The 58524-nt window shown below is 41.7% G+C and overlaps 3 protein-coding genes and 1 non-coding gene across 6 annotated transcripts; 2 read left to right on the top strand and 2 right to left on the bottom strand.

Moving 5' to 3' along the window:
• Nucleotides 1-2541: 2541 nt before the first annotated feature.
• Nucleotides 2542-20373, bottom strand: LOC113028624 (lipopolysaccharide-induced tumor necrosis factor-alpha factor homolog). Of its 3 annotated transcripts, XM_026179069.1 has the most exons (8): nt 20319-20373; nt 15533-15614; nt 7259-7407; nt 6686-7173; nt 6267-6395; nt 4103-4303; nt 3713-3839; nt 2542-3563 (listed from the first exon to the last, which is right to left on the bottom strand). In XM_026179069.1, exons 4-8 carry the CDS (start codon nt 6975-6977, stop codon nt 3455-3457), a joined length of 858 nt encoding a protein of 285 aa, XP_026034854.1. In that variant the 5' UTR covers nt 6978-7173; nt 7259-7407; nt 15533-15614; nt 20319-20373; the 3' UTR covers nt 2542-3454. The 3 variants fall into 3 exon arrangements, with proteins under 3 accessions (XP_026034854.1, XP_026034853.1, XP_026034855.1); XM_026179068.1 differs by lacking the exons at nt 15533-15614; nt 20319-20373 and having other exon boundaries at nt 7259-7655; XM_026179070.1 differs by lacking the exons at nt 15533-15614; nt 20319-20373 and having other exon boundaries at nt 6686-7150; nt 7259-7655.
• Nucleotides 5846-5939, top strand: trnai-uau (transfer RNA isoleucine (anticodon UAU)). Its single transcript has 2 exons — nt 5846-5883; nt 5904-5939. It is a non-coding gene; the product is annotated as a tRNA-Ile (tRNA).
• Nucleotides 20374-25895: 5522 nt separating the features above from the next.
• ubald1a (UBA-like domain containing 1a) lies at nt 25896-49230 on the bottom strand. Its single transcript, XM_026179067.1, has 3 exons — nt 48843-49230; nt 48147-48206; nt 25896-28268 (listed from the first exon to the last, which is right to left on the bottom strand). The coding sequence occupies exons 1-3, from the start codon at nt 48948-48950 to the stop codon at nt 27945-27947; spliced, it is 492 nt and encodes a 163-aa protein (XP_026034852.1). The 5' UTR covers nt 48951-49230; the 3' UTR covers nt 25896-27944.
• A 3829-nt stretch (nt 49231-53059) lies between these two features.
• Nucleotides 53060-57108, top strand: foxj1b (forkhead box J1b). The gene is made up of 3 exons (XM_026177672.1): nt 53060-53584; nt 53758-54420; nt 55087-57108. The coding sequence occupies exons 2-3, from the start codon at nt 53830-53832 to the stop codon at nt 55993-55995; spliced, it is 1500 nt and encodes a 499-aa protein (XP_026033457.1). The 5' UTR covers nt 53060-53584; nt 53758-53829; the 3' UTR covers nt 55996-57108.
• Nucleotides 57109-58524: the final 1416 nt, after the last annotated feature.

The raw sequence follows: 58524 nt of genomic DNA, 5'->3' as shown, positions 1-58524 counted from the left end.
GGTCTCCTCACAACAATGATAAGAAAAATAAACTGAGCCAATATGGCATGTTTGTTAATACACTCTGATCTCTGGTCTCCCACTCAGAGACACAAGTCTCCGAGTGTCCAGCATTCAGACGGCTACCTGAGGACACTCATGTGAGAGAAAATCTGCTCACACAGATATGTAGAGCCAACTACTGTCAATAAGGCCTCTGCAGTGTTCTGAAGACAGTTAAACTTGTCAGGTAGTGATGTCCATCAGGTGAAAATACAAGCTCCATGAACACGCACAGCTATGCACCAGCTGCGTCTGTAGTTCTGCAAACTTTGACCCCCACAGACTCGAGCTTTTCAGTTCAATCAGCTGCATTTCGATGTCCTCTGTGTCCAGCCAGTTAATGCGAGACAAACCCAGCTGCTCATTAAAGCTTTCTGGTTTGATCAGAAAATAAAACATTGGTCCATACATCTGAAAGTCCCGAAAATGCATTCTGTCTCGAGTCTACAGATGTATCCGTGTATTTCCGTGGTGCTGATGCTGCGCTGAGCGGACAGCTCCTGAAACTTTTGAAGTGTCGGAATGTGGAAATTTCAACATCGCTTGAAAAAACTGACAGCTAGCAACGTCCCTCTCACCGGTAGGCGAGTAATTTTTAGCCAATTACAAGTTGAATCTGGTAGTTGGGGTTATTAGCTAAGATAGCGTCATCAAGAAGTGGCACAACTAATGTGTCTATGCGAGGTGATTTGTGATGTGCATCGCTGGCCCTGGTTTCATCCTCATGTTTCCCTCTCACCACATATCCAAACCAATATCATGACCAGCAGCTTTACAGCTGTAGAAGAGGCAGCTGTGCAGCAAAGACACAGAGTAACTCCAGCTTTGTGTCTTTTTCATTGTAGCTGAAGTCCGGGACAAACTGTGTTTCTTTTCACCTAAATACGAAACGCGTAATATTTTCTCTGAATACCAGACGATTCCGTTTTTTAAGGGGTGGTTGGCAACTCTACTAACCTTATGAATAAAATAAAGTTCACTATCAGTAACATCAAAGCACCCACCCAGCTGTATATAAACTCCATCATGCTAGCTAGCACGCAGTACAAGTTATACACCTAAACTTGGTTTATATCTGACCCAGATAGACTGCAGGTCATAACTTCTTACCTGAAGTTCAGTTCACCTGATACTCCTCCTCCTGCCTCCCCTTTCCCTCATCCACCTGCTGGCCTCTGTGGAAGCTCCGCCATAGCCACCACCAAACAACTGAGTCATTTTTACACATCTGCCAGCACCTGGTCAATCCTCCACCTTTCATTGTTTATACTGTTACAGAAATTAAAAAAAAAATAAATCATCGGGCACATATGGTCGTGCCATCAGTTAACCCTTTGCGTGCCCAGAGTTGCCGACCCCTGGGCTAAATGAATTGGGTTTCTGCAATGTGATTGGCCGATTAAATCTCCTATATCTTAACAAGCAGTTGAACAGGTGTATCAAAGTGGATGATTTCAAAGTGCATTTGTTTGCATCAAGAGTAACAATTATGAACACACACACGGATGGTCAGCTTCATCAATATACAGTATTGTATATAGTGTCGTCAATAAAAAGTATTTTTACTTCCTGATATTATTATTTTTTGTATATTTCTCACAATTCATGCTCCAGATCATAAAAACAGATTTTAATATTCAAGGAAGATAACCCAACTATATAGAAAGTTCAGTTTTTAGAAGATTATTTAATTTATTAAGGTATAAAAAGTTATCCAAACCTTCCTGGCCCTGTGTGAAAAAGTATTACCTCTAAACCTAATGACTGGTTGTGCCACCCTTGGCACCAAGAACTGCAGTAAAGCATTTGTAATCACTAGTAATGAATCTTTCACATCGCTGTGGAGGAATTTTGGCCCACTCTTCTTTGAACAGTTGTTGTTATTCAGCCATATTTGAACATTTTTGAACATTAATGTCCTCTTTATGATCTGTACAAAGTCTGTCAGTTGGATTTGAGTCCTTACTAGTAATTGGAGCCAATCAGAGGTGGACTTACTGGTTTATTTACGATTGTCCTGCTGCATAAACCAAGTCTGCTTAGGCTTCAGGGCACAAACTAATGGAGGGATATTCTCCTGGGAGCAGAATTCATGGTTCCGTCACTTACAGCAAGTCATCCAGGTCCCAAAGCAGCAAAGCAGCCCCGGACCATCACACAACACCTCCATGTTTGACTGTTGGTTTGGTGTTTTATGAAATGCCGTGATGGTTTTGCGTCAGATGTAATGGGACTCCAATCCTGTCTCATCAAGCCAGAGAATTTTTCATCAAAAGTCTTGGGGATCATCAAAACATTTGATGAAGCCTTTTGCCCCCCGTTTTGCTCAGCAGTGGATTCCATTTTTCAATCATGAACCTCCTTGGAAGGTTCACCACTTTTCCAGTGGTGATCCAGTGTAGCGATCCATCCATCCATTCGCTTTTGCTTATCCTTTTCAGGGTCGCTGGGGGTGCTGGAGCCTATCCCAGCTGTCATAGGGCAGCCACCGTGCTGCCCTCCAGTGTAGCTAGACAAACTGAAATCAGCTAAAAATGTAGTTAATTTATGATTTAAAAACTGGGGGGCAATCAGTTTTTCACATTGTGCCAGCCTGGTTGGGTTAGCCCTTTTCCCTTTTTGAATGAAATCATAAAAAAATTGCATTTTGTAATTATTCTGGTTATTTTTGACTACTATTAAAATTTACTTGTGTGACAAATATGTGTAAAAAGAAAAGAAATCAGAGAAAATACTTTTTCACAATAAAAGAGGGTTCTTCCTCCCTACTATCACCAAGTGCCTGGTGTAATAGGAGATCATTCAGTCACTGAGTTGGAGTGATTATCTCATAGCAAACAGCATTTTGTGAAGCTGTTGTGGCACTGCGTGAATCATTTGCATCTGTACAGAACTGTATGTACAACAAATACACTTCATCAAGGAAACCGGTCAGATAATTGATCAAAAAATAGCAGCATGAAGATCTTGATCCTAGATTTGAGTTTGCTCAAAGTTATTTCTGGCTAAGAGGAACAAACATGTAGCCGTCAAACTGTTGAAGGGAGTAATATTTGAATACCACTATTTGCATCTGCTTACTGGAAGATAGAATAAGCAGATAACATACATCCTTTAGCTATATCTCACTGAATTATGAGCAGATTTTCAGAGGGAGAGGAACTATTTACAGCAGCTCTGCTATCCTGAGCCTTTGGACAGTACAGATGTAGCATCAATGCCAAAAAAAAGTTCTAAAGTTCTCCAGGTGTTGTGCACAGTCCCATATTATTCCAGCTCGCAGGTCAAAGTTTGACAGCAATACTGCAGGGCAGCAAAGGCTGTTTGGACCCAAGCAGCTCCAAGACGCAGGAAAAGTCTCTCAAGTGCAGGAAGTGAGGATTGTATTGTTGTTACTCCAGTAATCTTGTTGTCAGAATGGCTTGAAGGTGTGTATTGTGGACTGACAGTGTGGACACTGGTGAAGAACGTCCTTGAAGTTTTTCATGCAGAAAGGGATTATACAGCAGCCGCCAACACAGCTGTTAGAAAGAGAAGGAAAGGTCACAGATCATTCTGAGGCGACTGTTTTTGGTGCTATTAGTTAGTGCTACAGTGTGCCTTGTATCATGTGCATGCGTTCTTAATGAATGAATTTTTTGACATCATCCTGGTCAGGTAGAAGACGTACCCTAACATGGAGCACAAGCAGCACGCTAACCAAGTTGTCTCGCCCACTTTCCTTTGGGTTTGTGTGATGATGAGCTCTTTGCAGGTCGGACACTGGGTGAGCCCGGCGTCTCTGCACAGAGTTTCAACTTTGCCGGGGAAAGAGACAAAAAGAGAGAAAAACTGGAATGAGCTTAATTAAAAACCAAAAACAGCCCCCTGGTTTTATTCAAATGCAGGTGTCGGCGTGTTTATACAGTACAGCTAGTAAACAGATGCATTCAGTATACAAGGAAATATTTCATTGCAGCAATATCTGTCCAAAAAGTTACACAATATTCAAAGAAAGAGGGAACCATGTGTCGACATATATAAACACTAGTTTGTGTCGTAGAGGAAAAGTGTAACACACCTGGAGCGATGTCATCTTCTGGTGTTTCTATTGGTATTTCAGGTTCAGTTTCTACAGGTTCTACAGGTTCTTCAGGGTCTTCAGGGTCTTCGGGGTCTTCGGGTTCTATGCTCTCCTCCTGGGTCACCTCTGCAGGCGGCAGCGTGTAGATCCCTCCCCAGGGTGTTTCATTTTTATAAAAACTGGGGTCTGCTTGATGAACTTGGTGATTAAAAAAGAATAAAACAAAAGCAGTTCAAACTTTAGCTTTAAATGGGCCATGTTTAAAAGAAAATCTCATTCTGTCTATTTCACTTCAGCCATGAACGCATTACTCTATGAAGCCCCTCCCCTAAAATGCCATTATCTCCATTTCAGATTACCTTTACATCACTTTCACTGATTATTTTAATATGTTTAACATGAAAATCTGACAGTGTATCATTATATATTAAACACAGACGGACACAAAAAGGGAAAAGAATATTATTTTCTTCATAAACTGGTAACAGTATGAAAGTTTTCATACTTTCAAATCCATTCAATTTAGTTTTGTTTATATGCCTCAAGTCGCTTTACATTGTAAGGTAAAGATCCTAAAATAACACAAAGAAAATAATCATATGACCCTCTATGAGCAGGAACTTTGATGAAAGTGGGAAGAAAAAACTCCCTTTTAAGAGGAAGAAACGTCCAGCAGAACCAGGCTTGGGGAGGGGCAGTCGTTTCTAAAGGGACAGTTTAATCCAACATTTTTCATCTGTGGTTTTCAGTACTAATTATACATCCGTGTGCCTCTCGCTTCCTGTGAGTTACCCAATTTTGAAGATATAAATATGTAAGGAATACTGAATATACTGTGCAAAAGTCTTGAGCCACCGCTAATTTCTTTATATTTTGCAAAATGGGAAATTAAAGCAATGATTTACTGAAACATGCAAATAACCATGTATATGAGGCAAAAACAGAGTATGGCGAGCTCATTTTAATGAGCTTGAAAGTCAGTCTTTGGCATGAGTGCCTTTATTCTTCAGCACAACCTTCTTCTAAGCAGCTTTCATTTCATTTTTTTAAGTAGTCTTCAGGAATAGTCCTCCAGGTTTCTTGAAGGAAATTCAAAGCTCTTCTTTGTTCTGTTTTCTGTCAAGATGATCCTAAGCTGCTTCAATAATATTTATGATGACTTCAAAGATTCATCACTCCAAAACACCCAATAGCTTTCATTTCCAGTCCAGTCCTTGTGTAATTTGCCATATCTCAGCCTTTTCTCCCTGTTTCTCTTCTTTTTCTGATCAAGTGAAGGGTCAAATCTATCTCTCAGGCTCAAATTCTTTTCTGTTTCTTCCAGTTACCGTTCATTTCCTGTGGATAGTTTTTACCCATGCCACATCTTCTTTTGTCGAAGACATCTCCAGTTGTTTCAAATCTTTTAAATGCGCACTGCACACCAAAAGAGATAGCCCAAGCTTTTTGTTATTTTCTGCAGATTCAAGTAAAGTAATAGGAATGACTTATGTACTAGTAACAAAGTCCCTAAAGATCCTGTTTTGAATTGGTTCTGTACTAAGTTGTCTGTTATAGTTAGGTGTCTTTTTATACTTGAATGTTTGATGTGTTAGTATTAAGTGACTTCTTTCTTATAGAAATGGTCAAATAAAAAGAACTGGGCTAAAAATGAATGAAAAAGCAGCCAATGTCCAAAGAAAAGCGTTGAAAGACCTTCAGAAAGCCATCAAGTCTATACCTCAAGAAAAGCTTACAGGGGCTCCAGTGGCGCAATCGGTCAGCGCGCGGTACTTATAAGACAGTAACCTGCAGAGTGATGCCGAGGTTGTGAGTTCGAGCCTCACCTGGAGCACAAACTTATGACAGGCAAAGGTTGTTGTGATTTTGTGCAAATAACATTGGATTTAAAAAAAATTGCTGAAGGCCGCCTCCCAAAAAAGTTGATTCTGTTCATCTGGAACGAATGTTTTCACTGGGAGGGACGTTTCGTCAGTCATCCAAGTGAGAAAACGTTTCCCAGCCTTATAAACAGTACATTTGCATAATGACTGAAAGTGGCAAGCAACAGGCTTTGGTGTCAGTTTCTTGATCATTAATATTCAAATTTGATTTCAGGGTGCTTTAAATAAAAAACAAAAACAAAAAAGGTGAGATGAGAAAGTGTGGAAATTAAGCGTACCTCCGTTTTCTGTGGGTGTGGCAGTCTCTTCCTCTTTCGACAGCTCCTCCTTTTTAAGCAGCAGCACATTCAGCTCTTTCTGAATGGTCTCCAGCTCGTCTTCGCTGTCATCGTCATCCTCGATGTTTGCTGATGACATCATACAAAGTACCCCAAAGGTTAAACTGACGCACAGTAAGCTGCTTGGTCCATTAACTCAGTGATTACTGCATTAGATTGCTTGTTTTATGAGCTAACACAAGTCACAGAATCGGCTGTAAGTTACAGCCACACTAGTTTTAGATTCTTAGCTTTTTGTGTATGAAGTAAAGTTGCTGTTTAAGTCAACTGCTGATGAATATATGTCAACATGCACCCTAACAATGGTTTCCTTTTATAGGAACAACCACCAACTGTCGGGTTTTTTTAATCTGACTCACTTTGCTTTGGAGCGCTGTCCATCTTTTGCTCTGACTTTTTGGTAAATTCCCTCATCTTCTGCAGGAGGAAACGGCGGTTCTGAAGCTGCTGAATGCGGAACTCAATGACAGCCAGCGGTGGAGGGCCGCTTCTCGTCTGCATTGTCTCCTGACTAGATTCAGGTTGGGGATCAGGGTCAGCTTCGTCCTGCTGCTCCTCCTCTGGCTTTTGCATCTCGCCTGCGTCTGGCTCCATGTTTGGAAGCTCCTCTAAATTCTGATCAGACACCATGTCCAGGATTTGATTCTCCATCCTGGGACAGAGATCTGAATATATAGTCCTCAAACCGATGGAGGTGTAAAAACAAAAGAAAATCCACAGAGAACGCAGCTCAAACCCACGATCCTAATCCAAATTCAAGCCAGCCTGTGGCAAGGTTAGGTTCCAGACTTCCCCTTCTGGTTTTTCTCAGAGATCGGGGAGAGCTGCTTGAAGACAAACATTTCTTCTGTAAAAAGAATTAGTCCACCTTCTGAATGTTTCAAAAAAAGACTCATCAGATGGAAATATTTTCATCATCTGTCCATTCTCACCTCAGAGGGCTCATAGCAGCTTTGCACAAACGTCAGCATGGCTGATAGCTCCGCTGAAATGAAGTAAACAGTGTGCACAAACAAATGAGGATCCAAACGTCCGTAATCCATGCAAATGCCACTAGCTTGGAGCATGTGCAGGTCATATGCTGAAAGGAAAAGTGTGATCATAAGAGATGTTAGAAGATGGAAACAGAGGCTAAAAGCAATGGCTTGCTGGAACTATTCCAGCTAAGCACTGTTCCTCCACATTACTGGAAAACTAAGCGTTTAAATGCAATGCACTGAAGTTGGAAGGTATATTTACCTGCCCCAAAAGTCAGGGTTCCATTTGCTGCATCCCCAGAGTGCTTTAATATGTGTTTATTTTAAACTTTAGGCTTTCTTTGAATAAATGTAAATAAAGTTTACTTATCATAATTTTACTGAAGTAAATATGAAAATAATCTCATTAAAAGATTTGCTTTTGTTATCACATACAAAACGCATTATAACAGACCTGTGTGTGGCAATTTAAGAGTTCTTTCAATTCAATTCTGGTTTTTACAGCGCTAAAACACCCAAGGAAGTTTAAATATTGTAAGGTAAAGACTCTACAATAATACAGAGAAAACTCCAACAATCAAAAGCTCTCCTATCCAAATTTCCTACGTGTGGGACTAATAAAGGTTATCTTATCTTATGAGCAAGCATTTGGCGACAGTGGGAAGGAAAAACTGCCTTTTAACAGGAAGGAACCTGTACATCCATCTCAACATAGCAGCAGATCAGCTATAATCTGGTGGACAGTTCAGTTATCAAGCCTGTGGCAAAGGCTCAGTTGTTTTGTAGTAAAGCAGATAAGACGAGAAACATGCACAACATTTTTCAGTTTCATTTTTCTGTAAGCCACGAAAATAGCACAATTCAGTACTGACATAAAAAACAATAAACAAGCAAACACAAAAACACTCACACTCCATATACGTGCACAGAAAGCAAACTGGTAATGGAGTTGCTTTTGCATTAAAATTTGAAATTCATATAACTTCTCCCTTAGTGTATAGAATCAGCACAGGATATCACAATATCAGATCTTTGACTGCATGTCTGTTCTTATCGGTTTCTTTTTGAGCTTTTGCTACTTTTGCTATCTTCATCCTGCTCTCTCTCCTTCTCACCCTCTCTATCCTCCTCTCTCGGGCTTCATGCTGTTACCAAAATGTAAATGTGACAGTGAAACAGAATTTACAACCCAATAAAAGGGCTGAATTACATCATTTTATGATACTATTCTAAGTAAATATAGGCTTCCACTGGCCATTGATCGTTAACATCCTTCTGACTAGCTCTGGAGTCCTGTTGTGCTGTAAACAAATGATGAAGCCCAGTTCGAGCAGGAACTCATTATGAGGTGTACTTTATTACATTAGGTATGTAATAAAGTACACCAGCTCCTTGGCTGTCAGCTAGCAATACGGCAGCAGAACACCTATAATTTCTAGTAATCTAACCTACGCTATCTAACGTTTTTGATGCTATTCAGGCAACAAACATACATAAGCAATGCATATGCTTTTGTGTGTGTTTTGAATTTGCACCACTTAACTGTGTCATGAAATTACTCAACTGCCGCAATACAAGTCTTATGAAAAGCATGAAAAAGGAGAAGCTGGGGTGGAGGTGGGTTGCAAAGCAGCTTGCAGATGCACATTGGCAGGCTTGATTTGCCGTGTTGATGCATAGAAGGGTGGCAGCTGAGCCATCAGCTCATGTACAGCATCCGCCAGCTGACTTTGACTTTGACGCAGGACAGATAAACACAAGCATTCATTTGAAGTTGCCATTCCCTACCATGGAAGTCCGTTATTCAATCTCCTTTTAGCTTAGATTTGGTCATCATCAAAATCTGAAAGAAACATTTGAATTTGAAACATTCAATGTCATATAAATCACATTTTTATTATAAAAGTATTCAATCAGTGCAGCTTTAAGGCAATAGGTCATTTTATTAAATGACCTGAAAATTTGATTTCCAGTACAATTCAACATTATTTATATTGCACCAATCACAGCAGCAGTCATCTCAAGATGGTTTATATTGTAAGGTAAAGACTCTACAATAATACAGAGAAAACTCCGGCAGTCAAATGACAGTGGGAATGAAAAACTCCCTTTTAACAGGAAGAAGCCTCCAGCAGAACCAGGCTCGGGGAGTGGCAGCCATGTGTCATGACTGGTTTGCGGATGAGAGGACGGAGACATTGTTAAGAAGCTCAGGTCTCAATGTGGACATAAACATCAAGATTACAGGCGTTGTTTGTAGTAGCGCACATAGATTTTTTTTTTTCCAGCTGCCATTCTTATAAACTCCCGGAGAGCAGCCATTTGGCTTTTCTACCTTTAAAACCCGGAGAGCAGCCAAATGGCTGGTAGGGTTTTAGCTAAGCTTTAGCTTCAGCCAAGTGGAAGCTAAATTGGCTAGTCATTCATATGTAAATTAGGTTGTTACCTGGGAATTCTGGAGGGAGGGGAGTGGGGGTGTGTGGATGAGGGGGTGGGCGAGCTGCTAAAAGCTGTGAACTTCCTTTTGTGTTCGTCTTGATGCATTCTCAATCATCCAGGGAAATAAATCTCCAAAAGTCACCAACTTGGAGTGTTTCAGTTTGCCATCTTAGGGAGAAATCAACACACATGGGTGTATGTCCTTTGTTGCTGAGATTTATTGATAAAAACAGTACAAAAAAACCAACCATTTGTACACATATTTACAAATGGCCTGCTGAGTGGTGCACGGAGCATGTTCATTGGTTCATGGACCTCCCTGAACTAATGGCATTTATTGCAATTGTCATCTTGCGGGGGGTTAACAGGGTTCCATCTCTAAATGACTGCTGGTCAGCAAACCTGGGAAACCCACAGATAATTGGAACTATGGCACGAAACCGCTTCCAAGACATCATGCAACACCTACGCTTTGATGACAAGTCCACCCACAGTGATCGAGCAAAGACTGACAAGTTCGCTGTTCATCAACGGTGATATGTAGACCAGGGTTGTAGCACGTGATGCAGTTGGTGACAAATGATCCCCACACACTGGAAATTGCAGCGAACTCCACCCACCGAATCACTCCATGTAAGCACTCTAGTAAGGTTAAAAGGTTAAAGCCATAAAGGGTTTTCTCATAAACCTTCTCCATGATCTCATTTTCACTTCCCGCTTTGCGGTGGGATAAGGCGTCATCATTTACTTGTTTTTCTTAGTTGACACTCGGGAAGCTATTTGGGTCACCAGGCTTTGCCTGAATAAACAGCAACACACAACAATACATTATATTACTTACCAAATGATGGAGCTCATCCTCTGAATGTTGTTCTATGATTTGACCACTAGATGTCAGGATAGAACAAGGAGCTGGACAGGCTCACAGAGGATTAAGTCTTTAGTTTACAGCTTGACGTCACTGGTTCGGCACTTGCAAGCCTCTATATATCCATCCCTCCACCTCCTCTTTCATTTCACAGGACCTTTATGCACAGTGTTTCCTTTTTCTTCTTTCATTTGGTCAGACTTACCTTTTATCCACTTTACACACACGCACTTACCTACCTTCTCAATTGACTTTTTGCTCTGTGTGTGCATGTGTGTGTAAGGGAGATACACACAGATCAAGTAACAGTAAAGCGTGTGTGAGCACCACCTGTCAGGGTATTAGTCATCCAGAGAAGGATACACAGACTCATTGATGGTTAATGAGCTTCATTATACAACAACCAAAACTCCTCGTGTGTCACTTGACAGTCGTGTTGCAGTCAAAGCGCAAATGTTAAATAATTGGACCCTAAATGCTTCAAAGTAGGTCTTTCAGGTATTATCTGGAGATGAAAGCATCTCCTGCCAGGTCTTAAACATGAGCAGCTAGCTATTGGTCACAGCGGACCATTTAGGTGCTAAAAAGCGAAATAATTTTCTCAAAACTGGAGACCAAAAATAGACCTAAAAATGAGTGACTTTCATGCCAAACTAATTTCCAGATTCTCATCTTTGCTACTCCAACTTTCTGTTTCAACAAATGTTCATGGCTTGCCTGGTATCAGTCAGAATGGCCTGCTTTTTGCACTCTCTTTCCATTTTAACTCTCACACTGTCTCCACTCTAATGCATTACTATGGAGCAGAGGCTAGTCACGATTTGTCAATAGCTAATCAGTAGAAACCCAGGGGCAACCTTTGGAGCTTAACGATGAAGCCAACACGAGTTCCTCTAGGAACTGCAGTTCCTCAAGGTCCCACAGGAAGCTGGCTCCAAAAGGAAATCAGTCTGCCATGTTAAATCAGGTTACAGCAATACAAAGGATATTTTTTGTTTAAAAAAAAACAAGAAAAAAACCCATTTTGTCCACTACAGGCACTTTCCCTTCTTCTATATATATTGTAAGAAATCATCCTTGAGATTAGAGCCACCACCATATTGACTGACAGGTTTTCCAATGCAGGCAGCTGATCAGTGCTAGTAATGCATTAGCTTTGTGCACTGATCAGCTTGTTATCCTGCCCCCAAGTGTCCAAATAAAAATGGATTACTGCAAATCTAAAAAACAAACAAACAAACAAAGATTCAGTTTGACAAAAGGACAATCACGACAGCTACGGAGTAAGCGGCAGGTATTTATTTCCAAAGTAGCATGGCTTAAATGTTTCAAAGCAGCAAGAGTATAGTAAAGAACACTATAATTAGTAAAAGGCTCAACACAGACATTAGCAAGAAAAACCAGAGTAACTCTTTCCATAGTGCTAGAACAGTCCTCTGTAATTACCGGCCCTGGCAGAGGACTGTTGCATAACAGACAGACAGAGGTGGCACATAAATCAACTTAAACTATCACTGTAATAACACTGTGGTAGTTCAAAGCAGTTAAACAGGACAGTATATATATATATATATATATGTGTGTGTGTGTGTGTGTCAGCTGTGCCATCATTGTATTGTAATGGAGATTATTGTAGCAAACACTTTATCCTTTAGTATTCAGTGTGATGGACTGGCCTGCTCCCTCCCAGAGGACGTCACTGAGGATGACGTAGAGTTGCTTAGAGGGTTGCGTCATGCCTGGATTAGTGTGTGTGTGTGTGTGTATTTCTGTACTTATGAAGACCAAAACAAAGCTTCCTAGAAAAAAAAAGACCCAGAAACTATTTGCCATCATTTCATATTATAGCAGGAGTGAGTCAATGTGCGGATGTTCCTCTTCTCTTTGTCTGAATGAAAAACCATGCTAAGAACCGTTTCCTGTGCAGCAGCTCGCAGCTGGACTCTCACACTGACTAATGGGAAGAGAATTTGAATACACACGCTCTCACGGTCACAGCAGTTGGTTCTCATCACGGTCTTGAGCATGCTGACTGAAGGCGAGTGGCAGCAATGATGTCACAAAAATGGGCCATCAGTCACCCACCAGCCCCCACCTTTTCTTTTTGGGAGGTTGGTGGCAGACAGGCGAGATCTCTGCAACACTCAGATGAAGGAGGTGCGGTGTGTTTGTGTAAAGTAAGTGAGGGAGGAGAGAAATATAAAGGGATGTGAGAGGAGGGTGAAAATGAGGGAGGAAAGACAGAGAGAGAGAGACAGAGAGAAAGGAGGGCATGAGAGAGGGTGTCAGGCACGCTGCCAGCCATGCAGGTCTGATGTGAAAAACGATGTCTGCGGCTGCAGCGACAGGCGAGCGAGGATGGATCCTGTTCTGCATCGAAGACACTATATCACAGACACGCAACTTATGCTCACACTCATAGCGCCGCTGTAAATCGTCTGGTGGAACGAGAGGGTTGCGTAACAAGGCATCTCTCCAAATCTATGTGCGGCATCCCTCAGCAGTGACGTTCAGAGATTAAAACCATGCAGCACCTCATTGTTATAGCTCGAACATATAACAGCGGCGATAAATCTCTGTAACAAATCACAAGCTTTGGTTACCACGCTGTCCCGCCCTCAGAGGTCACCCCCCACCCCGAGGTGGATTGACTTGTCTACACATCTGCAGTCAGTTGTGTGCAAATGGCCCGCAGACGCTGTTAAACAAGACAAATATCTCATTTTAACATGAAAGCATGGCTGACATGTTGGATTTGAGATGTGCAATGAACATGGACATTCAACAGTTCTAAGTAGATGCTTCCACTTGGTTGCAGTAGGAAAGATAAAAAAGAGGAAGAAGTATTTTGTGGGATCTGTTCATCTGGTGTATCTGAAAGGATAAGGCTGGATTATATGATATGAGGAGTGACAGTGTCGGTCTATTGGTTGGTTAGCCTTAGTGTCCGGCGGCCTCGCCTCTGTCAGTGCGCCCCAGTGTGGCTGTGGCTACAATGTAGCTTGCCATCACCAGTGTGTGAATGTGTGTGTGAATGGGTGGATGATAGGTTGTGTAAAGCGCTTTGGGGTCCTTAGGGACTAGTAAAGCGCTATACAAATACAGGCCATACAGCCCATTTAGCTTTTCTCTAGATCCATGATGAGTTCCACATTTACCATGAACTTAAACTTCAAATTTAATGTGTTCTCCTGAAGATAAACCTTGAATAATTTGGTGATCTTGCTATTTAGCACAGTCACCAAATCAACAGTTTAATTGATCTAGTGCAGCGGTCTCCAACCTTTTTTGCGCCACGGACCGGTTTATGCCCGACAGTATTTTCACGGACCGGCCTTTAAGGTGTCGCGGATAAATACAACAAAATAAAACTAGTACCGGTACCGAAAAAAATAAGATTTATTCATAACACACGTGAAAAGACCCAGGAAAACCGAGTTAACGATAAAAACGATAACAAATTAACGCTGAAAACCGATAAAAACCCTGAAAACCATACATTTCACACCTGAGCCTCAACTCTCGCAGCCCGGTACCAAACGACTCACGGACCGGTACCGGTCTGAGGCCCGGGGGTTGGGGACCGCTGATCTAGTGTTTTGGTAACAGGGGCAGGGCTAAAGAGGGGAGCTAGGGAGGCACTGGCCCACTCTGACATTTGATTATGGGCCATAATTTACCACGACTTTGGCATCACATCTTATACTTCATTGTACCCTCTATGCCTGCTGTGGCCTTTTAAAAACATTCTGGAAACAATAGCTGGACCCTCTCTTAAAAATTGCACATTAGCAATTTTCAGGGTACTATTTGCTAGCCAAGGCCCTGGTCACACAGGCTGGGAACCACCAGTCGTAAGGGGAAAAGCTGGTTGGCAAGTGGTTACAAGAAGTTGCTAGCTTGGTGAAATTGGTCACAAAGCTGTACCAAAAACCTCCTTGTGACTACTTTGGTTGCTAGCTTGTTGCCATGTTCACCCATAGCTGGAATCTAAGACTGCAACCTCTCGCTACCACTCATAATTGAAATTGCAATGCAGACTTGAAACAGAAAGCATTTGCTTAAAAATTAAAGTGAAGTAAAAGTTGCACATTTTGAAACATGCTGCTTTTATCTAGACTAGGCTAGCATCGTTATGGTGGCTACAAAATACGCAATGTCAATGAAACTCACAACAATGACAAATAAAATAACAGTTAAGCTAAACCAAATTAAGCTAGCATTAACTTTGAAGCAAATAATTAAGGCAACTACCTGAAAAAGAGGCGGGGCCACAGGTAACGCATTTTAAATGTGGACAGCCCTTAAGCCGCACGCAGCTATTATTAGCTGATTAGCAAAGGTTTTGAGATAAACTAGCGGAGGAGCACTGCCGTAAGACCAGCTTGGGTCTGGTCTTACGGCAAGTTTTCAAAAATGTTTTAGGAATTAACTTTGTAGAAATTTAAAAAAAGGACTCTTAATAATGCATTTATTCTCATTTTACTGCTGTTATGTGACAAGTCTTGCTACATATATATAAACATGTAATTGCTGGTGATATTACTCCAGTCTGTATGTATATATACCTGATTTGCTGTCTGTCTGTTTGCACCCTCTTTAACTTTGATGTATGCTGTCTGTGTTGGCTTGTTGCAATGGCCTGATTCACCAGAGAAATCATTAAAGTTTCATCTGATCTAATCGAACCCCTGCTGTCACCACAGAGCTCCCTCACAGTCAAGATAAAATAAAAGCACTGCAGAGTCATTGAGCAAGGACTGTAACAGAAAATCGTATTGGAAAAGCTCAAATTCAGTTGTATGTTTCACACAACCGCGAAACAGATGTGTGGCACTGCAGGTTACAAGTGACATTCACTCTTTTACGTGTGAAAACCTTCTGGCTGCGATATCCTGCAGCGTAACAACTGGCTAATTCACCTTTTAAATGAGGTTTATGACTTGTTTCCATCCTCTTGTGTCTTCAAAATGTCTCCCTCCACATTTATTGGTCTCTGCCCGTCTGTGAAGGAGTCAAAGAAGAATGAGTGTCCACCACATGCAAGGAATGACAGTGGAGGTGATTTCTAGGGAAGTGAAAAAGAAAGAAAGAAACTGAAAGGAACACTTTAATACACAGCCCTGTTGTAAAGCTGGCACGTTGAGGTGTGGCGTCCGCTTGCATGGACAGATTGTACATCATGTTACTTCATGTTTTTTCTCCAACTACAACCGCACAACACCGGAACTGAAACAGCACATGTCCATGTCTGTCTCTTCCCCTGGCGGTCAGGGCTCTGGTGTTATTCCCACACATGCTCACGTGTGAGCACAAAGAACTTCCCCTGCTTCCATTCTAAGTGTAATGTATTGTTTTAGTGCTCATGTGTGTACGCGTGTGTGTGTGTGTGTGTGTGTGTGTGTGTGTGTGTGTGTGTGTGGCTGCTAATTCTGGTGCTTATGCATCCAGCCAGGCAGCACTGATACAACACTGAGAGCAGGGATAAAGCCGGCTTTGTGTCCAACTCAGGATCTCGGGCACAGAGTGGCTGAAATGGCACGGAGCCATTGTCACAGGTTCATTGCGGTCATATACACAGAGACAGAGAGAGAGCTGGCGACACTAGTGCTGGTTGAAACCATAGATATTAAAGGTGCAATTGCAACACTGTTTGAGACAATTACTATAAATAAATACAACCATCATTTGACTTAATGGCTTTTTTAAAAAACATGTTACTGCAACTGTTTGCAGAGGAAATATGAAAGATTGTGTGATAAAGCACAAAGAGTGCTGTTCTTCAAGTGAGACTGTTGCCTACTGACGCACAAGGACAAAACAGATCCGATTTTATACTGTACGCCAAATATGGAATATGGAGTTGATATTTAATTGTTGCTAAAGTAGCTCCTCAGTGTTCTCCAGCTAGCTGCTAACTTTGCCATTTGGTGATGGGGTGTGTGTTTATTGGAGGTTTTTGGCAGAAAACGGCTGCGTGCTGCATCTGGAAACAGGGCCGATGAGAGATTTTTGGCAGCAGGAAAACGGTAACACTGCAGGCTACATAACCAGAACTATGAGCTGACACAAAGTTACTAAAACTGTTAATGCTTATTGCAGCTTTTTACTTTGGTATCGAGTGCACTTTGGTAGGAGGACCCATGATAGTGTATAAAAAAACCCTCTTTCAATAAGTTTTCCATCTTAAAGAAAGATTTCTACAAACAATTGCAAGCAAGAGTGCACTAAAATGCAAAAGTGTCCTCAAGGCAGACTTGAAAAGGAGACAGTGAGAACAACAACACATAAGAGACCTTTGAGAAGTCTTTGTGCATGTCTCTGGTAATTAAATGTAGAGGTGGGTAGATAGTAGGGGTGCAACGATACACAAAATTCACGGTTCGGTTCGGTTCGATACTTTGGTGTCACGGTTCGATATTTTTTTGATACAAAAAAATGTTCAAGCATTTTTAATTTGTCATTTATTAAAATTATAAATATATATTTTAACTCAAAAGTACAGTTTTTAAATTTAACCCTAACCCTTGTGCGTGTTTTTTATTTTGACAGCGAATGCGCACCTGCGGACCACTTATGTGCAGCCCTGGTTATTTAGCTCATCATATCACAGCCACAGAAATTCTTTTGTCCATGAAACCATAAAGCTGCACTTTCTTTTTGCCTTATAGTCTGATTTGTCATAACTTCTCCGTTTTGTGGTAAGCTTTTCTTTGGCTGTCACTTCTTCACCCTGACCTGTCTTATTTGGCTCAGCAGAAGTGAAATGCTTTTACACGCACTCACATAAGCTCAGCGATTCTCTGCGCGATCAACCTCTCACATGTTTAAGCTGTGGGAGATTTCACTTGTCATGTTTGCATAGTAAGCTAACGATTAATAAGACGATGTCAGAGGAATTGGTGCACAAATTATCATCACTCACAGATCAGTGCTGTCGCTCTCTATACACAGTTCGCACGATTGCAAAGTGAAAGCAAAAAAACAAGCGCAAATTCAAACGCGATTTCAATATGTCACATATTGACAGTGGCTCACCGATGCCAATGACATAATTACCCAGCTACATTTCTGAAAGAATGCAAAAGCATTGACATATATTTTTCCTACAATAGCCCGACGGGCAGGGAAGAGATAGATTTTGGTAGCCCGACTGAAAAAATCGCTAGCCCCAGGACGTCGGGCTAGCGATATTGCAAGCCCTGTATCTGATTGAGGAATCACTCATCTTTGGAAAAGAGAGTTTATTACAGAGAAATGTCTCTTTCCAAAATAAAAGCTATACTATACGCTTCTTCTGGGCTATATTCTCAGCAGCATAAGGAGAATCATGTGCTAACAGCTGTCTAAATGACTCGGCTAAAGTTAGTAGCATGCTTGCTTTTTTTTGTCTGCTTCCACTTGTCTTTGCACTAGGATGATGTCGGCGTAAATGTGCAGTCATATTCGTTGTGTTCCCACTAGTGCTTTCAGGTTAATCTCGTTGAAATGACCTTAACGCCACAACACGGCAAATCTCCGTTAACGAGCTACCGCCGATCGCTCCGTGCATGGGGCTAGACGGCCAACACGTTAACGAGCTAACTGCGCTAACACACTAGTTCACACCAATGTAATTGAGCATTGCATGGCACATCCAACATACTGTTTTACTTTAGTCCATGACTCGCTTACCTTCAGGGTCATACGTCACATGAAAACCAAAATAATTCCAAACGCCAGATCTGAATGAGGGTGGGGGAGGTCCATGTTAAAAGGAGAGCTTAACTTCTGTGTCGCTAGCTTGCCCTGCGCTCTTCCTTCTGATGCTGTCTGTGTTGAGCGCTCAGTGGATCTGCGCTGGACAGTGCAGCCTAGGCGGAGTAGTCGAACACAGATTCACTGAGCGCTCAACACAGACAGCATCTTCAGAAGGAAAATTGATAAAATAAATTACAAATGTTGTATTGTTCGATACATATGCGTACCGAACCGAAAGCACTGTATCGAACGGTTCAATATCGATACGAATATCGTTGCACCCCTAGTAGATAGATCCAAGTATCAACTGTATCAATACCAAGACTGGTATAAAGCATTCAAGAGCTACATTTAAAGAAGTATGGAATACAATTTCAAATTAAATTAATTCATTTTCAAAATATAAGATTACATTTCAATTTAGTGACTATCATTTTCAAACCAATCCGTTCTTTAAGTCTGACGTCATTAGCCATGTCTGGGCCCAAACTCTGCTGCAGGTCCCAAAGTCAAACGATCACTGCAGCATTACTGAGAGTTGAAAAACTGTCTAAAATTCTTTCATCTGTAATAAAATGATCAGTGTGGCTGCTCTACAAGGTGTAACAATTAAGTAAAACATCCATGCATCCATGAAAACAGAAATTATGGAATTTATGGGGTTAGAAGTTAGCAGGGAGCTAGCTCGCTAGTTTCCATCATAACTTTTTAAAAAGTTAACGTGACGTAACGTTAACGGGTTCCCGATGGTTAAGGACAAATGCAATCGCATGGCAGGATTCTTTAAACGGACCAAACTTCAGTGAGGAGAACAACTGCAAAATAAGGTTAGTCATTAATATACTGCTGCACGGGCTGGGCTGTAGTTACATCGTAAGGTTTTAAAAACTGAGCTTTAAGATGAATAGCGGTAATAGAAACCGAGACAAGCCGACAGTGATCACTGACTGTTTTTAGGGGCGTGTGGAGATTAAGTAGAACAAGATACAAAGTATTAAAACATGTTAAAAACACAGCAGCCTTATTAAATGCAGAGTCATTCTTCACGTCATGACTTAAAGACTGGATACATTGGATTTCAAATTACGCTAATTCAAATTCAGTTTTAGAAGCTTTTATTCAAGTTGATATTTATGGATTGTCACTATTGATTTTATAAGCATAAGCAAACTAGTTTAAATATCTAAATTTGTTCATGGAGGAAGGCCTTTGAGGCCACGAGGACAGCCCAGATGAAGCCCATATCTGCAGTTTTCTCCACACCAGTAGCCAGCCACTGACTTTGGCTACTTTAACTCAACCATACAGCCACCTAGATGTTGCCAGATGTCACGTTGTGACATTTGTGCCATTTCTGGCCAGCAGCCCAGTCCTTGGGGTCACTCATGTCCAGCCCAGCCTGTGACTTGTAGACCACATGTGCAGCTTCACAGAACACTGGCCAGAGCCATAACTGCTGAAAGCGGGCCAGACACCGTGTGGGCAGGGTAGCCACAGTTACCATATTTGCTATAGCTGTGTAACTTTGTAGCAGTATCTCAATGTGTTAGTAAGTTTTAGTAGGAGGCTTCAAGGTGACTTCTAAATACTGTAATACCGGAGCGAATGCTATTTTTCTTAGAGAACAAAGACGACAGGCTGAGTGATCACTGTGGCAACATCAAGACACAGATGCTCATTTTTTCCAAGTCATTTCTATCGGTGCTGAACTGTGACTGCTGCCAACCAGACAGCATGATGCATTGCTCCTGCAGTGGATCTATGAGCCTTCTTGTTTGTTTTTATCTCTCAAGCTATCACCCTATACCCCTTCGATTTACTTTTTTCAGTATTCCTTTGTTTTTAGTTCCCTTTTTGGAGAGAACACCACCAGTAGGTATGAAATATTTTTCTCATTCTGAACTTTCTTCACCCAGTTTTTGTTAGACACTGTGTATTCACTCTGTATGTATCCTGTGTGTGTGTCACCTTTCCCCCACTTCCTGCTGCAGTTCGTCCAGTGTTGAGCTGGAGCCTCCACCTGTAGGGAGAACAGGGGATGGTGAGGTGCCAGGTTACAAATGCACCCAATGTCACTCTGTTCATTCTTCTCCCCTGCCCTCCTCCACAGACTGCACAGTGTCCTCTGCCTTCCCCATGTCTGCATACCTCACAGGCATCCTGCCCATTTCTATATCTCTAATCTTTTAACAGTATACCTAATACATGATATATGACACAATATGAGCTTAAAATACATGATTACTTTGTAAAAGTCGTGATTCACCGCTCACATTATGCTTCTAAGGAGCCAGACTTTCTCATCATTTTTTAAAGTGGTCTTAAAGCAATAGCTCTCCGGGCTTTTTACAGAGTGGCTCCTTTTTCAGGTGAGTCCTTGAACATGACCTTTTTAAGCCACCTACTTGCAACACGTCACTAAAACACAACACCAAAGATAACACAGTTTGACGGGCATAAAAGAATAGTTTTGCAACAACAAGGTGACTTTGATTCAGACCATTATGAATGCGTACAGCAGAGGTCAGGATGGAGGTACAACAGTGAGTGTCTCCAGCTATCTCTAAAACAAGGTGGAGGCTCTGTCATGGTGTAGACAGCATTTCAGCCAGTTGTGTTCAGGATCTTATCAAAACAGATGGAATAATAAATAGAGGAAAGTACCATTAGACTTTGATCCACCACGCAATACCATCTGGAAAACATCTGACTGGCAGCCACTTCGTTTTGTCAGCATGACAATGATCACACATTGCCAAACAGTAAAAGCATATGTGGATAGAAAAACACAATGGAACATGGTCAGTCATGGATTGGCCTCCCCAGAGCCAGTATTTCAACATCATAGAAGCAGTGTGGGATCAGAACCAAAAGTCATCCAAGAAGAGCTTTGAATGTCCTTCAAGAAGTCTGAAGAACTATTTCTGAGGACTACTTAAAAATGGTTAGAAAGCTGCCTAAGAGAGATCAGGCTGTGCTGAAGAATAAAGGGAGTCAGCGTTCAACAATAATCATTATTTAACTTTTACTTTATTATCGATTATCTTAATCAAGCAGCCTTTAACATTCTAATTAGCTGAATCTGCCATTGGCACCCTTCATATCAATTACAACGTAACTACTTCTGACTCAGCAGTGATAAATGGTATTTGTCCACATGACTCAAATTAGCCGGCAAAGACTTAAACAATTCCAAAAGCCGCTTCTCTGTTCCTTTTTCGCAATGGCAAACACAAGGGCGCTGTCAGAGAACGCCGGATCGCTAAACGGTACGAGGTCATCTTCAAAAACCTCGGTATTTGAATTATTAAGAAGTTTGTAACTAACTTGCAACTGCCGAGAACCCCACCTAGAGACGGAGGAAGAGGAAAATAGAATAGAGAAAAAACCACTACCTAAGACACCCAGGGAGCTGAGGTCTGACCTGGAAGAGTCTGGTGTGCTGATTGCAACACTTACAATATGAAGCATGCTGAACCAAGAAGGGTTTTATAAGAAACAAAAGACACAAAATAAGGAACAATCAATCTTCGATTACTCAGACAAACCACAGTTCTTCTGGGCAAATGTTCCGTGGATGCCACAAACCAAAAGAAAGCTTAAAGCAATTTATCTACTGTGAAATGAAGCTTAGAAGGAGAGGAACACCTTAGACTGTTAACACATTTTAGCATGTCTAAACAAGGCTGATTTGCTGTCTCTTGAGCTCCACCACTGAGGTCTTGAAATTGGAGGATTAGCAGGAGGTTTTAGACCAAGATTTATTACCCAGTGTACACATCTGACACACAAAAATACCCGTGGAAACAGAAACAAAACCCGTTTCTGTTTAGGCTCACTGCTTCTCACATACAAAATTCCTTATAAAACATTCACAAAGCTGATCTTAAACACCTTGTTGCATTTACTGCAATGACCAGGAGAAGCTACTCAAGTCTAGCCTCAATTAATTTACAGAAAATAGACAAACCAATAAATTTACCAACAGCAAAATCTTAATTTCCTTCCAGCAGCGTGGTAATATGGTGATGTTTGCACATGAGACAAGACAGGTGCTGGTGGTGTGCCATCTGTGTTACTGTGTTTAGTCCACAACATTCAGTGACCCAGAAAACAGCAGCCTGCTGTGTGTATGAAAGACAGATAAAACGAACTGTGCTGTATTACTCTGTTATGCTAACAAGAGGTAATGTGCATATACTCAAGGGCATAGGTTTCCTTTGAGCAAGTTGAGGGGGGATTTGTGGCTCCTCCTTCCAGGCTGGGTCGCCTCCAGAATCTTTTTCATAGGGGTGGCCACATGTGGGCCACTAAACGCATTGGGCGGCACACCACAAAAACAGAATGTCCACCTTTATTATGCTGTTGTCAAATATAGGTTACGTGAGAAATATGGCAAAAAAGAGAAATGAAAGAATTTTATGCCTAGTTAATGTCCTACAATTAAAGTTGATATCTCTGAAAACAGATACATATGAAAAAGTTCCAGGAAGTCACAACCACTGCTTAAATGATTCTCAGCAGAGCTGAGCAGACGCAGGATTCATTCTCACAGAATGAAGTTAATTTTAAGAGCAAACTTGTTCAGGAAAGACAAATAAGTATGAGATCATGTAAGAATGGGAACTGTTGCCTGTCTCTATGTCGGCCCTGAGAAGCACCAATAATCTGTTCAGGGATTGGCACTAGCTCTACTGCAACCTTATTACATCATTACCAACAAAGGGCAGTCTTCCCAGAGAGGGCCACTGTGGCGAGTGCCCCCACAGGCCCCCCCTTGGAGGCTCCCCTGTTCCCAGGAAATTTATTTATGTATCTGTGTTTAATATTTGCAGACATGATTTACATCTTTTGTGTATGTTTGTGTTTACTGGTGTCCAGGCCTAACTGTCAGACACTGAAGTGTAGACAATGCTTGCAACTTTTGCTTTTTAAATGTGCAAGTAAGTTATCAACCAATGGATTTAAAGAGCTGTGCATGAAATGTGTAAGTGGGCTTTGCAAAAAGTCAATCAGCATTTCACACTTTTTAAGATACACCTTTACCATTTCCAGCCAGGCGCTGCTAATCAAATACGCTTGATTAACTGACCATCAGTTTGCTGGCCTGGAGCATCCGTGTGTGTTTGTTAACACAGTGTCACAGGGGTGGGTATCCAAGCAAGACCCATTGTGCAATGCTCAGAGCAGTTGCACAAAGCCTAAGGGCTATATCTAAGAATCTACAGGTCTCAGTTAGCATGTTAAATGTTAAAGTACAATTAGAAAAAGACTGAACAAGCATGGTTTGTTTAAAAAGGTTGCCAGGAAAAAGTTTTTTCTCTCTGAAAAGAACATGGCAGCATGGTTTAGCTTTGCACAGTTGCATCTTACACAACTGCAAGACTTCTGGAACAATGTCCTGTGGACAGAATCGACCAAAATAGAGATGTTTGGCCATAATACACAGCTCCATATTTGGAGGAAAAAACAAACAAATGCAGGATATCAGCACAAACACTTACTGCCAAGCACAGCGGTGCAGGGGTGATAATTTGGGCTTGTTTTGCAGCCACAGGGACTGGGCACCTCGCAGCCACGGAGTCAAACGTCAACTCCTCTGTATGCAAGAGTATCGTAGAGGAAGGCACAGACGCTTTACCGGAAAAACAGAAAATATCTACATCGGCGCTTGCTTCGGTTGCTTCCTACATCATAGATAAATTGGTGTGGTTTTGTTTCAGTTTTAAAACCACACCAACCAGACGATATTTTCCATGATACTGATGTTTAAAGTTGGTTATACAAAGAAAACAAACGATTTGTGACACTTGGTGGTTGTGAAATTGATATTGTTTAAGTCATTTTAAAATGTTATGTTTTTTAGGAGGCAAATAAAGAACATAAAATATCAACCCGCCCTCATTTTATCACGATTGTCACGTACAATTGCCACATTAAATATACTAGCAATTAAATATACTAGCAATTAAATATACTAAAGTTTCTGTACATTAAAAAAAGGAGCTGATTCTAAGGTTGTCAGGTTGGAAATAGAATAAATAATAATATAAAAAAATAAAAAGATAGAACTCTATTGCTATGACATATCTTTAAAAAGATAAATATAGCTCCTGCTGTGGTGGCAAGAATAAAATGCATTGTATTGTGCAGTTTGTTTGGGGGTAAACAGAAGAAGAACCGGGTACTTGGCATGAGCAGCTAAACAGTAACCACAATTGTTTTGTGGAAAAACACTGGCTAAAGATCCCACTGAACTACAAAGGTACATGTAAACCGAGCAAAGCCCCGTCTGAACAGATAGCTGTTCATTTATGACATGATGGTTATAGTGGCCTCACACCCTCATGTTTTGTGTTACACAGGGCGATTCTGTGCTGCTGTTGGACAGAGTGTGTTTATTGCCATGTTTATTACTGTCCCCAGCCCGATACCAAGTTGCTGACACTCATGCAAGCTCATGTGACCCTCTCAGAAAGCCTGGCACAGACAGTCAGCATGGAGGAATCTTTCAAATCCAGCAGAGGAGGCAAATCAGGAGGTGAAGTAAGGACACGGAGGCCTCCCTGACCCCTCGTTTACCACCACCAACACCACTATACCACTGGCATGCGTGGGTGTGTGGTGTTTACGTATGGCCGATTGCGTGTGTGTGGACAGCTGGTATTTGTTTGTGTTTACATCCACAGAGCTGTGGATTGAAGGAGGTGAAGACAGCGAAGGGGCCGCTTTCAAAAGCTTTCCTTTCCCCTTCTCTCCGTTTTAGCTTTCATCTCCTGCCCGTTCATGTTTCGCTGCAGAGTGTCAGGCAGATTGTTTAGCTGTCACATAGAGAGAAAGACAGACAGAGGAGCAGAAAATGAGGTTTGTAGAACATGATTGTGTAGTCTGGCTGGGCGACTGTATTAAATCCAGCTGACTGAGAAGTAGCCAAGTGTGAGATTATGATGCATCCATCTTCTTACTGTCATTATTTAACACACAATCACACACACACAAACAGGGACTGACAAGTTATACAAGAGGCCTGTATTACAAAGATGGATTTCATCTTGTCCAAGTTTTCTGTACTACAACGATGGCTCACTTTTTCCCCACTGTATAGATCACCATAGTAACAAGATTCCAGATTAGAGGTCAACAGATACAAATTAACTGCCTGCTGACCAATCAGTTCTTTAGAAAGTAACGTCAGTATTGCCGAGGGTTCCTCTGACCTATGTTTGAGAATAGCAGGAGGGTCTAAAGCAGGAGTGTCAAACATGAAGCCTTGGGGTCCTGAATCGGCCCAGTGAAGACTGGACAGCTTTGAAAATGTTAAGGAGTGCAGTTTGTTAGTGTATTTTCCTAAATCTTTCCTAAAGCAACACACACTGGAAACCCTGGGTTAACTTACTGAGTTGACGTCCAGCTTCCTCCGACCGCTTATCCTGATCACTGATGTTAGGCTAAGTAAATCCAGATATCCTGGTTATGCTGAATACTTAACAGGCCTCAGGTCCATTTCTCTCAGCTTTCATGCACACAAAAGTAAACCATCCCAAATAGGTTGACATACAATATTTATTTAGGTTCACAAAAATGATAAGTTAATTATCAGGTAGTCCACAAATATTGTGGGAATGGTCTCATACAGTCATACAAGGGGCAGGGGGGAACATACATGAGAAACCATTTAGGAACAGGCCCACCCAGAAACGCTCTGATATTACCAAATAAAGTATGAAGCATGGAGAAAGGATGAACTTAAAAATTGGTTTAGTCTACGAAAAAAAAATGGAAGTTGGTTACTTTTTTTCATTATTATAGCCATTATTTTCCAAATGAGTTTTTTTAAGCCTTTAAAAACACAAGTCCCTCAGCTATTCAAAATATTTCTTCTTACTTATCTTTAATGAATGTAAAAAATAATCCGAAAAAAAAAGAAAAAGGGGCAGACCCTGCATTTAAAATATTGCCGTATATCAGGGTCATCCCTGAAGTGTCCCCCTCAGCAGTATCAATGGACCGAAACTGGTCAAAACTAGAAACCTAAATATTGTAAAAACCCCTCCACAGTACAGTATCTGAGGGTATGTATATATATTTATATATACTGTATATCTCAAAGTAGTCTGTAGTGTCCCCATATTGCCCGTGGTGGGCTTCCTGACGCTGTCTCACACCCATTTCGTTTTCCTCCTCGCATCTAAGACCTTTGTCCAATTCTGCCTTTACAGCAAGACATCTATTGCATTTCAGTTACCTTTGGGAATCCCACCGTCACCTTTCCGTCCACCCCTCTCCCCGAAACATGTCTCGACCTCATGTATGTTTGCTACAAAAGATGTTACACATTATGAACACATCATGCAAAGTGGCAATTCGGTTTACAAAGATGGAGTAGTCATGTGTGTGTGTTTGTTTTAAATCTGTAGCCATTTTAGCTGCATTTGATTCAACCACCCTCCCCCAAAAAAGAAAAATCTACCTGAAATCCCACCCATTTCTGAAGCCACCTCTCCCTTTACCCATTAACAAAACATAACAATCAGCATTAGAAACGATATTAAACCATGATTTTTTTTTTCCTTTTGTACTAACCAGAATCTCCAGGAAAAAAAGGGAAAAACCCCAAAACAAAACAAATGTATACAGTGGACAGTTGGGCGTCTGAGTCCAGGTCTTAAATCTGTGTCTGGAAAAGCCATTGTAGCGAGGATCAGTGAGCATAAACCAGAGCGGCTGCTGCCTTTAAGAAGAAAACCTTTTAAAAACATGTCCTGCGGCAGCGGTGGCAACAGTTGGTTTAAGAAGAATCCCTGATTGGCTGAAAGAAGTCAGGTGACCACCAGGTGAGGTAAGAGAAGTCCCACCTTCACGATGGGGATGATAGTATGGAGGTGTTTCCTCTAAAAGCCTAAAGTGTGTGTGTGTGTGTACATTTCTGATTACAAACTGAACATCTGCTCACATGCGTCCACGCTCACACTCAAGTGCGTGATGGTTTCTGAGTCAATCTAAAAAAAACTAAAAAAAACAACTGCATCGCACGTCCCGTCTCCTCATGCAGCAAAGACTGTTGCGGAAACACAAACACCAGTGGCTGAAAAACACCGGCAGAAAAGATAAAAAAAAGAAGAAGAAACTAAATGAAAAACTGATGTTTGCTGCCTCGAATGTCCTTGAACTGCACATAGATTCCTTGGGCGTGACGATTTTTTTTTTTTTCCATTTCTCATTTTTTAGTTCAATAATATTTCTTTTATCTATGCATTTACTTAGGAAAAACTAACAAAGATCTCAGTTGCTCTCTTATTACTATGTGTGCGTATCTTTTTTTTATTCTTTTTTTTCTGTATTGACGTTTGCATTGGTTTTCTCCTCTTCAAATTGTCCACGTTGAGTTTTTCTTGGTTTGCGTAGAATCTGTCTCTTTCAATATCATCAGTTTTTTTTGTTTTGTTTTGTTTTTTGGGAGGTGGGGGGAAATCCCAAACCCACTTCTAGCCATTTACCCCCCTCCCCCCCTTCCCACATTCATTTCCCGTTTCCCTCCCCTCTCCAACATGGGAGTGTGGGGGGGGGGGCGGGCTCTTCAGTCCCATGCGGCCTTCATCTCTCTGCCTCCATTGCTACACTAGCCTTCTGCTCTGCGCCTGTATGCGGGTTCACTCCCGTCGGCCAGGCTGGGCAGGGCTGTGTGGGGGGCTGCCCCTGAGTCCAGAGTCCCTGTGGAGGCTGCGGCACATTAGGTACATTTGATGAGACCCCCCAGCCGCCAACCTGGTGGGGTGGAGGTGAGGTGGCCATGGCGGCGGCCATGGGGCTTCCGCCACTGCCGCTGTTGAAGCTCTCGGAGGCCTTCAGCCGGGAGAACATAGTCAACGCGTCAGGGAAGTTGGGGGGCGTCGCTGGTGTGTTGGCTGGGGTGCACATCTGAGGATGAAGAGGGAAAAAACACAACAACAATCAATGCAGGAGTCCAAAACAGGAGTACACACATCCTCACAGAGCTGTTGTGGTTTATTAATAAATGACATTTCAGGCAGAAACCAACTGGATGGGGGGTGGGGCAGCAAACGAATTTTATTTATAAGGGGTAACACGTCAGAAAAAAAAAAAAAATAACAATCACACTGCACTGCAATACAATAACCTGTGAGACATCATGTTATTTGTGGAACTGACATTATCACTAAAAGGCTAAAGCAGGAATGATATATGTAGTCTCTGCACTGTGGTGTCAGTTTATATGTGAATTTTCACTGTTACTGAACTTTAATATCTCCATTTATTTCTTGTGCAGTCACTTATTTCCCAGCTCTCAGTTCCTCTGTATTTACTGCAAATCAGTAAACGTGGCATTCATTTGATAGGTGTCACACACACAAAAAAACAAAAAACAGAAGTCATCAGTAAAGTCACATTATGCCTTCAGGTTTTATGATTTTTCAAATTGGGTTCCAGTGCATCAGTAACTGAATTGCAGGAGAATTTCAACATTGCTTTATCACCCTGTCACACTGCAAAACTGTATAATAACTGTATAACATATAACCAACTGCAAGCAAGGACAAACTGTCCTGGCATTAGTAGCAGACCTCAAAAGTTGATAAATCATTCAGTTAAACAGCAGATAATATATTATTGTAATACTGTTAGTTAACAGTTTTGATTATTTCAAGGCAACAGCCAGAGAAAGCACCACTCCAACCTCTCACGTGTAAATCTGTGCTTCTCTTCTTTGAAACACAACATCACTACTTTCTAATGTTCTACACTTAATGACTGAATATAGTAAAGAACAAAAACAACAAACAAACTGCAGTTTAGTCTGCTGAGAGAGTGACACAATTTGAGTTGTGACACTATGACTTGTGCTTTAGTATTAACACTACTTCCAGTGTTTCCACAAGTGTCTAATGATTTCTTCTACAAAACTCTGCCAAAGGAGGACCAGAGAGAGGCTTTCCCTTTCATATTATAACTGAACTCGTGTACCCAGTTCGCTGTACACCAGTGCAGCTGTGGTGCAGAAAAATGTAGCTGCACATGCCAGTTATAGTTTAAAAAAATAATAAAAATAAGCCCTATTCCATAAATGTACATAAGAAGTGGCCTTTAACAGCACTTAAAGGCAGTTATTCCTCCAAGAGAGGCAGACTGTTTTACATAACTGAAAGGGAATTTAGGGGGAATCCCAGCCACTCGCTGCTTCCTGCCGAGGGTCCTAATGATAACATAACGGCCTGCTGTTTAGGTCCACTTCCTGTTTCATCTCTAGAAGGGCCTCCAAGGTTAGGTTGCTGATCTTGCTTTGTGGACGCATACAAAAAAAGCATACAAGTGCACATGATGTTCTCATTTTGAACTCTGTGTGTTTATTACTTCATGATTCACAGTTCAAAATTATCGTTATTCATCTTATACCAGGCCCCAGTGCAGGCCTTTCAGTTCTTCCGCTGTCTGAAAAGAACAATCTCCATTTCCCTTTATGGCAACTTGCTTCTGATAGGTTGCCCCTCACAAACTACAGGTTTAAACCAGGGGTCCCCGATCCCAGTCCACGAGGGCCGGTGTCCCTGCAGGTTTTAGATGTGTCCTTGAATGGATAAATTACCTTCTCAACATGTCTTGAAGTTCTCCAGAGGCCTGGTAATGAACTACTCATATGATTCAGGTGTGTTGACCCAGGTGAGATCTAAAACCAGCAGGGACACCGGCCCTCGTGGACTGGGATTGGGGACCCCTGGTTTAAACAGTAGATTAGAGGGGTTACTGTGATCAGACTGTGTGCCTGAGAAGACCATTTTAAGAATATCTTCTCTATCTGATGTCACACAGACTCAACAGGTGGGAAAAAAGTCAGAGCTTAGAGCAGACCTGAGCTTTTGGCTCACAGTAATCAGCATGCATATAACTAGGAGATGGGGTCTTTTTTTAGTTATTGTTAATGTCTTAAAAGCTTTACTTAAATACCCCACTTGAACCTGTAAAAGCATTTACAGGTGCTAATAAAAACTGTTTGCTACAATATACCTTTATATAAAAGACACACACAGTCTACCTGACTTTATTATACTCCTGAGCTCTGACCCTCCTCTGTGTCAGCACTGTTATTGTTTTAGTGACACAAGAGCTGTTTCAGTGGCCACCCAGAGTGTGCGCACACTCACACACACTACACCCATGTGCCAACCAGCTTGCAGTTACCAGGCCATGTAAACAACATGTTTGGCAGATCAAAAATAGAAAGCCTTTATCATCCTCGCTAACGCAGCTTCTCGCGTACTGCTTCATGACCTGCTTCCTACTCACTGTCCCAGCCTCAGTTTATGACCGGAAAAACAACAACCTACTGTTCCTCGGGAGAAGCAGAGGTGGAGCCCTGTTTAGGCAGGAGCGTCGCCACCTAAAAATAAGAGCCAGGGCTGGGAGGGCAGGGCGAGCATCTGCTTGACTAAATAACCCTAAATCATCGTGCCTGAACAATGGAAGAAAACAGCTTGGCAACACAGAGGAGCGGCGTTATATAACACCGGATTTATTTAAGTATGACTGAGCTGGGATGGGCATCTCGAGGAAAATTACTGTTTGATATATGCTAGGAACTGACCACTCTTCAAATTAACCAGCTTTATAAAAACATCTTTCGTTCCCTTTTTCATTCTTCATGGTGTTACTGGAACTTTGAATACAAACTTCCAGTTTTCCCATAATCATCCTCCAAGCCTTTTCCCCCCCTTAACACTTACAAACAAAATATCCAACATTTTTGGCTCTTTCATATTTAACTGGAAGTTGTTTTAGAAGTTTCCCAGAATGTAGAGTCACAGGCTCCATGAATCAGCTATGAGGAATAACAGCTGCAGTGACACATGGATATCAGACAAAACAAAAATGCTAACAAGACAAAGGTGGGAAAAAAATGTTTTCCTTGCTGATGACCAGAACTCAGGGCAGCTTGTGGTATCTAATCAGCCCTGAGCTCCACCACCCAGGATGTGCAGACTGTGACACATAGTCTTGGCACACAAACAGCCATCATAGGGAAAAGTAAAAGAAAACAGTGACAGGAACACCATTATTCCCCTTGGGACTGTAATCAAACCACCTTGCCCCCTAAAAGTGCTGTAGCTTGCAGGTTAGTCCTGTGAATGTGCAGGTTCCAGGCCGGGACGGGCCAACCTGAGCATGAGGTTCTCTGAGAGGCAAACCGCTATGAAAGGTGAGTGCGTCCACTGTGCCGACAGGAAACGCTGGCTCATGTCTCCGAGGCCGCTTCCTGCAGTAAAAAGACACCCTGGAATGCTGAAGTGACCTCTGTGATCCTTCCTGTGCTACCGGGATTTCTTAAGCCTCACGGTGAGCGTGTGAACTCAGGTAAAAAACAATGCCTCCTTTTCCTTCTTCTCAGGAATGAAAAATGAGGATTAAAATGCTGACACGTGACCTTTGCGCTTGTCTGCTGAGACCATTGCAACTGACTCACTCATCCATAAACACACACATAAGCAGGTACAAATATACACCTGCAGTTAGCAATGCGACAATACATTTCACCAGCTATAAACAGAAAGCCTCAAACATCGCGCGTCGTCCTTGCAGGAGACCTTGGACATAGACGATATCGACCCACAGGCATGGGGATCTGCTTCAAAATCACAGCAGCTGTCTTCTCTGCCAGGATGTCTCAGTTTGGATCTGATGGATTATTAAACACCTTCACACTTACAAAAGCTGTCAGTGTCACTACTGCTACAGTGGAACACACAATCACCCATCTATATACACACACAGAAGTCTTCCATACCAAATTTGGGATATACCATATGGTATTAGCACAGCTAGGCTTTGTTTTGTCTCCAGACAACAAGTGGTATGCTTTATGTGTAGAGCATTAGAGTGGGGAGAAAAAAGAAAACATCAGACCTGCCACCTGCAGAGGTAAACTCTCACACATCCTACAGAGATTAAAGGCATGGCTCGGGTGAAGCGTACTGAGGCAACAGATTAATGTGTGTTTTCTCTTCATGTGTATTAAGTAGCAGATTAACTCAAGGACAGACTAACACTGCAAGACCTGCAGAGACCGGAGTCTTTAGGCCAGGGTTCAAATCCAGCTGGTCCTTGAACAAGCAACGGGCGCACACAGTAAGCATATGCTAAGTTAAAAATGCAACAAAAGGTGAATAAATGTAACTAAAAAAATCCATACACCTCTGATTTCCATAAATATGGTTATAAACTAATCTATACAACCTTTTAGGCCTTTTGACCTGTGGCTCACATGACATACATCTGCAGAGATCCCATTAAATGCAATTTTTTCCTTCTCACTGTTGCCAAATGCAATGGAGTCATCTGATTGTTGGATTTTCTCTGTGTTATTGTAGTGTCTTAACTTACAAACTTAAATACCTTGTGATAGGTGATTGTTGTTGCGGTTTGGCAGTATATAAACAAAACTAAACTGAATCAAATAACTGTTTTTCTCTTGTTAGAGAGACAAAAAAACTAAACTAAAAAACAACCCCTATCTATGGATGAATGAAATCTCTTGGTAAGTTCCACAACAGCAAAGGTGGCAGATAATAAGGTAATGGTAAATAAAATATTATAATTTTATAATTATAATTTTATGCATTTCTTTGCATTTCTTGGTGATTATTAAAATGAAAATTAACTAGAAAAATTTGCATTTCCTGCGAAAATGCAGTGTGGATGCCTTAACGGCTGAAGATATCTGCTGAAAAAAGCTGAAAAAGTTGAAACAAAAAAAAAAAAAAAAAAAAAAAAATTCCCTGAGCAGGATTCGAACCTGGCCCTCCTGATCAAAGGGCAGCTATTTAGCTCACTGAGCCAAACACTTTTCTCACAAAGAAAAGGTGGAGAGATTGACAATTGTGCTAGCAGAATTTGGGCAAAAAAAAAGGGGTGAAAATTCTGCTGAAAAGAGTTCCATCAGCAGAATTTCTGCTGAAAAGAGGTGAATGAGCAGAATTCTGCTGAAAAGAGGTTTTTGCTGAAAAAGAGCTGATAAAGTTTGGATTTGTGCTGAAAAGGGGTTAAAAAAACTGAAAATTTTGCTGAAAAGGGGTGAAAAAAATGAAATTTGTGTTGAAAGAGTTTAAAAAAAGTTTAACTGTTAAGTGAAAGAAATGTTGCCATAAGCTGGATTTGAACCCAGGCCTCCCAGTCTGAGAACGGATGCTTATCTCACTGAGGTAAAGCACAGCTCAGCCCATCATGCAAAATCAGTGACCACATTGATAATGTGTTCCATTCATTTCAATGGTCAAAAGTCATAACACACATCAGCAGAAATAGCAGAATTTTTTAAAGTTTAAACATAGCATTTCTGCTAAAACTTAGTATTTATACTAAATAATATTTTTTCCTGCCAAATCATAGCATTTGTGCTGGAACACAGAAAGTTCCACCAAATCATACAATTTGTACTAAAACATTATTTATGATTTAGCAGAAACATTGGGACTTGGTAGAAATATTATGATTTACATGAAATACTTTGACTTAGCAGAAGTACTACAATCTAGGAAAAAGTACTAAAGCATAGCAGAAATTCTATCATTGAGCAGAATTACTAGGATTTAGAAGAAATACTAAGATTTGGCACAAACACTGATGTGGCTCAAGAACCTTTATTGTGCAGTTATACTATGATTTGGAAGAAATACTATGTTTTAGCACAAATACTATGATTTGGCTCAAATACTATAACTATCCTCGGTCAGAAGGAGAGGCTGACATCCAGGGATTAGATTACCACAGGTGGAGTTTATTGCGGTCAGATGGATGGTACAGGGAGGTATGGCATACAGTAGGAGGATGTGGAGAGGTGATATGGTGTGGTTTCTATGATTAAGAACAGGGTATGCATTACAACATGCATACAGATTAAAGATTAAGAAAACTGGTAACAAATTCCTCCACTACAAATCAGTCTGATGCCACTTTTTACAGGGTTCCCGTTTACTAAGGCACTACCCAAAAGGCGCCACAAGAGGGCACTCCAACACAAGAGATGACCTATTTACACTGATGCACTTAGTAAACAGCCCCTACTTAGCCACTACATAATACAGTGATATTACAGTATACAAATTCACACGAATACTATGATTTGGCAGAAATACTATGACTGAGTAGTAATACTATAACATAACAGATTTCCTAAAAAAAACTATTAAATTGCAGTAATTCTATGACTTGGCAGAGATACTACGTTTTAGCACAAATACTATAACAACGCAGAAATACTATGACTTAGTAGTAATACTATAACATAACAGTTCAGTGTTCTTGCACAAATACCACAATATGGCAGAAATACTATGTTTTAGCACAAATACTGTGATTTGGTATAAATACTATGATTTGGCACACATACTATATTCCGCAGATACACTATAACATAACAGATATGCTACAACTTAGTAGTAATACTATAACATAACAGAATTATTATTTGGGCACAAATACCACGATTTGGCAAAAATACTATGATTGGGTACAAATACTATGATTTGGCAATAATACTGCATTTTAACACAACTACTGAGATTTAATTGAAATACTATGATTTAGAAGAAATACTATTACTCCATACAAATACGATACTTTGGGACAAATACTATGTTTTGGTTCTAATACTATGATGTGCAACAAATACTATGATTTGGCACAAGTACTATGATTTAGTACAAATACTATGATTTGGCAGAAATACTATGCCTTAGTAGTAATACTATGACATAAAAGATATACTATGGTTTTGCAGACATACTATGATTTTGCACAAATACCATGATTTGGCACAAATGCTATGATTTAGCAGAAATACTATGATTGGGTACAAATACTATGATTTGGCAATAATACTGCGTTTTAACAACAACTACTGAGATTTGATTGAAATACTATGATTTAGAAGAAATACTATGACTCCATACAAATACGATGCTTTGGCACAAATACTGTGATTTGGCAGAAATACTATGACTTAGTAGTAATACTATAACATAACAGATTTCCTAAAAAAAACTATGAAATTGCAGTAATTCTATGACTTGGCAGAGATACTACGTTTTAGTACAAATACTATAACAATGCAGAAATACTATGACTTAGTAGTAATACTATAACATAACAGTTCAATGTTCTTGCACAAATACCACAATATGGCAGAAATACTATGTTTTACCACAAATACTGTGATTTGGTATAAATACTGCGATTTGGCACACATACTATGATTTGGCAGAAATACTATGCCTTAGTAGTAATACTATAACATAAGAGATATACTATGGTTTTGCAGACATACTATGTTTTTGCACAAATACCATGATTTGGCACAAATGCTATGATTTAGCAGAAATACTATGATTGGGTATAAATACTATGATTGGGCAGAAGTACCATGTTTCAGTACAAATACTATGATTTGGCAGGAATACTCTGGTTTAGCAGAAATACTCTGATTTAGCAGAAGTACTATCTTTTGGTAGAAATTCCTGCTAAAAGGTACTATTTCTGCGTTTTAGCAGAAATACTGTAATTTGGCATAAATACTATAATTTGGGATAAATACTATGATTTGGCACATATAATATATTCAGCACATATATTATAAAATAACAGAAATATTTGGCCCCAAAACCATGATTTTGCACAAATACCATGATTTTGCACAAATACTATGAATTGGCAGAAATACTATGATTTAGCAGAAATACTATGATTTGGCAAAAGTACTTAGATGTAGTAGAAGTACTTTGCTTTAGCAGAAATACTATGATTGAGGAGTAATACCTAAACATAGGAGAAATATTGATACACAGACACACATACACAGACAGTAAAGGGAACAGGAGCTGTGGAGAGTCTGGGCTTGGTATATGTAGGTCAGTTAAATTAGCTGCACCTGCTGTAGTCAGCCCTTACACACACAGACACAGAGAGAGGTGTGAGTTTTCTTCAGTGTATTTCTGACATTCAGGATTCCCCTCGAACAAATGGCCATAATTTCCTAACCGTAGAGGCTAGAACGGTCATTCAGGCATCGTTTTATTCAGAAGAGATGAGGGAATCTTCAGGTCTTCATAATTCAGAGATAAAACATAAATTCTTAAAGATATATGACTTGTAATACACTGTAACTGAGTAGAGGCGAAGCAAAAACTGCCTTGACTTGCGCTCAAACAACCTTTGGTAACTCTAAATCTATATGGAGCATCAAAATCATTCTTTCACCGTAAGAAACAGCAGGCTTTGGTGAACAGTCATGGAAATTTTCAGGGCTCTGTGGAAATCCATCAAAAAGATATGACGAGAGAAAAAAGTGGTTCATTTCCAGAGATTGAAATCTGATGAAATCTGAGCGAGGGACAAATTTCCTACCCTCAAACAAGTCCAACTCATTTCAGAACGGTAATAGGTGAGAAAGAAATTCTTGAATTGTGAGCGTCAGGAGTGTCTGAACATATACGGGGACAAGCCTCATGTCTTAACTTCGCTTCGTTAAGGAGATATGACAATTTGAAAATGCCTCTCATTAGAGAAATCCAGCGGTGATTTTGAACAAACTCTCCATTGAGTTTATATGGAGAGTTTTCTGACTTTGTGTTACTCTGAGGAGATTTGCAAAATATCTATGAGTCCCACAACAATGATAGTGACATTTTCTGAAAGCCAGCAAAAATACCTACGTTTTGGTGTATAATTTGTGGGGCTTGAGTGGAAATTGAGCGAGTAGCAAGAAGTTGTTTGGACATGAAGAGAAAATTCAAACAGTTTCACTGTCCCCTCTGAGTTAATTGCATAGCAACCATAGCAACGCATGTATTTTCTGAAAAATCACAATTTTGCAACTGAAAACTCAAAGAGGGATAAGATTAAAACGGTAGAAGATCTGAAAAAGCTGAATCATACAGGAATAGCCAAATCATTTGAGAACATTTTAAAGTTTGAATGAAGTTTCTAGGTGAAAGTATGAGGCAGTAGTTAAGTTTCAAAGACAAGAAAGTTTTAGCAGAATTGTGGAAGTTTCCCATTCATTTCAATGGGACAAATTAAAGGAAAAAATGAATATTTTAAAAGTATATAGTTAAACACAAAGTCATAATTAAAAAACAACAGTTATTTAGAAGATGAAAATCACTTGTAAGTAATAACGTGCACAAGTGTACGGAAACACCCGAATGAATAAGAATAAAGAGAAACAGGAACTCAATAGTGTGGATGCCTATTAAGGCATCCACACAAATTAAGATGAGATGCAAGTATAACTGCACAGGTTAACACAGTCACCTGATATTAAAAAGGAAAAAAAAATCCCTGGTTTGAAACTGTGACGAAACACAACCCAGCGTAATCCCAATGCTGGTTCCAAGCCCGGATAAACAGGAGCGTTCCATCATAAAGGGCATCCAGTGCCAAATCAAATGTGTGGATCATTTCTTGCGCTAACCCCTTGGAAAATAAGGGAGCGGCCGAAAGTGTCTTTTCTTTGTGAAGGAGCTGCTTGCACATGTGCAAACAGCTTGCACAGTTGCTCTTGTGCTTTTCAGGCAACAGTCATTGTACAACAATTTAACATTTAAGTGAGACCGCACAGGGGGTGCGTGTTGTCACACACACATGTTGACATAAAATGTGTCTGCATGGGAGGTTTGCAGTTGTGTCATGCGCATTTAAGTAAAGTAGGATGGGAATCATTCGAGTATTCGAATGGCTCAGTTAGGGATAGTAATACTTGTTAGATATCTAAGAATATGAGATACTTAACTTAGTTCTATGAGGTAAACTTGCTAAGATAAGTGAAACTACTTGAATGGGTTAAGAAGCTAGGGGGGAAAAAAATCAGTAACCCAAAATAAAAAGAGTAAAATACTAGCTTATATTCCTGCAAGTCGAATCTGTTCAGACAGCCAATGTTTCGAAACAGAAGCACATGTTACTGCTGCATTAAAGCGACAACCTTCAAGACAGCAGACTGTGTGTTTAAGTGAAAGTAGCAGCATAAGAAGTGCTACAGCACAGAGGTCTGGCTATTGGTAGCAGATATACAGATGGAGAGACGGGGAGGAATAACAGACAGCGAGAAGCAGTTTGTGTTCAAAACAGAGCCAACAGAAAGAGGTTGCCATGGGGACGGTTGTTATGAGGAAGCAGTACAGATCTCCCGTTGATGGGACGGGACTGAGGCAGACTCTGTGGTCACAGCAGCCCGGCCTCGTCCACTCTCGCTCTCTTCAAGACCGTTTGAGGAGAAACGTATGGCTTACTGGCAGCGACCGCTCGAAAGACGCCTGGGCTGAGCCTGCGCTGGAGCTACGTAAACCTCCTCATTTTGTGCATGTGTGTGTCCACAAACACAGATGAGCTGAAGTTATTTCCAGTCTAACCAAAGACATTCCTCAGAAATATCAAGTGTGTGCGTGTGTCTGAGTGCCATGCAGGCAGGCTGAAAGCTAGGACATGCTTATCCTCTTTCAAAGCTGTGCTCAAGGTCTGGTTACATTTTGCAAGTGGCGACCCTAACCGACCACCTCCATGTAACATTAACCTTTTACACTTACACACATACACACACGCACAGCCCCTTTTCAGCCTCTCTGGATTTTTCCGCCCAGCCGACTGATTTTAAGCCAAATTCTGCAACGGATGAAACGTCATCCGTTTGTTTCCATTAATCTAACCGAGGCAAACAAACACTCCTTTGATGAGACAATGTCTCATATTCATGTACAGCAAATAATACTCGTCTATTTCCTTCAAACATGAACATACACGTACAGAGACATCTAAACATGGAAGAAACCAAATTAAAGCCTGCGCAAACACACCGCCCGACAGCAACACATGACATGTAATCCTAGTTTCTTTTTCTCCATGGTTTTCCACTGAAGTGAATATTAGTGCAAGTCTATGACATATCCGTTTTCTCTCACCTCTTTTTCTCTCACTTCCTTCTTCCCGTCTCCCTTCTGTCTACGACCTGTTGGATACACTTCACGCATTCTATGTCAGCCCTCGCATCAAACTCAGCTGTGAGATCTGAGAGACACACGAATAGTGAGAGCTGACGTGCAAATCCTCTCTGCTCAAATCCTCTTTGCCATATATATGTGAACGCACAGTTCTAACCTAAAAACAAATTACTTCTGAGTGCATCACGTCCAAAAATGAATTTTTAAAATCAGCTTTTTGTTTCAGATAACTTCTTACATTTTTAGATAATTAGGATTTATGAATGTATCTGTTGCACATTAATATTTACAGCAAGTGTTCAGTTTCATAGTCAAAAAATGTTATATCACGTCAAGTCTGAGGGCTATTTTGAAAGCTGACAACAGTATCTTAATGAGGGCAGTGAAGTGGATTGATTCCTATGGCACAGCCTAAACTGTACCCTCTGAAAGGGTGAGAAGCTCAGACAGTTGGAGTTAGCTTGAAGTGGAGTCACTGCTCCTTTGTAGCATGAAAAGAAGTCAAATTAAGTGATTCAGACATCTACTTGTAATGGCTCCTGGGAGTGGGAGGGGGCACTAGGGTAGACTGGAGACTCGATCTCCAGCGAGTCTCTTTTTGCAAGCCACACTGAGCTGAAAGGCGGTGTAGCGCTGGTTCACGTGTGGCTGCACCAAGGAAAACAGCACAAGGACTTCCATCTCCAGCTACAGTCTAAGATGGTGGAGTTCATCTGCATGCTGAGAAACTCAATGGAGAGACAGCTGACTCCACTAAAGTGTAATTTAGCTGTCACCAAGTTTTTTGGCTTAAACTTGCAGAGGAGCACCTTAAACTGTATTGCTTGTCAATTCATTTAATAATGCACACATGCATGTCTGCATACTGTACTGTAATAGCAGCTAATCCTTAGGAAACACCGAGTCAAAATATATCTACAAACATTGAGACAAAGGTACGCTAAATTTAACTTCCTTTACAAAAGATCCCAAACACTTGTGTAGGATTCCTTGGATCATTTTGGCATTCCTTTCCTTACGACAGGCTATTCCTGCATGCTCCTATCAGACTCATGTTTAGGAGCATCTTATTCAGGGTCCATGGGTTTGGCTGTTTGTCTTCAAACAATGCCATTATAAAAAAGGTGCTTAGCCTTAATTCAACTGTTTCACAGCTTCCAGTTACAGATCTTAAATGTGCTCTTCTGGATCTGCAGAAAAGAAAACAGCAGGATGTGCATGAGTGCTCTAAGGCGCTGGATGTGTGGGAAGATGTGCGATTCCCAGCAACACCAGGTCAGGACTAGTCTTAGGTTTATTTACATTACACAAGTTTGGAGAAGTGTGTATGCTTTGTGAAACATTCGCTTTAATTGTATTGTGTTTGTTTGGACTTGTAAGGGAAAAAATGCCGCTTTAAACTACACAGATCTGTGTCCGTTCGTGAGGAACACTGCAGCACTGTGAGAGACCGCGCACACTACTGCAAAAGAGGATGGATATTAATCTCTGACATGAAGTATTTATAACTTGAAAGCCAAGAACAACAACATGACATGAAATGCCTCCTTAATTTATTAAACTGCTGGCAGAGTGTGGAGACTGGGAGCTGGAATTAGTGTTGACTATAGCATGCTTTTAAAACACGGGGTAACCTCAACATGACGACAGTTTAACAAAAGTATGCCCAATTTAAAACAAAAAACAACAACAGCAAAAATTAAAAAAAAATAAAATCACTGTTTTTAAGTTCATTTAATTACTGATGTTCGACACCAGATTTACTTGTAATTTGACATTGCAAACCATAAACACAAACAGATGGATCAACATAAATCTTGAAGAGAAATTATAGAGAGGAAGAAATGGCTAAAAGGCTAATGGCAGCAGGAGGAGCTCTGGCAAGACAAAGCTGAAACAAAATGGAAAGGAGGGCAGACAGAAAAAAGCAGAAAACGCTGAATAGCCCATTGCTGCATTAAGAGTACATGATTCTGCCTGCCTGCCTTTTAAATGTTTAAATAGGGAGTGTTCTTATGTGTGAGCCATTACTGTTTTTTGTTTTGAAGCTGCAGCTCAGTAGTTAGGTCCCAGTGCCGTTATTATGAAGAAGAAAAATGAATAAACGGGCATTTCATTTTAAAACCAGCTTCTTCTGGTTCTGATGCTAAATCAGTAAATATAAAATAGCTGCTTTGTTCATGTTTGTAGAAATGCTAATGAGGATTTTATGTTAATTGAAAAGCCGTGTGATTAAAACTGCTATTTAACAAACATGCAGGCTGCCTGTTTAAACAGAGGATGTGACCATTTAGACACAATAGTCTTTATGAAACCAAGGATAGCACAAAAACTGTTTGCTTGTCACACCTGACACATTTATAATACTCCTACAAATGCTTCTCAAAGTTCAGGTATCGCTTGCACCTAGTGGAGAAACTCCAAACAACTGGATTTCCATTCATCCATTTGCTAACTCAAAGAAACTGTAGATTCTTTTAGTATTCGAGGTCTGACATCCTATCGACACTATCGCAGTAAACTAAACCAGGCGAGGCAGCTTCTTTCTGTTTTTATCATCCCAGCGCACAGCTTACCAACAATGAGGTGACAGTTGGGGTTTCTGGGAGTGGCTGGACGTCAGATCTGGCCGTTTTTTTTGCTGAACTAAATAAAGGAAGCAAAACAGGTGCCGCTGAACGTTTCAAGTGACCATCGCCTCCCCTCAGTTTCTAGCAGCTGAGTCCCGCTGACTCTTTGAACATATGCATGTGAGCTAATACTGTACACACACTCGCACAGAGCTCTGTCTGGAATGTGCTCCAGAGAAATTCCGTTGATCATTAGCTCGGATGTTCTGTTTTGGTGTGCATGTGTTATGACGCTGTTAAATAAGGAAGGAGAATGAGAAAGAGAAACAAAGAAGTGAGAAGCAATGAAAGTCAGATAACAGCAACAGAAATACAAATACGGGAGAACTGGGAGTGTGACCAGCTGCACACACTGTGCCCCTTACAACAGGCTAACAATAGGTGTTCAGTGGAACTCATATCTAGAAAAAGGAGTTTGGCAAGGAAACAATTAGGCCAAAGGTCATCGTGACAGAGAACCAATCACAGGTGCACTCGGATTCAGCCTGCCTAAAAGACACCCTTCTTAAAGCTGTGCATACTCAGATACATCACAATTAGCTTTTGTTTTACCTCAAAAACACACATGTCAGATCTTTGTTATCAGTATTGATGCAAACCAATAACGCCAACTACAAGTGTAAAAAAGACATTATCAGTATGCTGAAGTTAAAAGCCTTTGTACATATTAAGACACAAAAAAAATGCTCAATGTTCAAATGTTCAAAGTGTTGGCTCCATACAAAACACAAAGTGTATCTTCCATCCAAAATTCCTGTTCACAATACTACCAAAAAAATTAATGCATTAAATTATTGCAAATCAAGTATCATCAAAATTTGTTAACTTTTCAATTAAATCCAAGACTGCTAGCTAGCAAAAGAGATCAGAGACTGGTGATGAGTTCAAGGTCAGGAATGCGAGTCGGGAAAGCAGGAAAGGGATGGATATGGCCCGGAAAGAACCCCGCTGGAATAGCAGGACTAAGTACCAGCGATACATGGCTGAGAATCAGCTGACCGCAGCCTGATTGCAGTGCTGCAGCCACCTGAGCAAAACAGGGCAGACACAATGTGGCAACACTGCCTTCATTCAACACACAAGGGTGCTATGTGCTGCTTGTGTTTTCTGAGCCATATGCCTAACTTGTGTGTGTGTGTGTGTACCCTGTGACTCTTAGAAACAGTGAAACCCAATCTAACTCGACCGCTCATAAACACATCTGGTCCTCACAACCATCCCACATGGATTCCCATTCCCTGAGTCCCTTGAGCCAAAGTTCCTGTGTCTTTGGGTGTGTGTAGCTGCATGCATGTCTTTCTGTGTGTGTTTGTGGGTCTGTGTGTGTGGTAAGGGTTCTGGGAAGTTGTTCTCCTGGAAACATGCAGGGCAACATGCTGGAGCATGCAGAGCACAGGCCAAGCCTCTTCTGATGTGGTTAGGTGCTTGGCATGGCTATGTGACACACACACACACACACACACACACACACACACACACACACACACACACACACACACATACACACACACACACACGTTAACAACATTAGCAGATCTAGACACGATTAACTCTGCAATCTGAGACACTGATGCATGCACACCCATGGGATTACATAGCATGAACACATGACATCACAAAACGCTGTGAGAAAACAAACTGGATTTAAAATTAATGCACTTCTGTAAGTAATGTCTGTAACAGGACAGAGGACACTCTGTTTTGATTGTGACGGAGACACAAAGCAGCTTTGTGTTAACTCTGTTATTGTATCTTCCACCCAAATACCTGGCATTGCCATGCCATTTCCTCATTTCAGCCCAAAGCTAAACACCCAGCGTTGCTCGTTTTCATTCATTCCTCACTGGCATTAAAGAGACAGTCCAAGCATCCTTGATTAACTTTGGTTAGCCTTTCCTGATGAGCGGATACAGGTTGAGATACTGAGAGGGAGAGAAATGGGAGCAGACAGTCGTCCATGTTGTCACACAGTGATTTATGGAGGTAATTATACCTCTGCTCTTCTGCATGAGCACACCGCACACTTCTCAGGAATTAGATCTTACATGGATGAGGAAAAGTTGGGATTTCAAAAAAAATCTTGTTTTTAAAGCCACACCCAGACACCGAAAACCCACTGTTTGTAGTTACAAAAAAAAAAAAAACCCACCTCAAACACACAATCACACACAGAACCTTCCTCTTTTCTCCTGCTGAGTGTTCATATTGCTGGGAAACAGCCTTTAAACAACCTCACACCTACTTTTATCACTGCCCAGCAGTGCTCTAGACTGTTTTTCTACATCACTGCACGCAGCCAGTCTGCGCTGAACGTTGCCCTTCATAAAATCGGTTCCATCCACCTCACGCGTGATGCTTGCAACAAAAGGCAACAATAAAAATGTGATCATTCAAACTATATAGCACATTGTTTTGGACTGCATCGTGTTGCCAGTATGTAAGCCAGGATGAGTTGGTCTTAGGAGCAGAATTATTCAAAGGCCTTTAAAATCATGTTTTGAAGGTTACTTTGTTTGTATTTAACCATTACACTCAGAAACAATCGGAAAGAGACAAGGCCCGATCCACAGGACATGAACAGGGGACAGTCACAAAGGACGTGACTTTAGATGTGTTCAAAGGGGAAAAGGGAGGGTGAAATATTTCCTGAGGACCTTTTTTTTTTTTTTTTTAATCCTGACCTACTAAGCCAACATGGTTTTTAACACCACAGCCCTGACTTCATTCAATAGGACCTCAGTAGACTTCCTTTAACAGCAGTGAGTGACAAAAAACATACTCATATAAACCAGGCTCTGTGGCTTAGTTAGTTTGCGCTGGGCTTAGTCACATGATGGGGGTCACATGTGGAAGTCATCCTGTTGGGCTACTTCCTCATCTGTGGTCACATGAGTATTCATTCACTTTATTGTGGCTGTATGTGTGTTTGTGCATGCCCTACATTGAGAAATATTAATCATGGAAAACAGTGATACTAGTGTGAACACACAGCATCAGTGTTTGCCCTACAAAGACACACAAAGAACCACATGGAGACGGGGAGTTACACCGTCTAGACAACAATAATCAGAAAACATGATGACTGAATTGATGATGAGGTTTTCGCAGACTTGCTCGTGTACATTTTTCCCATGAAATCATTTGTTTTGTTTTTTTCAAACAAATGACTAATCATTTTCTGTTAATTACAGTCATGAGACAAGACAATGAAAAGGGTGAGGATTTACTGACCGCTGATGTGGCAGATTTTTAACAGGACAAACGATACAGTAAATGAGAAATAGCTCAAAATTTTAAACCTTCAATTAATTTTTATAAAATCCCTGGAAAAATAAGCTCAGAACGGCTCTTAAATACATATGAAACGGGCAGAGGTGCTACAGAATTTGCATAATATTTGATATGAGGAATTAGCATCAAAACAGCCCGCAGCAACAGACGTACAACCCAGAAAACACACGTTCCAAGTGTGAATGAAACGAAACGATATGTTGTTGTAGGGCTGCTGAAAAGAGGATGGTTATAAAACAGGAAATACAGAATCATTTCTAGAACTGTTGTGTGTTGGATCTGTAAAAAAGCCAACATAGTGAGCCGTGCACACTGAGCACCAGGAGCAGTTGCTACGGTCAATGTGAAAGGGTCCATTTTGGGTTAGTGCAAGCATTGCATCCTGCAGGAATGTAATGTGGTTGCAGTGTTTGTATGTACAGTGTGTGTGCGCTTGGAGGAGAAATCTGGGAGTAGACTGGGAGGAGGTTACACAAAACAGAGCAGATTAGGCTGTGATTAGGCCATGTGAAGTAGGTGCAAGCTTTGATGACTTCATTCAAAAACACAAAAATGAATGGACAATCTGGTGCAGATAGCATCCACATGTGGTTGTGTACTCTGTGAGTCATGCAGCAACGTATGTAGAAACAAACAGGAGGTAAATGCATGTCTGTGCAGAAATTGCAGCTCTTTAACATGATACACCAACACCCAGGCCCTCCTGTGAGTCAGTAAAAGAAAATTATAATGACAAGAGCTTTAGCCAACTCCTCCAGCATTCACAGCATTACATAAGATTGTACTGGTGAGTGGACCCAGTAACCCCACTATTTGATATGGGCTATAACCCTCTGACAGAAGGCACAAATGATTCATTACCAAAGCGCAGATAAACAAAAATCAGGCTCAAGCTAGCTTATAAATCCTTATCGGCCAGCACTTTGTTTAGAGATAATACACATGTTCTTAAACAACAGCACTTTTGAACTTGAGGTGATTTCAATTTCAGGACGCCAAATTTAGATAGGAACATGATTCGCCAAACCTTACTCTGGCTCACACATTGTCTTTGGGACTTTAACCCCCCTCAAAAAACAAACAAACAACCCCCAAACAAAAACCCACAAAGGCACAAATCAGTTCACCGAATGGCATCTGTAAACCAACTGATCTATGTGGCGTCCTAGTGTTGCTCCGCTGCCAACAAACCCATGCCTGTGCGTGGGTTAAAGGCTTCAGTTTGTATTGCGACACAAAAAAAACGACCGTATTTAAAACACAAATCTGGCTGAAGAGAGACAGCATGGCAGAGAGAGTGTGTGCTGGAGTTAGGAGTGAGAGCAAAGTGGATTAGGTGTGTATACCAACGAACGCTGTGGCACGATAAGCTGCAGCAAGGTTGGACACGCTGCCCTGCTGTAGTACTGTTGTGACTCACACAAAAACACCCACACTTGTGCATGCACAAAATACAAATCTGTGTATGAAAAAAGTGTGCGAGCGCAAATAGATATGCAAAAGGAAAAAAAGAGGAACGTGAACCTGTGATTATGCAAGATCACATCCATAACAACAACACAATAGACACACAGGTGAGCCGCATTCTGACTTTCCTCATCCGGTCTCTGCAGCATGCTCAGCTCCCGTTTGGCACACAGCACAGGGCAGCTCTTGGCAAAGTGTTTACTCGCAAATTAAAGTGAGACATTTCATGAGCTAAATGGAAGCCTGAGATGCTCTTATTGAGTGATCAGATGATAAAGGAGGCCTGTCGTGCTCTCTTACGAAAATGCTGATTTACTTAAAAACAAAAAGAAGAAAAAAGACTGCGATCAATGTGAACACGTACCACCCAAAAGCACAGAAATGCACACGAGCGCACACTAAAACACAATGCAATAAAAAAAATATCAAATCCTCTTTTTTTCTTTTATCCCTCCTCCATATACTTGAGGCTAAAACGATCAGCAGTTTAATGACTTTGAGAGAATGCGAAAACATAATGGCGGACAATTTTGTCCAAAATAAATAACATAAAAACAATACTCTCACGTTTACGTCAGGCTCTTCCAGCTGCCATGCACTGCAGCTGAAAACAAAGGCATGTGTGCTGCCAAAGTGCACTGCTGCAAAGAGCCCAAATACTGCTCATGTTTCATAATATTCAACCCCTGTGTGTGTGTGTGTGTGTGTGTGTGTGTGTGTGTGTGTGTGTGTGTGTGTGTGTGTGTGTGTGTGTGTGTGTGTGTGTGCGTCTGTGTATACAGAGTCTCCTACAGCACAAACGCCTTCCTGTTAACTGTGCTCTGATTCGTCTCCCCCGTAACGTGCACTGTGTTGGAGGGGGGAGCAGCTACAACGCAATGAGACAAAAACGGGTGAATTACTGACGGCAAATGCAGCAGCAGCACGAGGGTCTATTTGAGAGAGGCAGCTGTCTTCCTGGAAAGAGGTTTTTTTTTTCCTCTTCTCGCTTACTCAGAAACAGAGGCCCTTCCTTCCGTTATGCAGTCCAGCTAATACAATGAAAAATGAGGTGTTTTTTTAATCCAACATTCAACATTCTTCCTCCTTTGTGTACACACACAATCTCTCTTCCTCTCTCTCTTCTGCTTTGTGTGTGTAGCTGCTGCATGCCTGCTAGTGTGTTTATTTCTGGAAGCTCACAACATGGCCGACATGTGCTTTGTTATTGTTAGTACAACATCATATCTCTAGGCCTATAAGGGCTGTTCCCCTGCCCCCATCCCACCCAAAACAAGCAGAGCAGGTAGCCTTAAAGAGACACCAGCCTAAACAACATTCTGTGTCTAAAGAGAAGAAGGAAGGGTATGTATTTAGAAGAACTAGATTGTCATCAACCCCCTCCTCCTCTTCATCCTCCTCACACTCACCATTTGATGATGATGGCCATATGGAATATTTGTTTCTTGAAAAAAGGCACTGAGGGCAGTCTAAAACGAAACACAGAAAACAAATGACATTTTTTAACCGGCAGCCAGAAGCAAGAAACACAGCTACCGGGCAATTTCTGCTGTAATGCGCGTTTTTATGACACAATACAACGAGCGTGTTGTGAAGAGAAAAAAGAAAAGTACAGCTTGATCTATGGCCGACTGAGCGCAGACTATAATGTACCAAAGTAGTCCTTTGTAGGCTAGTCGATACAACACGGCGGTCATCTTTATTGCGTAATAGTACTCTAGCCTCGCCTGTTCACTGCTGTCATGTATCGGATTATAGTATTTAATCTAGAGTGAGGTCTAATTGGATAGCTGTACTGCGTTACTGTGTACTCTCAACGGATTTACTTCAGCTAAAGCACAGATAGCTCTACTTTAAATACAGCCAAAGTTATAGCATGAAAGTAGCCACATTAAAAAAGAGGGAGGGGGTAACACTAGCGCTTTGTTTAGTTTTAAAAAGCTTAAAAGACATAAAAAATTAAAAAATAAATATGGGTAAGGGTATGCAGACACGCTTAAATGAAAGCTAGCAGTGGGTGAGACGTAAACATTAGCCGTGTGGCTGCTAACGTTAAGCCGCTCGAGCTTTATTTTCTTTTCTGGCTCCCCCCCACACTCCTTTACCTCGAACTGCCAATGTGCCGCTTGCAAAAGCTGCTTCGCTTGGTCTGCCGCACAACCCGCCGTCAGGACGAACTGGTTAATCATGACTTGATGTTTGAGTTCATCCATTTTCGACGAAGCCCGTGTCCTACTCGCGGCGGCTGGCTCTGAAGCAGACTTTCGACCGTTTTTTCCTCTTTCTTCACTCGAGTTGTATTCCGTTCCCTCTGCCTCAGTCGTCCACCATTACAGCCGGTTGAGCAAACACAAATATTTACTGTAGGAGCGGTAGTGGAAGGAACCAGACTTGATTGACAAAAGCACGCAGCCAATCACGTGAGAGCACCGCCGGTGGGACTTGTATGCCGCAAGGGAAGGGTCTCGTTTCGGCGTGTGTTTATCCGGCTGCTTCCGGTTAATTTTGACACCTACGCGCACATTAAACGAAAACAGTTCACATTTGTAAAAAGGTTTGAAAAAACGGCACACCCACAGTGCGAAATTCGTCGCGAACGGGGGTTAACCTCACACCGCAGGAATCTCAGAAAGGGTTTGTTTTGGACTACAAATCCCGTGAGCACGCGCTTTGTTTGTAAAGTTCCAGAAGGCGAGGCTTTTTGTGAATGACGGCCGCTCTCGTCCAATTCCCAGGCTCGCTGTGTCGCTACCTCGCCAAATATGGTAAACAAATCCACCATCGCCAATTACATCGCTCCGAGTTAAATTCGGGACAGTCGACAGCCGTGGGTGAATAGCGTCGTGTCTGCTCTGGGCAGTTTCTCACAAAACTACCTCTCACGTTTGTGTGTTTGTGTGTGTGTGTGTCATATCAGTGCCGCAGCGTATCAGTGCGGACTGCGGCGGTACTACAGCCTTTCGCATCCTCATTTCTCCTTTGTTGAAATAACAGTCTCTGTTTACATTGATGGGTTGCAGGGCAAATTCCCCTTTTTTCCCTTTCACTTGCCCAAGGACTTGCCAACAGGTTAGTTAATCGGTAGCATTTCATTATTTTTAGTAAACAGGACACTGTGTTTTGTTTTGTTTTTTAAATCCACATGTAGTTATTCAGTAGATATCCGTTACCACAATAATGAGGGTATAATTTCAAATCTCTAAACAAATGAAATTAATATGAAATAATGTGAGAACGCAGTCGAGTCCTGGTTTCTGTGACAATGAATAAACAATAGATTATTAGGGTAGTTACACTGGGCCGATTAAATGACTGGAAACACTCCCGTCTGGTTTGCGCTCAGCATTTAAGTCAAAGGCAATAAATGAGCAACTACGTGGGCGGATTAGAGTGTGCAAAGGCAGCATACTTCTAAAACATCAGATTTAGTGCAGACTGTGTGTAAAACAAGCTTTCGGATATCACACACGGCGCTTGGAATTGTGGGTAAGTGTAAACTGTAAGGGCAGCACGGTGCCTCACAGTAAGAAGGTCCTGAGCTCAATTCCACCATCAAGCGGGGTCTTTCTGTGTGGAGTTTGCATGTTCTCTCCCCAGCTTCCTCTCACAGTCCAAAGAATTGGAAACTCTAAATTGCCCAAAGAGAGTGAATGTGAGTACATATGGTTGTCTGTGTATATGTGTTAGCCCTGCTGCGACAGACTGGCGACCTGTCCACGGTGTACCCTGCCTCTCGCACTAAGACAGCTGGCATAGGCTCCAGCGCCCCCCACGGACCTGAAAAACGATAAGCGGAAGCGAATGGATGGATGTAAACTGTAAACATTTGTTTGTAGCAGCTGTGGCTGTTTGATGGAGCAAAGAGTGGAAACAGAGACACCTTCTGGTCAAAGGAAGTTTTAAAAAAAGAAACTGAAGTTAAAGTACAGCTACAGTACTGAGATCCTTTGTTATCATTTCTAAATATTTTTATCCTTAGATTGTTTGTGTGATTCACACATGAAAATGATCCTTATTTATATTATGCTGGGCAGTGCAGTGATGCAGCACTTCTGTCTGTCCACTGTCTGAAACTGGAAGTTTTAGCATGGCATAGATTAAATGGGTAGAAAACTGACTATTACTGACTATTTAAAGCTTAAGCCATGTTTAATATGTGTATATGTAGACTTATGTTCCATACTACTACAGGACATAAGAAGATGGACAACAGGTCCTCTTTAAGGATACAGGAAGACCTGCAGTGTTAAAAACAAAATGTTGGTAATGTTAGGTTGTTGAGTCAAAGTGGGGGACTTCAGTTCAGGGAATTACTGAACTCAGCACACATCTCAGCCCTTGAGATGTGTGCTTTGGTTCTGCTGAGGGACAGTGGGAATCCTGGCAACAATAAGGACAGCTGTACAAACATTTCCCTGTCTCACCAGCAAGCCCTTTGTCAAGATCCTAAATAAACCTGAAACATTATAGAAATCAGGCTTCCTTGAAGAGATGTGACACCTGGCCTACATGCACAGGCTCTACAAGCTTTGTAGAGCCTGAAGGGCTTGCTGGTGCAGTGCGATGAAAAGCTAGCTCTTGTCGGCCTCTGGACTCCAAATGTTCAAGCTTCACGCAGATGTGTTGCTAAAGTAAGTCAGAGGAGGAGGAGGAAGAGATTTAGCTAGCTCTGCATACTGTTGAAAATATTCCCAGGATTTAAGGAAAATCATTAATGCATGCAGGCCACAGCAGTGGTAAAATTGCCTCTGTTGACCATTAATCATGCAATATGCCATTAATGATGTAACATGCAAGGTTTAATTACAGTTTTTTTTCCCTCACATTCCCAGGTACTTGCATCCAATGTTTCAAGAGAAAGATACGTTGCCAACCCTGTCCCAGTCTTTCACACATTTTGCAAAACAGTTTTGCATGATACTCCGTGAGCCTGTGACAATAAAAAAGGGGAAGAAAAGTGTACCCCAACAGAAAGTGATCAGTGCTTGCTTTCTTCCATTCATTCTACCTGTATTTGGTTTGTAGGTGCAATGCAGAATTGGTCCACGGGGAGGCAGTGCTTCCTCATGATTCAAATATGCTCTTCTGCATACAGTTGAAAAACATTGGTCTCTAATGTTTTTTAACCTGCGCAGAATGTGACTACAGCACACACACACACACACACACACACACACACACACACACATATTTTAAAATATTCACAGTGTGTGTGAAAGCTCTATGCACCTTACTCTAAACATATGCATGCATAAAATGATACAGTAATCAATGAATATCACTTTAGGCTTTACAGATCTAGGTTTATACTGCCACTTGATTAAAGTATTAAAATATTTTGTGCATATTTTGCAGAACCTTTTAGAAATAATTTTAAACTCCCTGGAGGGCAAAACAAAGCCTGCAGAAAAACAACCATCCATTCATTTTTTTCTGTCTGATGAGAGTCCAGTGAATACTCTGAACCTGTGGTGATGCATCACTGAGCAGAACACCAGAAAACAAACAGTGGCAGTTGACAGATACACATATCAATAGTATCGATATTAACACGGTATTGGATCGATACTAGCATGATACCTTGTTTCTATCCACTAAATTCAGTATGCAGCCCACTGAACTGCGTTAAATAAAATATTTTTTTCTTTTTCTTGGGGGAAGGTTTGAAAAAGTATACCTCAAACATGCACTATGAGAAATGTCTGATCCTTTTTATGCTGTAATATCTATTTGATTTATAGTCCACATCACAATTAAACAACAGAAGCTGCCCCAAACTGCTTCTATATTTACATTTTAGATATCCAAAAAACCTAGTTTCAAAATACACGAAGAGCTAAAAGGTGTGTTTTGTTGTATTAACAAATTATTGTGGAAAGTAAAACTCACAGTCATTTAATGGTGCTTAAAATGTACTCAGAATTTGAAAAACTGATTATGATTCATCTGGCAAGTCATGCAGCACCGCTCTCCCGTAGGTAAGCTGCCATCGGTTAGAAGTATCGGTATCTGTATTGCAATATTTGCTCTGTATTTACTCGACATGTTGATCGATATCAACATTTCCAGTAACACACATCAGGTTAAAGCCAGATTAAACAGTGTCCTTTTCAAACTTGACAGCACCACAGTATCAGCTGTAATTTAAAAAGCTACGTGAAGCTGAGCTTATCAGTTAACTGCTGCTTTCTTTGCAGGTGCAAACTGCGCGCGGGACCTGTGGCGCGCCTCTTTCAGCGCCGGCGGGGATGCTGTGTGTGAGGCGCGCGCAGGAGGTGGAGGTGGGGGGTGTCACAGTTTTAGCCTGCTTCCTAGAATAAAGACAAACAGGAAACCACTAAACTGACCTTATTGCACCGCGGCCTGCGTGCACCAACCCCACTCGTGTTCTGACAGTCATTGCTGGGGACGTCTTTAGAGGGAGAGGGAGAGAGAGAGACCTGAAGTAAAGGCGAGAAGCCATGATATACAGCCAACCAATCAGAAATCTCTCCCCGAGACCGCATTTAAAGGGATAGTGAGCAGTCCCTGGAGATTTTACGGAGACTTATTTCACAACCGCTACACCTCCTCACGTCTTTGACCTCCCTCCACACTCCAGTAGTGCCGAGCGGTCGAATCGGTAGCATGGATCTGTCCTAAGTGCCGCCTCTCTTCTGTATGTTTTTTTTTTTTTTGCCTCCATGTGAGCTTGCCTCAGCTGCTGGATGCTCTTCGCCCCCACCCTCCCCGCCGCACTTGTTGCGCAGAGAGTGGATGCGCCGCTGAGTCCTTGGAGAGGAGAGGCAGGGACTCACTGCAACAGGTGCACACACGGAGCATCTCCTCCAGCGAGGCTACATCGCAGGTAGGTCAAACAGGCATCTTTAGCACATTTATTGATCGCATTCTGAGTGTTATGCTCGCAAATATCTAATTGCTGATTATCCATTCGACACCTTTACGCGAGGCACGGTTTGATCCGTTTATCTGACCGTGTTTGCGCTCTTTTCCTTTACTTTTCCTCTCGCCTTGAGACAGCGCTGAACTTTAAATGCCAGTTTTAAGGAGCCTCTGACAGTCTTCAGCCTCTGCCGCGTGTACAAAGCCAGGATGCCGGTGTTGACGAGCCCCGACATCGCCAACAAGTTTAAGGAGAGATGGCTGGCGGCTTACCCGGAAGATCACGTCTCTGGGTCTGAGTCTGCCCCCCTTGACGACAGCCTCACCAGCCTCCACTGGCTCCAGAATTTCTCCATCCTCAGCGCAGACCCGGAGCGTCCCAGCGGCGCGGGACTCGAGTGTCCGTCCTCGCAGCAGCACCTCTTCATCAAACGCCTCGCCTTCCCCGGACCGGGCACCGACTCTCCTTCCAGCCCCCCAGCCGGGGACACCGCCGCAACCGGGATGCCTCTGTATCTCGGGAGCCCCGTCACCTCTGGCAGCGACTCCACCGCGGCGGCTCCGCGGTTTCCCTGCGGCGCGCACCCCACGCCCGCCTACCCGCAGATCCCGATTCAGCCGAGCCCGCCGGTGGAGATCGACTACAAAACCAACCCCAAAGTCAAGCCGCCCTATTCCTACGCCTCTCTCATCTGCATGGCCATGCAGGCCAGCAAGCAGCCCAAAGTGACTCTGTCCACCATTTATAACTGGATCACGGAGAATTTCTGCTACTACAGACACGCGGAGCCCAGCTGGCAGGTAACAGAGACCGGATAACTCTTCTTCTATTATTTATGAATCTGCTAAATGGTGGAGTGAGGGAGAGAAGGGCCAGCAATTTGACTTCAGTGTCACCACCATACACGGCATATTCAGGCCACAGGAGATCAGACGAGGCCTTTGTTTTATCAGTGTGTGTGGGGGGAACTTAAATTATAATAATTGAAAACCTCAGACCCCCCTTCTCTGTCTCTTTGCAGGATTAGTGTCTCATTTCTGCCTTTGATGAGTTCCATGACAAGTGTTTTTAATCCATCTGAAATTTCCATCCTCCTAGACAGTGCTCTTCGCAGGGTTTTTGTCTGAAGGGAACGGTGATGGGGTGGAGAAAGCACTCCAATCTGTGTGTGTGTGTGTGTGCGTGCGTGTTAATGAGGGCTCCTGAGAGAGATGGCAGCTAAGCACAGCTGATCATGTTTGAAATGCACAGAGCTGCCTGTTACTAGAAAGCCTCATTAGGTACATTTGCTTCCCCATACAAACAACAACAATGCCCACCCCCGCCGCCCCACCTCCCCAACACCCACCTGCCCATCTCCCTCTCAAAGTGGCATGTTCAGTTTTTTTTGCATGACTGACTTAAATTTGCTCAAAGCCGATGGGGTCCACGCTAAATCACGTTGTGTTCCTGTGTGTGTGTTACAGAACTCGATTCGTCACAACCTGTCCCTCAACAAGTGTTTCAAGAAGGTCCCCAGACAGAAGGACGAGCCAGGAAAGGGAGGCTTCTGGCAGATTGATCCTCAGTATGCTGACATGTTTGTCAATGGCATCTTCAAGCGCAGGAGGATGTCTGCCAACCACTACAGCAGCGGCAGCGGAACCAACAGCGGTGCCCACAGGCAGAGCAAACTAGTTCAGAGTTACCACGCCAGCCAAAACGGCTGCCCCTACCAGGGCGCGGGAGGCAAACGGAAGCACCTGCCCTCAAAAAACAGCAACAGTAAGGTTATGAGGGCCACGGAGTCCCCTCTGCTAGCCACAGAGGCCAACAAGGCAGACGTCCTGAGAGGGGACTTTGACCTGTCCTCCGTGTTTGACGACGTCCTCGGCGGTAGCTGCAGCACCTTCGAAGATCTGGACATCAACACGGCGCTGAGCTCCCTGGGCTGCGAGATGGAGCTCGCTGGGCCGGGCAGGCAGGGGAGATGGTGTGGAGGAGTGGACGTTATGGGTCAGAGCCAGCACATGAACCTTCATCACCAATCCTATGGCTACATGGACCTAAGCGCTGCTTCCATGGAGTGTACGGTCAGCATGGGAGAGCTCCACGTGCCTCACGCACATCCGCAGCCACAGCAGCAGCAGCTGGACCCAGATCGCTTGCTCCAGAGCCACCACCAACACCACCACCACCATCAGCTGCAGCTGCAGCATTTCGACGAGCCCTCCATCCTCTTCCCGGAGCAGCCAGAAGAAGCGATGCTGCAAACATGGGAGGAGATAAAAGAGGAGGCACAGGCTATTCCGCTGACTCTGGATCAGGGCTTCAGCCTGTGCGAGGGCTTCTTCACAGAGATGCAGCCATGGGAACGAGTGGAGAGCTACCTGTGACCTTTGACCCTAACCACACTGACTTCTATTTGATATTTTGGTGTTTTTTGTTTTGTTTTTTTACATTCAATGACCTCTCTGATTGCTGGTCCATGTGGTCTGTATTATCTTTAAGGATAAAAGTTAGAGCTACAGCCCCATTTTACAATCATATCCCATCCCTCAGTTCTACTGCAGTGCACTCTGCATTTTTAATTTGTCACTTTTTCTTCCCTTAAAAAGACTTTAAAAGCTTGTTGGATGATTATTGATCATTACCTGGCATAGACTTCCATTGTCTTCCCTGTCAGTTTACAGGGAGCAGCATGCAGCATGACGGAGCACTGATACTCAAACAATAAGAGAACTGACAAAAAGAACAGAAAGACTTTTACGTACCAAATTCAATTTTCAGATGTACTCATATCACAGCGTAGAAGGAATAGAAGGAGGAAGGATAATGAAGAAGAGACAAATGCTCACCCTTTAAATTGGATTTGGTGGAGGTTGAATACAAGGATGAGCGTTGAACCCGGCCGGACTGCAGCTTCTCGTCCCTCTGAGCTTATTGAGAAAGCACTGTCACTACAGGACTGACATACTGGATTCTATTGTGCTACATTAGCATTAACTCTTTTTTTAACTAACATGCAGTGAAATCAGCCATTCATCTCAATTGTTCATGTTGTGTGATAATGTAGGATGAAGGAGCAAAAATGGAGACAGAAGGAAAAAAAAAATCGTTGTAAGAGATTAGAACTCATTCATTTAAGATGCTGTTATATAGTCAATTTAATATATATATATCTATATATACATATAGATATATAAGTATATAGCATGAAGCTAGGCAAGATCATTTGCCATTTGTCTACAGTTATGTATTGCAATGCTAAAACCGGAGCAGTTGGTGGGTCATGAAATGGGACATTATGCACTTTGATAGGCAGCAGTTCTTAGGAAAGAAAGACAGCTTATGTTCAAGATGTTTAGTTTAATTTTTTACGGTATTAAAGTCATACTTTCGAACATTTACTGACCACATGATTAAAACAATGCACATGTGTTGCAAATGAACTCGACACTGCAATAAGTCAAACTGGCAAGCGTTTGTTTGTTGTTCTCTTTTCCTTCATATATATATATATATATATATATATATATATATATATATATATATATATATATATATATATATATATATATATATATAGGGATTTTTTATAAAACAATATTCCGCCAAATTTGTTGATATGCAGCTTATTGGAGTTTCTGTGACGATTAACCCTTCCCACCACTACCGGGCCGTCTCTGTTATTAAAAAGCAGCCAAGCCGCCATTTTTGAAAGGCTGCCAAGCACATACGGCGAAGAGGCCGCCTACCACCAGGATTAAAATGGATGTAGCATTTGTTGTGCTTCAGTTCTGTTGCGCCACATTTGGCAGAGTTGCAGCTGAGATTGTTTTAGGGAGCAGATTTAATAACATCAGTGTCACTGGCATTGTTAGAACGCTGGTGTTTGCTTTCTAATGTACTTTTTTTTTTTTTGTAAATCAGGTGGGAACGAGCACATTGTGCTGACGATTTGAAAATCAGTCTTTAGCCTGATGATAGAGGCCTATGGACTCCCTGTACTTCTGAATTTTTCCCAAGTGTCTCGTCTCTGTTGTGCCCTCACAGCACATGGATCTTGTGTGAGAGGATTTGGAGCTAACTTGGAGTTTTCTCAGAGTTCTGTTTTCGATCACAGGGTGATGGATTCTTTTGACCTTATTGATTACATTAGTGTAGGTTTTACTTTTCTTTAATTTGTGAGGTTTGTTTAAAAGAAATCCGATCAGAAATCTTGGAGGAGGGTTTAGGGACAGATGCATAAATTCATCAGTTAATGGCCAGACTTTCTTATTGTATCATTATGGTGGGTGACATGACCTCTTTAATCTTACCATGTTATTTCATTTGTACATTTTTTAAGCTGTTTGAAAATGCAATCATGCCTTAATGCAATAAATGGTGTCAATTAAAGAAATCATCCTTTACTTGAAATATCTTAAAACACCAACACGTGGCGGTGAGCAACATAGCAGGGTGGTCAGGATTATTGTTTGAGTTAGAGGTGTGTGTGTGTGTGTGTGTGTGTGTGTGTGTGTGTGTGTGTGTGTGTGTGTGTGTGTGTGTGTGTGCAATCAACAGATAAAAGGTCTATCAGGGTTTATCATTAATCAGTCCAGACAGGCCTGCACTTGCCTGGCATTTGAAACATACCCGGGTAGATATAATAGCATGAACACCTGTACAGCAAACATAAGATAATAGCTCATTCTACCTTTAGACTGGCACAACCTTTTTTCACATAATATTCATTTTGCTGAGTAGCTAATGGCACTGCGGTTTTAACTCTAAATGAGGTTGAAGAGGATATAAATTAATCATTATCATAGCAAAACCTTCTGGGAGGAAGCTGCCAGTAACCCATGAAGCTGACCATGTTTTGCATGTAGTTTTGAGTCTTTGCTTGCTTTTTTTCAGTATGCAACAATCAAGCCAAA

The sequence above is a fragment of the Astatotilapia calliptera genome, chromosome 8 (assembly GCF_900246225.1).
Source record: "Astatotilapia calliptera chromosome 8, fAstCal1.2, whole genome shotgun sequence".
Lineage (NCBI taxonomy): Eukaryota > Metazoa > Chordata > Actinopteri > Cichliformes > Cichlidae > Astatotilapia > Astatotilapia calliptera.
This window is presented reverse-complemented; position numbering and strand designations above follow the sequence as displayed.

Coding starts and splice junctions, on each gene's coding strand:
- LOC113028624 (XM_026179069.1), bottom strand. CDS start 6,977: ATGGAGAATCAAATCCTGGACATGGTGTCTGATCAGAATTTAGAGGAG. Junction 4,304..6,266: donor CACACCCACAGAAAACGGAG/GTACGCTTAATT, acceptor TTAATCACCAAG/TTCATCAAGCAGACCCCAGT. Junction 3,564..3,712: donor TGCTTGTGCTCCATGTTAGG/GTACGTCTTCTA, acceptor TCTTTCTAACAG/CTGTGTTGGCGGCTGCTGTA.
- ubald1a (XM_026179067.1), bottom strand. CDS start 48,950: ATGGATGAACTCAAACATCAAGTCATGATTAACCAGTTCGTCCTGACG. Junction 48,207..48,842: donor CGGCACATTGGCAGTTCGAG/GTAAAGGAGTGT, acceptor GTTTCGTTTTAG/ACTGCCCTCAGTGCCTTTTT. Junction 28,269..48,146: donor ATGGCCATCATCATCAAATG/GTGAGTGTGAGG, acceptor CTTCATCCTCAG/ATGTGCACCCCAGCCAACAC.
- foxj1b (XM_026177672.1), top strand. CDS start 53,830: ATGCCGGTGTTGACGAGCCCCGACATCGCCAACAAGTTTAAGGAGAGA. Junction 54,421..55,086: donor ACGCGGAGCCCAGCTGGCAG/GTAACAGAGACC, acceptor TGTGTGTTACAG/AACTCGATTCGTCACAACCT.